Raw genomic sequence first — 72,089 nt, 5'->3', positions numbered from 1 at the left:
GTCACAGTATTAAATTTACCCTCATTTCTTGGTATTAGCTAGATTAAGCCACATTCTAAACTCTTTTCAAAATTCATAATATTTGAGTAGGTAATTTACAGATGATGTTTGATAATATTGACTTTAGTATTAGAAAAAAATCTAATTTTATATAACTGAAAAAGTTGTTGACCAGTTCTTTGCATTGATCAAGATAATATTTGCTTAACAAAAATATTAAGCAAACCAGAATTATGTCAAACACAAGATTTTCAGAATCCAGGAAATACATGAATAGCAGTTTTCAAGTAAGTGAATTTAGATGATGAGTGAAATTTTATATTGAGATTAGAGAACTTTGTTCAGTTAATGTTTCTCAAAGTCCTCATCTACAAGGTAAAGAGAACAATTCTCATAAATAAAAACAAAGTAGCATTTTAAATTAACTCCAGAGTACAGATTATTGTTTTTTAAGCTATAGTTGTTTTTTTTGTTTGTTCATTTGTTTTGTTTTGTTTTGTTTGTTTTACTTTAGGAATACAAAGGTGAAGAATTTATCATGTCTTGTCTTCTGTGTATTGACATTCAGATAATAGTGCTAGGAACATTTGAGCTACTATATAGAAAACAACATTTAAACCAATTTCATTTGACATATCTTGAGAAATCAAATTACACATATGAATCAGATTAATGTGTATTAAATATCCTCCAATTTCTTATCAGATTATATCAGCACTATGAGATCATTCAATTCTAAAAGATTAAAGTACAAAGACTTACAAATTGAAAAGATAAGACAATTTTTCATTGTTAGATCTGTCTGATTAAAGTGCAACAACAAACTGCATATCAAATGAATGTTGAAGGAATGAATACTTCAACTTCTTCTCTCAGCATTTTATCCAATTGCTTTATGTATATTAAAACACTGCTGAAGTGAATTTCTCTATACAAATATTTCAAATAATAAGAATGATGTTAAAATTTTATTGCTTAAGTAATTTAGTACTGTCTATATTGACTATAGTATATACTGTGAAATATTAGTATCACATCATCATTGCATTTGGGTAAAAACTCTCCTATAATGAAATATCTTCCTTGAAAAAGGTAGGGACTTCAAATAAATGAAATGTCTCGAATAACTTGGCAAACATTGGAGTTTCCCAGGAACTGTTGTTCACACCATTTAATTTTGGAGAACAAAAAATATAAATAAAAATTTAAAAGATCTCTAAAAAAATGTATACAGCTTGATCAATTTTGAAATATTTAAGAAGATATTCTTCTCACAAGTTAACTTCAGAAAATATTCATGAAATTTTACATCATTTTCTATTTGGAGTGTGTATAAAACTTTTAATTATTTGGTATAAAGTTCTACCCTAAAATAAAAATTTACTTTTAAAATTGTAAGTGTGGTTTATGTAAAATCACAATACTCACATAGGTTTAAGTACAAGTATAGTTTATGCATATGTATATAAGCAAGTGTATACACATACATCATACATATATGCACATAAATATGATTTATATATATGGACATATAAAAAGTATATGTAAATATTGCAAGTACATTATTTTATATGGTCTTTTATATAATTCTCGCCTACTGGTATTGAAATGCACATTCTGTGTGTGTTTTTCCTTGTTTCTTTGCTTTTTGCATTGTCTTATTTTCATTCATCTTATTATCTTTCAGTAAACTTGTAACCATTATAGATAATCCGCATCTCTAAGATAGCTAACAAACACAGTCTTCTGTTTTTTCCATTCATCTTTCACTTTTGATCCACTTCAGAAATCTTTTAAGTTTCAGTTATTTCCCTCCTAGTTATAAGCTTAAATATTTCACTTTACCCTTGATTTGGATAATATTTGTGATCCCACTCGTATTTAGCAAAATATGCCAGAGGAAATCCTATCCCTAATACAGTCATATTTCAACAAATTAAATGGAGAATGTGAATCTCTCAGTAGGGTACAACAAAAGATGTCCAAAGTAATAATTTCAAGGACTGCATTACTGTTAAAAGCATATTATGAAATATTAAGAAATTAAAATAAAATCTCTTTGGCAGTGCTCTTTTTTTGCCCAGTAATAATGATTGTACTTATAACTGACTAAAATTGAGATAGAAATCCTAATGTAGATTTCCATTAAATTAATTAATGTAAATATATCGATATACATTGCCAGTTATTTTTCAATATTCATATTACTTTAACATAAATAAGACAGAATTTTAAAGTGTAAGTATATTTTTGTGGTCACTTTATTAAACTAACATTGAAATTATATATATTTATATAGGTATTATATGTCATATTTTACATGTGTTTAATTTGAGAGGGGGTGAATTTAGAAAATTCTAATAATTTTAATGAGGTACAAATAATGAATTGTATTTTATGAATTATGATCTTAGATTTTACAATTTAAAATATCATGATTTTTTAATCTCATTTTTTGAAAATTCTAGGCCAGTATAAATCACTTATATAAAAGAATGAAAAGGAAATTTTCCAGTGAAAGGGGAAATTAATATATAGAAATAGTGTAAGTTCATTTGTCTTAAAAGATCAGATATGTATTATGCTTTCCCTGAAATTTGTCATAGTTCATTTCAACTAATTCTGCCAAAATAGTTGAGAGTAAATCCTAGGAACTACTAAGGAATTGAAATATTTATCCATCCATCCATCCATTTGCTTTCATCTGTCTAATCTTTGTAAATATTGTTTAATGAATACAATCAACAATATTAAACCCAACTTGATTATATAAGATGAGCAAGACTTATTGTCCTTAAATCAATATTCCACACTCAATTATTTATGTAACTGTTTTTATACAATGTATTTTATTCCCTTAAAGGTAAGATTTCTTATAAAATATTCTTTCTATGGTTTACATTTTTGGTATTAAATTTCTTATGAGTTTCAAAGAAATTTATTTACAAATCAGGTTGACATACTTATGTAGTTGATTGCTTTGATGTCTAATAGCATTTTAAATTCAAGAGTAAGGTTCATTTTATTTTATTTTATTTTTTTAAAAATTTATTTATTTATACAAGCACTGGGTACAGTCAGAAATGCGGGAGGGTAAGAGAATCCACCAGAGCCAGAGCGGGGAGCAGAACAAACAGACAGAAGGACACTGCTGAGGGGAGCAGAGGGCAGCAGGAGAGGTCTGCCGCCATGTGTGACGGAGGCGGGTGAACGAACCGGCGCTGCAGAGGCTGCGGGCAGCCTCGCAACCCAGCGCTCAACTGCTGCGCCACCAGGGAGGCCCGGTAAGGTTCATTTTAAAATATATTGCACATTATAGATTCCTTGATAAAAAACAATATCAGTATTTAAGAAGATTACCTTACATATGACATTAAATATTTACTGTGTGATAAATTTAGTTTCATTATTACTATTTCATCAGTATATATATACACATACATATATACAGTCTATAAAATAAGATGATTGACCTAATTTTCTACTAGTAATTAGATAAGTTCAGAATTCTAAACTCACATACTCATGTCCCTTTAGGGAATGTAGGAAACATAAGTTAATGAAATTGAGTGATCTGCATGCTAAACATATAAGGAGAAGTTTATTTTCTCAAATATTTAAATGCCTGTCCTCACAGTTGATCTTTCATTTTCTTGATGTCATTAGAAACATAAATACATGAAATATTTAACTTTATTTTTAAGCTTCATCATTTAAAAGCACAAGGATAAACAAAACCAAAAATAAACTTTTAACATGTGTCGGCAAAACTGAGGCAGCCAGAGTAGGAAGGAGGAAGGCTGTGAGTGGGGACATTGTGGGGCTCCAGTGGAACATGGGGGAGGATGGGATAGAGTATGAAAATGCACATTTGTTGGGCCTCCCCTTATGGTGCAGGTGGTTGAGCGCCACGCTGTGAAGCTGTCCGCAGCCTCTGCAGCGCCGGTTTGACACCGGCCAGCCGGTGAAGGGCCTACATGGCTCGGCAGACCTCTCCTGTTTCCCAGCTGTTGCGCTCAGCAGTGTATTTCGTCAGTCTGCCTGTTCTGTTCCCCGCTCTGTCTCTGGTGAATCCTCTCACCCTCCGCGCATCTGGCCTGTACCCCGGTTCTTATATAAATAAATAAAATGTTTTTTTAAAGATTTATTTGTTTGTTTGTTTATTTATTTATTTATACAAGCACTGGGTACAGTCAGAAGCACAGGAGGGTGAGAGAATTCACGAGAGTCAAAGCGGAGAGCAGAACAGGCAGACTGACAAAGTACACTGCTGAGGGGAGCAGCCGGCGGCAGGAGAGGTCTGTGCGCCATGTGGGACCCTCACCGGGTGGCCTGGGAGCGAACAGGCACCGCAGAGGCTGCGGGCAGCTTCGCAGCCCAGCGCTCAAGTGCTGCGCCATCGGGGCGGCCCTAAAATAAGTCTTTAAAAAAAAGAAAATACACATTTGTAGATGTTTCAATCTGTAAATCCCAGAGCAGATACAGGGACATAAACCTACTATACCTCAATAAATATAATTTGGCAAAGAAAGCAAAACAAAAAAGCAATGGCAATAATAAATTACAAATATGTAAACATTGTTAAAACCGTGCAGGTCAACACTGTAAGCAGAAGACTGCAACTTGAAATATCCAAATGGAAAATGACAGGCCTATTGAGAAGAGTGAGAATTTTTTTTTGAAAGGTTTATTTATTTATGCATATAAGAACCAGGGTACAGGCCAGAGGTGCCAGGGTGGGGGTGAGAGGATTCACCAGAGACAGAGTGGATATAGTGCCAGAAGGGCACAGAGCTGGTTCTCTATGATCGGAGTAGCCAGGTGTAGGGTAAGGTAAAAGGTATCAGGCTTTTCTGCCCTCCCGCCATTAGGATGGATGATGGAACCCTGCGGTCCTGAGTGCATGCCTGATGGCGGGCACCTGGAGTAGGGTGTGGGCATGCGTAGGTGGGTACACCTGAGCTAAGAGACTGATTTATAAGGGTGGTGCAGCAGAGTGCGGTGCGGTAGTATTCCGGTGTGGAGGGTGGAGGAGTGGAGTGTACGGAGGAGTACAGTGACTACAAACAACGGCGAAGAGCGTGTGGCTACTAGAACCATTCATAAACCTGCCCGGAATGGGTTGGTTGCTTTACACCAGGTAAAGGAGAGTCCTGGAGCCCTCAGGCGGCTTTCTTAGGTACATGGCAGGCAGGGGTGCGGGGGGCGGGGAGATGGTGAAGAGGCTGGCAGGCCTCCCAGCACCTGGCCAATCTTCACTCTTTACTGGGTTCTCTGGTGTTCTCTCTCTTGCCGCAGCTTCTCTTGGTGGATATAAATACTGCAATCATGGCCCACAGAAGAAAACAATACAAGTAAATATAACAATGTAATAAAATCCAGGTGCCCACCATTAGGCATGCAATCCTAATAGCGGGAGGGCAGAGAAGCCTGAAAATCATTTACCATACAGTGAGGAACAAAACAGGCAGATCTACTAAAATACACTGCTGAGGAGAGAAGGGGGTTAGACAGGAGAGGTCTGCTGTGCCATGTGGGTCAACTCCCTGGCCGGGTGTAGAGGCAGGACTGGACACAGGGCAGGTTTTCTGATCCCATGCAGATCGGGTAAAGGAGGAGTCAGAGTCCTCAGTGGTTTTTGCAGGTCTTTTACTGGGGTTCACCAGGCATATGGCAGGCAGGGGTGCTGGCTGGGGGTCTGGGAGGCTGGCAGGCCTCCCAGCCCCCAGCAAATCTTCACTATATCTGGGCTCTTTGGCGTTCTCTGCTTCTGCTTCGGGCTTCTTCTCTTTCGGCTTCTGCTGCTGCTGCTGGAGTCCCCGTGACACTGCCCTTAAAAGCCCAGTCTTAGCCCAGGTGAATCCCATCTACCTATGCCCACACCCTACTCCAGGTGCCCGCCATCAGGCATGCTTTCAGGACCTCAAGGATCCATCATCTATCCTGATGGCGGGAGGGCAGAAAAGCCTGATATTTTTCCTTACCCTACACCGGGGATGGAACTTGTGCTGCAGTGGCTGCAGATAGCTTCATAGGTTATGTCTTAACCCCTTGCCCCTCATTATATCTACAAACTGGGGTTTGGTGCTATTGTGTATTGATAATGCTGTTACATCTAGTACAAAGAACAGATTGCACATCTTTTCTTTATATTGATTTGATTTTTCTTAGTCACTATCATTATGATTTCAGAATTCTAGTTTTCTAATATTTAAACTCCCCAATCATTGTAAGCATTGTGCTCATATTATTGACATGAATTCTAACTCCAAATACGGAAGTATTCAGTTCCAGCTCTCAAATGAAAAGATAAATAAAATAAAATAAATATAATTTAAGCTGAGAGATTTCTTTATTAACGTCTTTACTAGCCTTCACATAATACATTACTCTGTATTTGTCAATGAAATAGTTTATTTTAGAGCAATACCTTAATGAGTGGAGAGTTTTCAATCTATCATAATTGAACAAGTGATTAGCTGTGTAATAGGTTTATCTTGAAACAGTGAGCAGTATGCTCCACAGATGTTCAAACTGGGATTAGATTATAGAGTATTAACATTAACAAATATGTAATTTTATAAATGATAATGCTTATTTTTTTCTGGATATGTCCACAAACTTAACAAGTAACCTTCAGAATTTTTGGTACATTATCTGCTATATTTTTAAAAGTTATTATTTCATTTATTGCTATCTTGGCTTGGTTTTTGAATCTTCTGTGTGGTAAAATATTATTGCAAATTTTAGCTTTTCATCTTTAAATTATTTTCTTAATAAAATTTATAAAATATAAAGTATTTTTCTTATGTAAATTGCAAATCTGCATTAATAAGATGTTTAGCTAGTTGACAGTGAACATTTGTTGAGAACTGCAAAATTAGGATATGGTAAATTCCAGTTGAATGCTGGTTTGAATTTTTCATAATCATACAGTTTCTGCATGATGAATTAGTTTGGTACTCTATAAAACTATTACCCTTGTTCTCTGTTGGGCTTTTGACATTTTAACTCATTTGGTACCAGTATCTGCATTACTCTTTGACTTTATCTATGCCTCATGATCCAATATACATATCTGCAGAATATTTTGTAGTATACTATGTGGAACATAGTTATCATTAGCTGACTGGTTTTTCATCATTCTGAAGTAACACTCTTTATTATCTTACCTTATTCATTTATTTTTATTTCACATGGCATATATATATATAAAATCACTTTTAATTGTATTGTTTTGCTTGAGGTTATGTTGATTTGCAACACTATGTGATTAAGGAATATACGTTATATGTATTCTTATTGATTATTTCACTTAGTAGCATTATTTCATATACCACTTAATGCACCTGTAATCATTGTATTTTCTTTAAGAAGGAAATTGAAAACAAGTGGTGTTGACAGATCCTTCTATGTAATTACTCAACAAGAATCATCCTTAAACAATTAATGAGTTTAACTCCAATATAATTTATAGATGCTCCAGGAAACTAAACATTTGTAAGTTTTCAGAGCAGAGGGTCCACACATATTTGCTTATAATTTTTAGGTGACTTTTTATCAGTTACCTTGAGAAATGATTCATCTTTTCTTTTGATTAGTAATAAACTGAAAATTAAAGTTGTTAAATGTTAAATATATGTAAAAGGTTAAACACTATTACCTCAATTTAATCATGTACTTCCCATAGTTTATTTTGTCCTTCAGAGATCCTAAAGAGAACTTTAAGTGCTAGATGCACTTGAAATATTAGATTTTTAATGAAATGGTATGAAATTTATTACCCATGCATGAGTTTATAAATTTAAAACATATTTCATCATTTTAGTGTAGTGATTGATATAACTTTAGTAACAGAATATGCAAACATCTAGTACTTGAAAAATTAAATATGCAGGTGTCTAATTTTAGGTCCATTTGACTTTTCCAAATGATTTCATTACCTAAAATATGGTGATAAAAATATAGACTGCTGAAATAAATATGACAATCCAGAAAGACAAGCGGTTTAATTAAATCTAATCCAAAGGCCTCAGAATCTGGGACCAATGTAATCCCAATCCGAACCAAGTCCAGAAGCAGGGGAAAATGTATATTCCAGCTCTAACAAAGAGAGCAAATGCACTCTTTGGCCTTGTTGTTCTGTTAAGATCTTCAGTGTATGGATGATGTTCACCAATATCTGATATTCTTTACTGAATTCTGTTTCAAAGTTAATCTCTTTTGGAAACACCTCCGAGAAACACCCAGAGATAATGTTATAACTATCTGGGGATTCCTTAGAACAGTTAACCCATAAAATTAACCAGACTCTCATCCATTATTGCTATTTTGAAACTTTATTTATTTTAAAAAAATATATATTTATTTATTTATACAAGCACTGGGTACAGTCTGAAGTGCAGGAGAGAGAATTCACCAGAGCGGGGAACAGAACAGGCAGACCGATGAAATACACTGCTGAGGGGAGCAGCGGGTGCAGCAGGAGAGGTCTGCGTGCCATATGGGACCCTCGCCCAGCGGCCGGGAATCGAACCGGCACTGCAGAGGCTGCGGGAAGCTTCACAGCCCAGTGCTCAACTACTGTACCACCAGGGGAGGCCCTTGAAACTTAACTTTAAATACTATCTCATTATCTTTCTTCTCCTTTATATTTTTTTAACATTAAGAACTATTTTTTTCAGAATATTTATTCACCTTTCTAGAGCATATTGTTTTCCAGTAAGCATTTTTAAAAATTTATTATTTTTATTTTTTCTTATTTACTTCATGAATAGAAAAACACTGAAATAATTTTGTTATTTTTTTTTACCTTAGTAATTTTCTTCAGTATTTACTACAAATATATGTAATGTTACCAAAATATAATTAAAACCCCAGTTTTCCCTACCAAACTTTTTAGCATTTTCCTTTAAGAACATCATAAAAACATTTTATATAATACTTAACTAAGAGACAATATTAAAATTTTAGTAATAAATACTTCTTGAACCCCTGAGATAGCAGTTAAGCAGATATTTAATTATGTTGTAATATGTGTGGGTTACAAATATTGTAATATTTATAGTTTTGGTAATTTCAATTCTTTATATGATACTATTGTCAAGTTCTGTCATTACTATGGAAGAACTAAACTGGTAATGTTTGTCCTCCCAAGTTGGTGATCTGTGTTTTGTGTTAACTTAATGAAATTTATTTCTGATGGTTTTATTGTGAGCTTTTGAAACAGAAATAATGTAAACTATCTGTTTTAATCTTATCTATATCATTTGCTTTCTGTATCGATATTTGCTTACTTGTATCAATATTTATGTTCCTTCATATTTATAGTCTTCATTTCTTTTATACTTCCTGGTTAGTTTATCCTATAAAATGCTACATTTGTAATACTAAGAACTATTGTTCTGTATTCCATCATATATACTGCCAACAGTTAGTGTGGATAATATGAAAGAATAAAAGGCAAAGACTGGCAACTCTTATGATTATGCATTGCCTGTTTTAGAGAAGGTGCATACTTTTCTCAATTAAATGAAAGCTTACCTATGGATATCGTCACTAGCTGTCATCATAAGCTTAGCAAACTATGCCAAAATAAATTATATATTTGTACTCTATGCAAGTCTTTTTTTCTAATGTAAGTAGAGATCAAAAGTTTCATGAAAATATTTCTTTTATAATTGTGTTTTTTAAGGTTTCTGATAGAATAAATCAACCTGCTAAGTATTGCTGTAGATGTCTGTATTAGATAATAAATTAGTTCTAACTTATGTATAACCAAGCTACCATCTTTATAATATAATTTTTATTCACTTAATAATGCTTTGCATAATTACCAAGGAAAAGTGTATTCATTAAGTTTTTATTTTATATGTACCTTATTATCATAATTTATACATGCAAAGCTATTATTATTTAATAATATAAAATATTTTAAAGTATTTAAGAAACACAATTAATATTTCACAATTTATATTTTACTTTGCAAATGTTTCTACTTTTGAGAACATTTTTAACATCTAATCTGTTCTTTTATTGGAATAGATTTTCTTTTATGCTAAATTTGTGGTGTTTAATGAGATAAACATATATATAAATATGTAAATTAAACTTAAAAGTCTTAGCAATAATATCACACCTCTCTCAATTACATGAAACTGATATATAGTTCATGTCTCATCAAAAAAATTAAGGTTTTTGTTAATATAATAAAAATAATTTATTAGGGTTCTGATAAATATCTGAAGAAAATAAAACTTTTTCAATATGACATATCTTAATGTTCTATTACATCATAAAAAAGAGGCAAGGAGAAACTAGCACTGCAAAGGAAAAGGATAAATCGTAATATACTATTTTTGAAAAGTGAGATTAGAGCACTTCTTTTTAATTTTTTATTACTAAAGTGATATTGGTTTATGTAAATACATGATTCAAAGGTAAAGGATCATACTTTTCAGATGTATTTTACCACACCCTGCCCAAAACCACGGCCTGTGTAGTCCTCCACTATAGTACAGTGGGCCTGGTCCACACCATGCGCTCCACCCTCTCCTGTCCTTCACCCTCTGAAAGCCTCAGTTCTCTGGTCAGAATTTAAAGGTTCGATATTGGTTTCATTCTGCCTGACCCTTGGTTTATTTCTCTGTATTTCACATATAAATGAAACCTGTACCAGTTATCTATTTTAAGTAATTTTCCAGGTAAGAGACTGTTATGTGGGGATGGAGAAAGAGGGGGGGAGAGAGGGGAGAGAGAGACAGTTTCAGTGATTAGTTGTACCATTTACCTTTTAGATACCAAAGCATTTCTCTTTAATTCTTTAATAAATGACATTTAATTGAATATTCTTAGAAATTCTAAATATTACTAAGTATGTATTTTGGAAAGAACTTATTAGAATTTATGAGTACACGGGGCTTCCTTGCTCCCCTGGTGGAGCAAGGGGTTAAGTGCCACACTATGAAGCAATTCACAGCAGCTTGCAGCCTCTGCAGCATGAGTTCAATCCCCAGCTGGCCAGGAAGCAACCCAAGTGATGCAGCATACCTCTCCTGTCTTCCGTGCTACTCCCCTCAGCATTGTACTTAGGTCAATGTGCCTGTTCTGTTCCCCTCTTTCTGTGGTGAGTCCTCTCACCCCCTGTGTCTCTGGCCTGTACCCCAGCTCTTGTATGAATAAATAAATACATCTTTAAAAAATGAATTTATATGAATACAGCTCTATATTTTGGTATTAAACTATATTATTTCATATAAAAGGGTGGTCGGGTATATTTGATCAGTGTATAATGATAAAATCACTTTTTCAAGAAAGATTCTTGCTTGAAAAACATTTTCTTAAAAATGGACTTCTTAAGAGTTTGCTTCTAGCTAATATCAACAGTCCCAAAGTCTTCCCTGCTCTGAATATTTGGGCTCATTCATAGTAACTACAGGAATGCTTGTCTTCTGGGGAAAAATTGTCTGAAACATTGTGGGAGCTGGTGTCAATCAGAGCTACCACCAGGGGCTTACTTTCAGCCAGCTCCCAAGGGTGTATGCCCCATTTGAGGTTGTCAGGCTTCTGGCTAGCTGAGAAGCTATAGCACCCAGTAAAACATGTGCCTTTACCTTTCTCAGCAACAACCTCTACTTCCCACATTCTAGCCCCCATTTTGTAGTCTGAGTTTCTGGGCCATCATCCCACTCTGGCTTTTGAGCTCTTGTCACCCTGACTGGTTCAGGGGCTTCAGTCTAAGCAAAAAATGAAAGCCCAACATCCCAGGCCAATGCTAAGCAACCTTCAATTTTAACAAAGAATCATTGTGTCAGGACTGGGAAGAAATGTGCTTTTATCCTCATTACAAAAATAAGCAGGGCTCCAAAGAATGAAGCGGTAGAGGAATTCATCCCAATGAATTCAAAACAAAACTTTAGAACAAATACTAATGCAACAGAACTAAGTATACTACTAGAAGAAGACTCCAAAGCAACAGTGTTAAAGAAGCTCATTAAAATTATAACAATGGAGGACAGTGAAAATACAAAAATTTCCAAACATAAATCATAAAGCTAAAGAATACAATAGTTGAACTAGAATGTACAATAGAGGGTCTCAAACTTAGACTTGATGAAGCAGAGAATAAAATCAGTGAGTTATAAGGTAGAATAGTGGAAACAATTCAAACAAGCCAGCAAAAAGAAAAAAGACTTCAAAAAATAAAAAATGAGACAACATAAATGACTTATGGTAGAGCATTAAGAAGAACAGCATTCATGTCATAGGAGTTAGAAGGAGAAGAGAGAAAGAGGAAGAAATATAATTTGAAGAAGTAAAAGCCAAGAACTTCTACAATCTGGAGAAGGAAACAGACAACCAGATCCAGGAAATCCAGATTTTAAAAAAAAACAAAAAAAAAAACTGAAGAAGATGCACACCAAGACACATAAAGGTGAAAAGGGGGCCTCCCCGGTGGCGCAGCGGTTGAGCGCTGGGTTGCGAAGCTGCCCGCGGCCTCTGCGGCGCCGGTTCGATCCCCGGCTGCTCCCCGGCCACCGGAGGAGGATCCTACATGGTGCGCAGACCTCTCCTGCCGCCCGCTGCTCCCCTCAGCAGTGTACTTCGGTCCTTCTGCCTGCTCTGCTCCCCACTCTGGCTCTGGTGAATTCTCTCACCCTCCCGCGCTTCTGATTGTACCCAGTGCATGTATGAACAAAACAAACAAACAAATATAATAAATAAATAAATAAACATGCCTCTATTAAAAAAAAAAAAAGATTTAAAAAAAAAAGGTGAAAAGGGGGAAAAAAAATTAAAAAATTAAAGATGAAGAATCCTAAAAGCAGCTGGAGAAAAGAGGCATATGTAAACAAACTTCCATAAAAAATTCAGCAGATTTTGTAAAAGAAACCTTATGGGAGAGAATGAAATGGCATGGTATATTCAAAGTGTTGAAAAGCAAAGACCTCAATTCAAGAATCCACTACCCAAATATCACTCAGAATTAAAGGAGCTATACAGAGTTTTATAGACAAATGAATGTTAAAAGAATTAATCTCCACTTAACTGGCCTTGCAAGAGACACTCATGGTATCTGCCTTTTTTTTTTTAATCTGCGCTTTTGTTATCAAATTAAAAAATCATTGCAAGAACAATGTTAAGATGCTTTCCCCATTTTCTTCTAGGGTTTTTACAGTTTTGAGTTTTAAGTTTAGGTCAAATCCATTTTCAGTTGATTTTTATGTATTGTGTAAGATTCCAATTTTATTATTTTGTATGTGATGTGCTATTTCGCTGATATCATTTTTCTTTTTTAATGAGACAATACTTCACCTATTAAAAACAGCTAGGAATGTCTATAGAAGGAGGCAAAAGAAAAGACATACTCAAGTGAATGTCGATAACCAGAGGTTTCAGTTTTCAAACATGATGCTATTTATTGGGCCCTATAGCTGATATCTCACCTGAATTTGTTCCCTATGAACACTTTATCTCAGTCTTCTTTTTTTTAAAAAATAAAGACATTTATTTATTTATTTATTTTTAAAGATTTATTTATTTATTTATACAAGCACTGGGTACAGTCAGAAGTGCGGGAGGGTGAGAGAATTCACCAGAGCCAGAGCAGAGAGCAGAACAGGCAGAATGATGAAGTACACTGCTGAGGGGAGCAGCGGGCAGCAGGAGAGGTCTGCACGCCATGTGGAACCCTTGCCTGGCGGCGGGAGATAGAACTGGCACTGCAGAGGCTGCGGGCAGCTTCCCAACCCAGCGCTCAAACACTACGCCACTGGGGAGGCCCTATCTCAGTCTTCCTTGTCTGCCTACAAACTGTATGTTTTCTGAGACTTTCTGATGCATGTATTATAGTTATACATTCAATTGCTTTAGCTGCACACATTTTAAATTTATAATCACTACATCCCTCATTCTATTTCCTACAGTTTGTTTTATTTCTGTTAACTTTTTAAAGGTTAAATCATGTTGTTATGTGAATAGTGGTGTGTGTGTGTGTATCAGGTCGTTGATAGTGTCATACATACAATTAATTTGCTCAAGAAGAACCACACTGCTCTTAAAAATAGTTAAACCAGCAGATCACCAAGTGATCTGGTGTACTGTTTCCCCATTTTCCAACAAAACTCACCACTGTTGCGCTTTATAGGTGTAATGTGATGTCTAATTTTAGTTTCCATTTATCTGACTGCTAATGAATTATGAAATAAATTTCTTATTAGTTTCCTCTTCTGTGCATTGTCTGTCTTTCCCTTGTTTTGTTTACCATTTGAATTTCTACTTTTTCTAGTTGATTTATAGTTTTTTGTATATTATAGCACATTCTCCATATACTAAATATTAACCCTTGCCAGTTTTATGTATTCTTACTTTTTTTATATTTTTCATGCTTTGTTCATTGAACATCATCTCTCATCTCTTTTGTTTGTTTTACTTCATGGTTAGTGTTTCAGAATTTGTTTAAGAAATTCTTCATAGTATCTTAGCAACAATGATAGTCTTTAACATCCTTGTTTATTGACTTTATAGTTTTACTTTTCGGTAAGTTTTTTAAACCATCTGGAGACTACCTTTCTATGTAGAGTTAGGTAGAGACCAAGTTTACTTTTCTCCATGTAATGAGCCAATTTTTCTAACACTATCTAATAAACAATCTGTTCTTTCTACATGCATTTGTGATGCCACCTTTGTCATGCATTAAGGTTTCTATATTCATGAGCATGACTGAGAAACATTGGGAAGAGGAACTTGGCAGAGTTTGTGATCCAACAAGTAGAAGTGGAAAATAAATATCTTATGAATGATTGATCAGGCCATATAATCTTCCATTAAACCCCCTTGCTTAGTGCACTACACCTGTGCTTATGTAACTCATTTGCCTAAAATTGCCATGATAAAGAGACACTAAATAAATAAAATACACTGGTATTGAAAATGTTTCCTTAAAAAATATTATCTCTGTGCTTCTTCCAGTCAAGCTCCATAGTCCTCAATCTCCCAGATACATTGTCTTAGGGAATTCAGTCTCCCTACAGATTTATTTTCATGTTGGTTGCATATGTTTTATTCTTAGTTACTAGTATTCACATCCCTCTTCAGCTGCTATAGATATGCCAAGCTTGTTTCTCACAGCAGATTGAGCTTGACTTTTATTTGGCATGTACTAGAATCTCCCTAATGGCCTCTTCATATGCCTTACTTTCCTGAAAGTGTCCTAGAGCAGTCTAGGACATCTATTCTGTAGCCAGAGATTTTCTCTTCTTAAATTACAAAAGTCATGTACTTCTATTTCCTGTTCTTTTAGAAACAAGAATATCTAGAACCACTCTAAGATAAGGAATCACAGAACCTGCTACCTAATTCAATGGGGAGTAGGAAAGGAGAAAACAGTAACATTAAAAAAGTTACTTTCTCCAGGCATATTATTGAGAATTAAGAAGAGTCTGTAAACTACATTATGACAAATTCCAGTTATGTGTGTGTATATAGACACATAATGATTTATAATTTATAAAATGTTTTAAATCTATGGACTCAGAGAAAACTAGGCTAACAAATATATTAACTTTACTAATAATTGTCTGTATGAATTCTAGGCAATAGTTCACAATGCTGGGCCAGTTGTATTGATTCTCCAGTTTTCTTATTTATGACCAATAGTTTTCAACTAACTTTCCACATGTGGCTGTATTACTTAAGGAATTTTTCATGCTAACTAACAAAAATGTCTGCCTTTCACTTATCATATGATATTTTACTGAGCTACCAATTATTTTGCCCTAAGGAAAGAAAAGTAATTTTATTATTAGCTTAGGTACAACACAACTAGGAAGTTAAATTTACTACAGAAGATCACTTCATATAAGTTATTTTAAAATTAACTGCACTTTTAGATTATTCATGCCACTTCTTCTCTCCAATAGCATGGATAAGTGAAAGTTGATGAAATTGCTAAATTGAGTTCTTCAGAACAGTAAACTGGAAAGTTTCCAGGAAGTTAACACTTTTCTTGATTGAAGATCAAATCATTTATTTTAAGGAATAGTCTCTTCACAGTATCATCCCAGAGCATTTGAACTGGGGGTTTCAAAATCACAGTTTGAAGTTTCTCATCTCACCAACTCCCACATTGAAGTTAGGGTCAAATATGTTGAAGTTATGAAACAACATACTCTAAACTAGAACCAAAGCTTTAAAAAAAGTGGAAGTTGTAAGAAAGTCAAGCAAATATAGTTCCATTTTTTTTTCCTATTTGCAGACATTAAGAGAAATGGCATCTTCTACAATTTTACCTCTTTTTTAAAAGATTTATTTATTTATGCATACAAGAGAGGTGTGGGGTACAGGCCAGAGGTGTGGGGGGTGAGAGGATTCACCAGAGACATAGTGGGGAACAGAATAGGCAGATTGACTGAAAAACACTGCTGAGGGGAGCAGCGGGCGAGACAGGAGAGGTCTGCTTCATCATGTGGGCAGCGACCTGGCTGGGGATCGAACTCATGCTGCAGTGGCTGCAGATAGCTTCATAAATTGTGTCCTAACCTCCTGTGCCACCAGGGAGGCCCCAGTTTTACATTTTGTTACATTATCATCCTAGTGGATATAACTAGTGGGTATATTTATGAAACGTTCTGGTACATACTTTTTTCATGAACTTTTGTGAATGACACTTTAGTGACTTCTGTGCCATTCTGTAGCTAAGATTTTCTTCTCCAACAAGGTCTGAATCTAGCCTTGGACAATCCTATTCTAAAAATGTTCTATCTGGGGTAATAATTATATTTGCATATGCTATTCTTATGTTTTTTTAGGGTTCTCTCCTTACTAACCTATTCATGGTTACTCTAATTACCATTATAGTTAACAAGTCCTTACACTAAGCTGTGTGGTTTCTACTGATTGAATCTTGATTAATACACATAAAGAAGATGGTAGAATGAGGGCAAACAAAATTTTCGCTTCCTGATAATGACTCACAGAAAAAGATACTGAGCTTGAAAACAATATATGCTAAGAGTTTATTCTCATAAAATATAGTCTTAAAGAAAAATAGACCTAAAGTGAAAAAGACAGGAGATAGGTAACAAAGTCTTACTTAACATGATAAGTATGTCATATCAAGTATATCATATAAGTATATCATTTTTAGTAAGGGCATCACAAAATGGACAGGACATCACAAAATGAAGGTGATATACAAGCACACAGGGAAGATCAACCTTTATTCTAAGTCTCTTTGTAGTCTTTCCTCAGAATATTTAACTGGCTATTAAATGCCCAAATAATGTGTGAATATTGTAACAGTGCGTAACATTGAAACTAAAAAATATACAGTTGAGAAAATACTGATTGGTGATTTCCCTTTTTTTTTTCCCACTAAGGACAATTTCAGAAAAATTGGTCTCCTTAATGAAGAGCCCCGGGTCATTTACCAGCTTTCTTTTTTCTTTCTCTAAAAGAGTACTCTGTTTTTAAACATTGTTTATTTTGTAAAATAATTCAGCTAGAATTTTTAGGTCAGTAATAGCTGCATATTTTTGGATAATGTCCAACAACCTTGGATATGTGATTAGGACAGATGGCAATGCAAACAAATTGATACATTCTTAACTCCTTAAGCATAACCCTTAATTAATTTAACACATACCCAGATAATTAATTTTGAGATTTGAGTGTAGTCATGGAAAAAATTTGATCCTTCAAAAACTGCATAGTGAACTATAAATGTGCAGACTCTCTGGTATTGCTTTTTTATTTTTTATTTAACAAATTATCAAATTCATATTGAAAAGCCAAGTAATCATAAGAGGTAGTTATGTGGTAGTCTCTGAACCTCAAAAACAATACAGGTAATAATTATTTGTAAATAATTAATTTGAATTAAAAAAATAAATGATTAGAACCTCCCTAGTGGCGCAAGGGGTTAAGCACTGCACTAGGAAGCAATCCGCAGCCTCTGCAGCTAGAGTTCGATCCCAGGCTGACCAGAGAGCAACCCACTGGGCGAAGCATGTCTCGCCCGCTGCTCTCCTCAGCAATGTATTTCAGTCAGTTTGTCTGTTCTGTTCCCCACTCTCTCTAGTGAATCCTCTCATCCCCCACCCGACACCCACATCTCTGGCCTGTACCCCAGATCTTGTATACATAAATAAATAAATCTTTAAAAAAATAAATGATAAAAACTAATACCCAACTAAAATGTGTTATAAATGACTAGAAATCACAATACCAATGATTTATCCAATATAAAAAAAGGTAAAATAATACTAAAACAGTCACTTTTTTTTAGCCTCTTCCAGTCTCTTAATTTTTTTTTACGTATTTATTTTTTTATTTTTTTATGTTATATATTTTTACATCATTTTTTCATTTGTGCACAATGTATGCATTTTCATTGTGGTTATAGTCCCCATACAATTCCCACCACCCTTGTTTTGATCCTACCCCCTTCTCCCCCCCCACCTCCCTGTAGTGTGCCATATCTCATGTTTATAGTTGCTTGTTGATTTTGCAGAAAGAAAACGAAAAATACCAGATGGTCTCGCTCATAGCAAGAATTTAGGAAACCTAATAAGGGACCAGGAAAAAGACTAATTATAAAACAGTTACTCTTTTAAAATAGTTATTTGGGAATGAAAAAAAAAAATGCACTGCTCATACCATAAAAAAAACTCAAAATAGACTAAATATTTAGATATAAGACATGAAATTATAAAATACATAGAAGAAAATATTGGGAAATACTTCAAGATATTGTCTTCATTAATGCCTACAAACTCCAATGTAAAGGAAAACAAAAGCAAAAGTAAGCAAATGTGACTGCATCAAATAGAATCCCCTGAACAACAACAGAAACTATCAGTAAAACTGAAAGACACCCTATTGGATGGGAGAAAAATATTTGCACATAATATATATGACCGTTAATAATCAAGATGTAAAAAGAGTTCATGTAACTTAACTAAAAGAAACCAATAAACCGATCAAAAAATGGGCGGATTACCTAAATAGATAGTTCTCTAAATAAGACATACAGATGGCCAATGTGCACATCAAAATTTTATGAAACAGGGCTTCCCCGGTGGCGCAGTGGTTGAGCACTGGGGTTGCGAAGCTGCTGGCAGCCTCTGCAGCGCCGATTCCATCCCCAGCCGCCAGCGAGGGTCCCACATGGCACGACAGACCTCTCCTGACGCCCACTGCTCCCCTCAGTAGTGTATTTCCTCAGTCTGCCTGCTCTGCTCTCTGCTCTGACTCTGGTGAATTCTCTCACCCTCCCGCGCTTCTGACTGTACCCAGTGCTTGTATAAATAAATAAATAAATCTTTTAAAAAAAATTCAACATCACATATAGGGAAATGCAAATTAGGGAAATGCAAATTAAAACCACAGTATGATACCATTTCACATCTATGAGAATGAGCTATTTCAAAAAGACCAGAAACAACAAGTGTTGCTGGGGATGTGGAGTAAAAGGAACTCTGGTTACACTATTTTTAGGAATGTAGATTGCTCTAGCTTCTTTGGAAATAGTTTCTCAAAACACTAAAACTAGATCTACGATATAATACAGCAATTGCACTCCTCGTATCTGTCTGAAGAATGTAAAAACACTAATTTGAAGGGTTATATGCATCCCTGTGCTCGTTGTAGTACTATTTACAATAGACAAGTTATGGAAACAAAATATTCAAGGTCAAAAGAGTAGATTAAGAAGATGTGGTGTATAGGGCAATCACAAGCTTTAAAATCTGACTTTAGAATTTAGACTGCCAGGGGGCAGAGACCCAAAGAGACTGAAATAGTGTATGTTGGGGGGGGGTTATGATGGACTGTGGTGATGACTTCATGGTGGGTGAAGTTGGTGATATGCACCTAAGGGCTGTGATCTTATACCTCTGAACATAAACAGTGGTGTAAACCAGTGTTATTACAAAAATTTAAAATGATGTGGTATATACAAAAAAGATGTGGCATATATACCAAATGGAATACTACTTAGCTATAAAAATGATGTCTCTAAACAAGATGGGAGTAGAAGGAACCTACTTCAGTATAATAATGCCCATATATGACAAACCAACAGCCTTTATTATGCTCAAAGTAAAAAACTGAAAATTTTCCTCCCAAGATCCAGCACAAAAGAGTCACATTTGCTTACTTTTGCTTTTGTTTTCCTTTACATTGGAGTTTGTAGGCATTAATGAAGACAATATCTTGAAGTATTTCCCAATATTTTCTTCTATGTATTTTATAATTTCATGTCTTATATCTAAATATTTAGTCTATTTTGAGTTATTTTTTATGGTATGAGCAATGCATTTTTTTTTTCATTCCCAAATGTCCATAGTCACCATTTCTGTTTAACTTAGTATTAGAGATTTTGACCAGAGCGATCAGATAAACACAAGAAATTAAAGGAATCTAATTTGTCATGATTTGATATCATGCATAGTAATGCTAAATATTTCTTTAATCCATCAAAGAGTTATTTGAAACAATAAAGGAATATAGCAAAATGGCAGGCTACAATATCAATGTACAAAAATTCATAGTATGTATATGCAAACAATGAACAAGAAGCAAAAGAAGGTAGAAAATAACTCCATTTATAGTTGTTCCAAAAAAGAATTAAGTACCTCAGAACCAAACTGACAAGGAGGTAAACAACCTATACAATGAGATCTACAAGATCTTATTAAGGGACTTAATGGCAACATAAAGATGGCAACATGAAGACATGGAAAAGTATATGTGCTCATGGTAGGGGGAATCCATATAATAATAATGACTGCCTTACCTAAAATGTTATACTAATTTAATACAATCCCCATCAAAGTTCCAGTGATATTTTTTCAAAGAAACTAGACAGAAATTATTGAAATTTATATGGAACTACCAAAGGTCTCAAATTGCAAAAATAACCTTAAGTGGAAGCAAATGGATTATGTTACCTGATATAAACCTTTAAAGCAACAGTATTAAAAACAATATATAGGGGGCCTCCCTGGTGGTGCAGGCGGTTGAGCGTTGCACTATGAAGTTGTCTTCAGCCTCTGCAGTGCCAGTTCGATCTCCCCTGGCTAGCAGACCTCTCCTGTCTCGCCTGCTGCTCCCCTCAGCAGGGTGTTTCAGTCAGTCTGCCTGTTCTGTTCCCTGCTCTGTCTCTGGTGAATCCTCTTACTCTCCCGTTCATCTGGCCTGTACCCCAGTTCTTGTATAAATAAATAAATCTTTGGGAAAAAAATTAAAAAAATAAAAACAATATATAACGGACACATAAAATAGAAACAATGGAATGGAATCAAAAGTCGAGAAATAAATCCATAAAATCATGCTAATTTCTTCCTGTATTTGTAAACCAATATTTAAAAATAGAACCATTTAGCTTGTGTGTGTGTGTTTATATATGTATATATATATATTTTAATAAAGAGGGATTGTTCAAACAAAACTACAAGGGAGTGGCAAATAAATATAAAATGCAATTTATAAAAATAAATTAGAATGTCATCAATGAAATAACTGTTCATCCAAAGGCCCAGAAAACATCAATGAAAGTAGCAGGGGGCCTCCTTAGTGGTTCAAGCGGTTGAGCACTGCGCTGTGAAGCTGTTCTCAGCCTCTGCAGCGCCAGTTCATTCCCAGCCAGCTGGCGAGGGTTCCACAGGGCACAGCAGACCTCTCCTGTCTCACCTGCTGCTCCCCTCAGCAGTGTATTTCAGTCAGTCAGCCTGATCTACTCCCTGCTCTGTCTCTGGTGAATCCTCTCACCCTCTCGCTCATCTGACCTGTACTCCGGTTCTTGAATAAATAAATAAATAAATAAATAAATAAATAAATAAATAAATAAATAAATCTTTAAAAAAAAAGTAGCAGGAAATACATGACTTGTAAAGTTTTAAATTATCTCCCAAGGTAGTACTTGCTAATATTAAAGGGCGTTATGTTAGTTTAATTTTTAAGATCTGACAGTTATATTCTTAAAAACAAGTTCAAATTAGCATTATTAAAATTAGATAACTTAGTATCAAGTCCCCTCTGATGAGGTTCAGCACAAACTGCTTAACATCATCTGCTATGAGCCTTTTTCAGAACTATTTCACTTATATCCCTCTAGTCTTTTAGATTAGGCCAATTAGACATACAGTTTAAGGGAGATATAGGAAATGGAAAGAGATGGTAAATAATGCCATGGGGAAAACAATCATACAAATATATCACATAAACCAGTCTACCATCAAATAAACCAGCTTTGTTTCTATATGTCAGTGTTATTTTTTCAGAAAAATGAAGTCAATAAAATTAACAAGTATGTCTAAAAAATGAACCAACACAAACATAAATATTTCTATCACATGGGTACATTTGGGGACATTTCAGTATGAACTAAATATTAGATAATTCTAATAAATTCTTTTTCGGGGGGTGCCTGGGTGTAATCTTTATTTTTTTAGTATGTTTACATCATTTTTCATTTTTGCACAGTGTATGCATTTTCATGTTGGTTATAGTCCCCATGCAATTCCCACCCCCCTTGTTTTGATCCTACTTCCTCCTCCCCTACCTGGAGTGTGTCTCTGCTTTAAGTTGCTTGTTGATTTTGATTTTTAGGTCTCACTCATAGCAGGAATTTAGAAAACCTAAATAGGGGACCATGAAAAAGACTAATTCTAATAAATTTAGATTTAATAATTTTAAAAATAGACACATTGTGGTCTCTAGTTCAAAACTACTAGGAAAATGGGCATGCCAATAATATAACTTCAAGGAACTAAATATTGCTTACAATCAGAGGGAACTTGAAATTAGCCTTTTCTTGTCAATCGTCTAATTGAGGACACAACCTGCCCACACGCTGATTTTAACCTTGTCAGATCTTGAACAGAGGATCCACCTATAACATTCTGGATTCCTGACCAATGGAAATGTGAAATGACAAACACCATGTATGTTGTGGTCCTGGTTGATTTCAGACCATAGATATGTTTGGGCTGAAGTGCTTTTTATAATGTTTACTCTGGTTATAGTAAGATTACAGCAGCTACACTAGTAAGAAGAATAGTTGCAAACAAATTCTAATTAGAATTTTTATTGTTTTCTTCTGGTTTGTTTGCAGGGAATATTATTTTTCAAGCTTCTAAGAATTAATTGGTATAATAAGTTGAAAACTTGTTAGGTTGTTTTTTTAGTGTGACAACTTTTGTTAAAAAAAATGCCCTTTAGTTTTTTCTTTTAATTCTAAGGAAAAATATTAATTTGCATGTGGTAACAAGTAAATGAAATAGAGGATATATATTTTAGTGTCAAACAAAAATATATATAGTATTAAAGAGATATTTTATGTCAAGTGAATAATTAAATTGATCTTAAGGATTTCTGGGAGTATGATTGTTTGCTTACTTGCTTTAATTACTTTTAATATCTTAGTGGATAATTTTAACACAAAAATCACAAATACTTAAACAGATAACACCCAGTATTATCTTTATATCTTAACTGGGGTTCTTAGGGAAAAAATCCTTACTATCATTTGATGTACTATTTATTTTTTCTTTCTCAGTAAGTGTGTGTGTGTGCATAATCACATAAGTGGAAATAAAAATATGCAAGATAATTTCTTATATGAGTCGAATGTATTCATCTAACACAATATTATACAACACTTTATATGTGTTACAATACTGAACACATGCAAAAACAATATAAAATATTCTATCAAACCTTTCAAAAGAAAAGTAGTATGTTATAAAAGCAAGTACTGCCAAGGTTCAGAAGTCACATATAATGATTTTAGCTGTTCAACAAATGGCATTGGTAATTTTATTGTCATGAAGTCATAAATTTTATCTAATATACCCAGTTTATGCACTAAGTATCTACAAATATGGCATAATGCTAGAATGGCTCACAATGTGTAATCCTTCAAAATAGCTAGCAAACTGTCAGTGAAAGCAATGCACTAAAACAGATAAAAATATTTATATATTTATTTAAATTTTTGGACAATATATGATTTATCCACTGAGGTGTGGTCACCATACTTCTCCCACCACCAAAGCACCCATACATAGTCCATTAACATATTTCTTTGTGCTCTGCCAATCCCCTGTTTTCATTTCTACCATAACCTTTCCACCCAAAATGGATGGGTTTGTCTTATCTGACCCTTTGTTTTTTTTCTGTATTTCACATATATGTGGAACCACCTAATGGTTATCTTTTTTACTTATTTCACTTAGCATGAACCCATTCAGTTCCATACATGTTGCTGCAGAAGGCATGATCACTGAGTAATAATCTGTGGTGTGTATGTGTGTGTGTATATATATATATATATATATATATATATATATATATGTATATATACACCACATCTTCTTGGTCCATTCATCTGTTTTGGGACACTTTGGTAGTTTCCATATCTTGACTATTATAAAGAGTGTTGAAATTAAACATAGGAGTTCAGTTTCCTTTTTGAATTAGTGTTTTTGTATTCTTCAGGTATATTCCTAGGAGTGACATCACTGGGTCATATGGCAAATCCACAACTAATGTTTTGAGGAAACTCCACTCAGCTTTCCATAGTAGCTGGACTACTTTACATTGCCACCAGCAGTATAAGAGGGTTCCCTTTTCTCCACATCCTCACCGGCACTTGCTATTTCCATTTTTTGTTCATTTGTTTGTTTTAGTATGGGCCATTCTCCTGGTGTGAGGTGGCATCTCATTGTGTTTTTGATTTCCATTACCTGATAATAAATGATGATGAATATTTTTCATATACCTGATGGCCATTTGCATTTCTTCTTTGGAGAAGTCTCACTACTTCCCATTTTATGATTGGGCTTTTTAATTTTTTTTTGTTGAGTTTTGTGAGCTCTTTGCAAATCTTTGATATCAGCAAATATTTTCTCCTGTTCAGGGGGTGTACCTCCATTTTGGTTACTGTCTCTTTAGTTGTATAGCAGCTTTATTTGAAATATCAGAAACCATAAACATAGTCAGAAGAAAACATAGGCAGACCACCCCATGACATAAACTTCAGAAACACCTTTGAGAACTCTTCTCCAGAAGCAAGAAAAACAAAGAATGTAAGCAGCATATACAAACGTTTAAGAGATGTAGTTATACCTATTTTTTTAAAAAAAAGGTTTATTTATTTATGCATACAAGAACTGGGGTGTAGGCCAGAGGTGTGGTAGGTGAGAGGATTCACCAGAGACAGAGTGGATAACAGAACAGATGGATCTACAGAAATACAATGCTGAGGGGAGCAGCAGGTAAGAAAGAGAAGTCTGCTGTGCCAGGTGGGTTAGCTCCCTGGCTGGGGATTGAACTCATGACACATTGGCTTGCAATAGCTTGATAGTGCTGAGACTTTAACCTCTGTGCCACCGGTGAGTCCCTATACCTTATTTTTACTATGGTGGGAACCAATATTCTCTATAATCCTGACGGTGATTCAAATATTATCCTTTTTTAATAACCTTTGCAAATATCACTCCTCACAATATCAATAGTCTAGAAATACAATGGGACTGGCTAACAGTACATTACCTCTTTGATTGTTGTACTATTACCATTAATTTAATTACTAAAGAGTTTTTTTCTAAATATCTTTCTCTTGCTTAGTGAAGATGAGGAAATTTTGAAAAGTGATTAGAGCTTTTATTAGAGCCAGTTTCTGTAATTTTCTCTATCTTCGCTTTGCCTATGATATTGACTAAAATCCGTCTAAATTATATGTTTACATAGTGACTTTGTTGCCTTTATGATGAAAAGCATAAAGCACCATCTAACCTGCTGCTCTCTCTAAATCATATCAGCAATGTAATGCTTATTTCCTACTATTTTATATTTACCTTCTGGCAATTCTGCACTGAAACCAAAGGCCCAAAAATGATATTAGTGCCCTTTGTGCTAATCATTTGGTTTGTTGGTTAACAAAAGCCAAAGGAACCCATAGGATTATAGGAGGCCCAATAGGAATACAGGAAAGGGTATATGGAAATAAAGATTAATGCCATGAAAATGAATGCATAAGGGTTAGACTTTATATCAGTTAATATTTTTCTTCATTGCAAATGATAGAAATCTAAATTTGCTCAAAAACAATAGGGAAGAAGCTATGTTTTGTTATTTAACACTGAAACGATAATTCAACAAGACACTATTTCTATATTCTAGAACAAAATGTGAGAAATTACATAATATATGTGAAACAAACAGTAAATTTTGACTATTATGTAAATGTAGGACATAATTATTACACAGAAATCTTTTCAAAAATAAGATGGAATATGAAGACAAGTGTTATATCTTGCAAGAGTTGTCTAATGATTTTAAAGTTAAAAGAAACCGATATTAACAGATTGCAATAGTAGCTATTGCGTTATTTTTGTTGCATATATATAAAATTAAATTGAAATGAAGGCAGTATTTTCTTATCAGAAAAGTGCAAGAGTATTATGAATAATGTGATTTATAATATTCAGATACAAGTAAAATGCAAAGGAAGGAATGGTTCTCTGGCACAAGTTTTGGCAAACTGAGGTCCATTAGTAAAAATTTCTTATATTTCTAGGATCTGACAAAATGTTTTACAAACATTTTTATATATTTGAAAACATTGGAAAAAACAATTGTTCATCATAATTAAATATTGTATGAAATTCAAGTTTCATGTAGTTTTGAGATGAATTATATCCACCCAAATCGATACAGTGAAATTTAACCCCCAGTTCTTCAGGATGTGACTGTATTGTATGAAAGGGCATTACAGAGGCAATTAGATTATGCCGTTAGGGATAGCCCTAATCTAATCTGTCTTGTGTCCTTATGAAGAGAGGCAAGTTGGACTTATAAAGAGTTACCAGGAATGTGGGTGCATAGAGGAAAGACCATGTAAGTGAACAGGGAGAAGGCAGCAAGATAAGGAGAGATACTCAAGAATTCAAACCTTCCCAAACCTTGATTGTGGACTCCTAGCTGACAGAACAGTGAGAAAATAAATGTCCGTTTTATAAGTCACCAGGTATGTGGTATTTTGTTCCTCTAGCTCTAGCAAACTAATGTGATTCCAGAAATGAAACAAAATGTTTCATTTGTTCATAGCTCACATTCTAAAGACAAAGTTGTAGTTGTAATAGAAATCATATGATCCACAAATCTAAAATATTTACTATCTTGCCTTTTAGAGAAAAGGTTTGTCATTTCTGTTGTAGGAATTAGGGAAGACATTTACTTTTGTAGTTAAATAATGTTATGATTTTTAAAGCACTTTAAAAAGTCTTTTAAGTATTAACTCGAAATAATAGTAACATTTTTGTTTCTGTAACAAAAGGGATAGAAAAGATAGATTCTAAATAAATTGTAGTTGCAGTACATAAGCTACATAGATGTTAAATTATTCCTTAATAAAAAGTGTCATTAGTGGTAAGAACCTGATTATTTGCATGGTAAAATGAAAATTTTAAAATTTTAAGGATAAGGATCCAGGAGATAATTTTCATGCTAACATAATCAGAACCACTAAACCATGTAAAATACTGAGGATTGATGTCAAAACAAGACTCGGATGAATCCAAAAGAAATATTGTACTAGAAGGCTAAGAATACAATGACAAGTTAGATAAATTAGAGTAATCTGTGTTAATTATAATAAAGAGTTAATAGCATAGTGGCTATAATAGCAAGGTATTGCTATCAAGTAAGTCTGTTTTCTTTGAGTTGGGAGAAGCATAAAAAAATTTCTAGTGAGAAAATAATAACCCAAATTTCAGTTGAAATTTGGGGAAATAATATAACTCAAGTGACAGAATAGGTGTAGTGCAGCAAATTCCTGAACCTTATAAGGAAAGAAGACTCTCCAAGTCCCAAGGGAGGAAAGCACATGGTGAAAAGGGTTTCTTTGCCAAAAACTGTTGAATGGGTTTCTGCAGCTTTATTCAGTATAATAACAAATTGTATGTAGTAACCTAAGTCTCCCAGCAACATAGACACAAGAGAATGTGACATCCCTTCCATGAACGCACACAATTAAATGTTCTAAATTGTTATGTTCTTATTCAGTGTGGAAGATACAATGGGAAATAAATGAACAGGTACTGCACCACTGTGTTCTTGTATTCTATAAATAGTTTCCCCTACAATGTGCCAGGTGTTCTCACTGAAAAACTATGAAGTAGGATCTTTATGTCCGCATTATCAATGGAAACATTTGGCTTTAATCGTTGATATTGTTAATGCACTTATTTATTTAAAAATAGAGATCAAAATATTTCTTTTGTTAAAAGTTATGCATACAATATAAATTTAGTTATTTAAATTATTTTGTCTCAACTTTGCTATTATATATGGTAATTACAAAACTCAAAATAATAACTCTAACAAGACTTCTGATCAAAAAACCTGAAATCTCATCCAGAATGCATCACATGTAACTCAAAGAATGGATAAAATAAGAAAGAAAGTTGGGGAGGAAAAACAGGTAAAATGAATGAAAAAATAAATGAAAATAAAAAGGGGGGAAGGAAAGAGGGGGAAAAAAGGAAAATAATGAAAATGTTTAATATTAGAGAAAAATCTAGCCAGTCTCACAGAAGCAAGATTCATTTGCACTAGGATTCAAAAAGAATAATCAGTGTTATGTGGTGGACATGGCTAGATTAACTGCTGATGGGCTGATGTAGATTAAACAATCCTTTTGCAATATTAATTGGAACAAATTTATGTTTACATAGGTAACATAAACAAATTTATGTTTACGTAGAAATATATATTCAGTTCAACAGTTGACATGAGATCTTAAATGTGTATATCTCTTGGATGGTTTAAAATAGTATTTACCGGGGCCTCTCCCGTGGCGCAGCGGTTGAGCGCTGGGTTGCGAAGCTGCCCGCAGACTCTGCAGGCCGCTTTGATCGATCCCCGGCTGCTCCCCGGCCACTGGAGGAGGGTCCCACATGGCGCGCAGACCTCTCCTGCCGCCCGCTGCTCCCCTCAGCAGTGTACTTCGGTCCTTCTGCCTGTTCTGCTCCCCGCTCTGGCTCTGGTGAATTCTCTCACCCTCCCGCGCTTCTGACTGTACCCAGTGCTTGTATGTATAAATAAATAAATAAATCTCAAAAAATAAATAAATAAATAGTATTTACCCATTATAACACATTCAGCATGTATTTATTTTCCTAATTTTTTTACTAAAATATAATCATTAATCTTATATTGCAAAGTCTATTTCACCATCTCTCACTCTCTCCATGCTTCCTTACCTTCCTTCTTTATTTATTATCTTTTCTCCCTTATTTCTTTCCATCTGTCTCATTGTCTCTTTCTAGTTTTTTTAAAAAAACTGTTTATCCATTCCTCTTTTATTCTCCCATAGAGATGAGCATAGGATTCACCATGAGACCTACAGGAATTGTTTAGATTACATTTAGCTATAAGGGAGAAGATATTTACTAATACATTTAAATGTCTCATTATTTATGAATTCATAGTTAGCTGTCCATATAATAGATGTAATTAGGACTTTACAAAATTTCCAAAAACTAAACAGAAATACGGGTGTATATTTCCCTGAAAATTAAAAAAATATCAGTCATGTGCTATGTAATATATACAGAATTATAAGCTTTGATCTTGATACATAGAATTCTGAATTATTCTGTAGGCATGGAAGACTGCTTTCTCATACTTCCTTATAATCTAGGTTGATAAGTAAGTGAAATTGATACATTATTAGTTATTATCAATTTCCATTCACCCAATTGTGTGGTAGAAGAAAAATCTTTGCCTATGACATTTTGTACTCTACCATCCTTCGCTTAGCTCTAGGTCTATACAGCAGAATAGTCATTTTTATTCTTCTAACTCAAGGCACTATATTTCATGAAAAATTCATTCCCTGCATCTTCCACCTCTAAGTAACTCTTTGTAAGAGACATAGACAAAAGGAAGTGACCTTCAGTCCATTTGAATGACAAGTCCTGAACTGTTGGGTTGCTGTTTTCTGTTTTCACTGTGAGTGTCACACTTCTTATACTGAATCTTGCATACAAATTGTGTTTCTATCTTCTACTGTGCTTCATTCATACCAATGAGGTCCTCCAGAGAGACCTCAGTGAGCTGGCTGTTATTGAAGTAGGATAAGTTCAAAGTTCCTTAAGGACTGGAGAACAAAAGTCTCAGTTTTTCAACTTGTTAAATAGAAGCATTGAAATGAGTAAAAATGCTGTTGTTCTTAAAAATAAAGGAAAATACAATAAGCCCAAAATTTGAATTTAGGAAGTTATCATGATGCATTACCCTGTGTCTAATAATGATCACAATTATGAATTCAGGAATACCTAGCTATGCAATGGCTCAATGCATGGGAAAAATAATAAAGAAAACATGAAATCATGTAATATATTTTCAAGTCAAATTGATAAAAATATTTATATAATGTTAATATATATATGCATAAGATTTTATATGTCCTTCTTAACATTCCTGACACACTGCCAGAAAAATGCAGATGCTTGTAATCATGCCAATTGTTTTCAAAGAATTGAAAATAATGATAAGTTATATTAGTCAAAAATTATCAAAATGGGGCCTCCCCGGTGGCGCAGCGGTTGGGCGCTGGGTTGCGAAACTGCGCGCGGCCTCTGCGGCGCCGGTTCGATCCCCGGCTGCTCCCCGGCCACTGGAGGAGGGTCCCACATGGCGTGCAGACCTCTCCTGCCGCCCGCTGCTCCCCTCAGCAGTGTACTTCGGTCCTTCTGCCTGCTCTGCTCCCCGCTCTGGCTCTGGTGAATTCTCTCACCCTCCCGCGCTTCTGACTGTACCCAGTGCATGTATAAACAAAACAAACAAACAAACCAGCAAACAAATAAATAAAGCATGCCTCTATAAAAAAAAAAAAAAAAAAAATTATCAAAATGTAGGGCCTCCCCGGTGGCGCAGCAGTTGAGCACTGGGTTGCGAAGCTGCCCGCGGCCTCTACAGCGCCAGTTCGATCCCCAGCTGCTCCCCGGCCACTGGAGGAGGGTCCCACATGGCGCACAGACCTCTCCTGCCACTCGCTGCTCCCCTCAGCAGTGTACTTCGGTCCTTCTGCCTGTTCTGCTCCCTGCTCTGGCTTTGGTGAATTCTCTCACCCTCCCGCGCTTCTGACTGTACCCAGTGCATGTATAAACAAACAAACAAATGAACAAATAAATAAATAAATAAATAAAACATGCCTCTATTAAAAAAAATTATCAAAATGTAGTTTCAGAGACAGAAATATTTAAGGAAACCCTGTCATACCTGTAGAAAGTTATTGTCAGATACTGGGGAAAGAGTTGGAAATAGAGATAAACAACAGTTCTTAAATCCCAGTGTGAAAGTAAAAGTCCCTTTTTTTATTATTTTTTAAAGATTTACTTTTTTTTTATATGAGCTGGGGTACAGCCAGAGGCATAGGAGGGTGAGAGGATTCACCAGAGACAGAATAGGGAGCAGAACAGGCAGATGACAGAAATACACTGCTGAGACGAGCAGCGGGCATGACAGGAGAGATCCGCCATGCCATGTGGGATTCTCACCAGCCGGCGGGATTGATCCTGCACTGCAGAGGCTGCGGACAGCTTCACAGTACAGTGCTAAACCCGCTGTGCCACCTGGGACACCCCAAAGTCCCTTTATTCTGTATTTTAAAGACCTCTTTTAACTGAATTTGAAACTGGTTTACAATTCTTAAGCTAAAAATGCCACTCTTAATATCTTTTTTCTTTTCTTCTTAGGATTTGTTGCATCATTGTTACAAAACATGATCATAGGATATGGATCACTTTAAGATTTCTTTAATATCATGATGTGGAATTTGTAGAATTATTATTTATGGCTTTTTCTGGATTTCCAATGAATTAGAATGGAGCTTTCTGATATATACATCTTACCATCTTTCATTTAATACATATAAGTCATAGGCGTTCAAGAAATGTGTTGTAAAAAAAAATGAAAGAAATATATTTTGTTTAAAGATCTTCCAAGTTCTGTATGTAAGTAAAAACACAAGAATTTAAGTCATTCATTTTCTAAAACATAAATTTAACTACTTCAGCTACTTCAAGATCCACTATGCCCTAGCACTAACACTCTCATTTCACACCTGTGAGTCTAAAACCACAGAAAGATAAAGTTCAGAAACAACCTTCCTGATTATTGAACACAGGGAGATTTGGGGAGAGGTCCACTTCAAGAGAGGTCCTGGAAGCTCCATGCACTTTCCCAGTACATTTGCCTTATATATTTCTTCCATCTGGTTGTTCTTAAGTTATATCCTGTTACAATAAACTGATGCTAGAATTGGTAAAATGTTTTTTTCTGAATCTGAGAAGTGCTCTAGCTAGCAAATAAATCAAATACATGAGGAGGGGCTATTTGGAATCTCTGACTTAGAACCATTCAATCTAGTGACATTCTAGACTTGAAACTGTTATCTAATGTGGGAGGAGGGGACAATTCTGTAGTTTTGAGGACTTAGTATGAGGAATATGATGCTCTCTCCAGGCTTTCACTGTTTAGTGCAATTTTAACTGTATTTTTAACAGATATTCTTTAACATATTGAAGAATTTTCATTCAGTTTTTAGCTTTTGCAGATTTTGTCATGAATGGATGTGGAATTCTTTCAAAGGCTTTCTCTGTATCTATACATATGAAAAGAAGTTGAAATACAACTTCTTTTTCGATGTGTTAATGCTGTAAATTACATTGAGTGATTCTTTGTTTTAAATCAAATTGTGTGTATTTCTAGAATGAAATCATTTCTTTCAAGATATACTCATTTTTTATAAATAACTGAATTTCCCTTGCTGAAATCTTAAGATTCTTGGGAGGTAATAATTTGTATTTTTCTTTTCTTGTAATGTCATGTCTGTTTTTAGAATCAGGGCTGGCCTCATAAAAATAATTGAAAAGTGTTTAGGTAGAATTTGTACTATATTTTCCTTAGATGATAGAACATTTTTATACAGGGGTCCTACTTTTAGTGATATATGGCAACTCAGATTCTCTATTTCTTCTGCAGGTAATTTATTATGCTGTTCCATATTTATTTTTTTAAAGATTTATTTGTGCAGACAAGAGCTGAGGTGAAGGCCAGAGGGGCAAGGGATGAGAGGATTCACAAGAGACAGTGGGAAGCAGAACAGGCAGATCTACTGAAATACACTGCTGAGGGGAGCAGCAGATGAGAGCGGAGAGATCTGTTGTGCCATGTGGGCTAGTTACCTGGCCAGGATAGAACTCATGCTGCATTGTCTGCTGATAGCCTCACAATAATGAGATATAACCCCTTGTGCCACCAGGGAGACCCTCCCTGTTCTATATTTGTATATACATTGTTATGTTGATAGTTTAGTTTTTCAATGAATATGCTCACATATAATTTGTTGAATTTATCAACATAAAGTTTTTCTATCATATTCTTACTGTCCTTGAATTGCCTCCAACATCTTTTATATTCTCTTTTCTCTAACATGTGTCTCTTTATTTTTTCCTGATCAGTCAATTACAGTTTATTGATCTTTCAAATAAATTAAAAATTGGCCTTTAGTTTATTTTTCTATTCTTTGCTTTCTATTTCATTAGTTTCAATTCTGAAAATCATTAATTTCTATTTCTGCTTACTTTGTGTTAATTTGTTTTTTTGCCAGTTTCCAAATGTGGAAAGTTAGATCATTGATTTTAAAACTTTTTACCTTTTAAATAAAAATGTCCAATGCTATAAATTTTGTTTTAGAGGGCCTCCCCTGGTGGCGCAGCGGGTTGAGCGCAGCACTGTGAAGTTGTCCACAGCCTTTGCAGTGCCGGTTCGATCCCGGCCTGCTGGCAAGGGTTCCACAAGGCGCAGCAGACCTCGCCTGTCTTGCCCACTGCTCCCTTCAGCAGTGTATTTTGCCAGTCTGCCTGTTCTGTTCCGCACTCTGTCTGTGGTGAATCCTCTCACCCTCCCGCGCATCTGACCTGTACCCTGGTTCTTGTATAAATAAATAAATAAATCTTTAAAAATTGAATTAAATTAAATTAAAATATTTTGTTGTAGATAATATTTTAGATGTAGCTCAGAAATTATATATATGCATTATGTATATATATATATATATACACACACACACACAAACACATATGTAAATTTTATTCAGTTTAAAATATTTTCAAATTCTCATTTGCGCTTTTGGATGCTTTCATTATTTTAAAGTTTGCTGATAATTTTCAATATGTGAGCATTTCCTAGATTGTTGCCTATTATTAATTTATTTTCTTTTGTGTTCAAATAATATACGTTATATAATCTTTTCTTGCCCTTTAAATTTATTGAGACTTAAATTATGAACAGATATGATTTATTTTGCTAAATATTTCATTTACAAGTGGGGGAAAATGTATATTTACTGTTGTTGATGGTCATGATCTCTAAATATTAATGAGGACAGAATTTTCAAGTTGTCTATATCCTTTTTGGTTTCTGCTTATTTTTCATTTTATTATTGTGAGTGAAGTTCTGTTTGATTTTCCCATCTTTGCACAGAGGCCTTAAAACTGCCTTTATTCAATAAATACCATATTATAGTTTTTTTGCTTATTGGCCACCACCTGGAAAGTTTTTCAGATGTGATCTTCAAAGTTTTGTTTAAGTGAGGTAGGTAAATCTGATTATTGCTACAGCCATATAGTCAGAAGGTGAAAATACTTGCTGCTTTTGTTAAAAACTTCTTTTTTTTCTATTATGAGTGATATGTACTTATATATCCTGCTAAATCATACTCGATTTGTGTGTGTATTTATACACATGCATATTTTACACACAAATATTAACACTGATTTTTGCAGGAAGGGAAGATTATTAGCAACTTTCATTTTTCTTCTTTGCTCATATGAGGTAATTTTTTGCAATTTGATAATATTTAGGTAAATGTTATTTTGTATACAATAATTATTTTAACATTTGTAAATTCAGCTTAAAAAAGATGAAACATTGATATAAACTGTCTTATTTTACAAAAGAAGAATCTGAAGCTAAATGTTTACTTAAATTCTGTAAAGCCAAATGATATATATTTTTTAAGTAGAAGATTTAAACTCCTTTACCAGATTCTTAAGAGTGTTGTGTCTAAAACTGCATGAGTTTTTACTTTGCATTATTTATTTTTAGCATAAATATACAACTACTGCATTTTCATTTTTAGAAATCATATTCACCTTCAAAGATTACAGTCATACCTTTAAAAGTAGACAAACTAAACAAAATTTATACGATGAAATACAGTGTACATAAATGACAAGGATGCCAAAGGATTCACAGCTTCCCATGGTGATTGCTTTTAAGACTATTGTTCTTTATTGTGCGTTATTTTAAAAATGAGCAATATTTCTATTACTTTGGAATCTGTTTTAAATGACATAAAATATTTGAATCAAAAATATATTACAAGCATAACCACCATTTCATTTAATAAAATTAATTTTCATTCAAGATGCACCCTTTTATTTTCCTCTGTCCTCCACTGAAGCTAACAGAGGAATTTTCTAAAGGTAGAGTATATAATTAGCAAATCCATGGGTTAATTTAAAGATATGCAATTTTCAATAATAATGAGAATTAATATTTCTTATGGGAACTGGCTTAAACTGGGTTATGAGAAAGTATGAATAGTTGAAATAGATTAATTATCTTTCAAATTTGGCATATTAAGATTGAATAAAACACTTTTAAAAACTCTATTAAAATGATGCCTTTGTGTGTGCAATTCAGGTCATAGATACCATTTTTTTTTCCTTTTTTCCCTGAAATTCATATTTTAAACCATTTATCTGTAAACCATTGAGTGAAAATGGTAATTCATGGGATTCTCGCCAGTGTCACTGAAAATGTATTAATTGTTTTATATACCTTGATAAAGATAAACTGAGAATTCTTGAACAAGAAGTAGTCTTCAGAAGTCCCATTTATTTTAACAGACACAATTTTCTTTGCTAAATATTTTTTAGATTCAAATTTTAACTTTATATGATATGCTAACAAAAAACTTAATTTGAAAACATACAGGTAATTTGCTCAAAGAAACTTTTAAATTAGATACCTAATTTGAACATTTTATCATGCCTCATTGTGTATATACTAATTCTAAGAAATTAATAGTAATTTAATTTGATTTTTTACATTTTTCTACTTTTCTACACCTACCTACTGCTGAGATATCTATGGCTGAACAACTTGTACTTGGTAAGCTCCAACACTTTCTGTCAATATAAATTAATATGTACCATAAGAGGTATTCAGTCTCTTGGTTTGTTTTTATAGTAGAAGTTTGAAGCTAAACTTAATAACTCTGGCTTCCATACAGCAGACATGAAAACACTGCACTTTTAGCGTTATACCTTTTGGTATGTACCAGTTCACTCTAAATCGTTCTAGTTTCTATTTTTAAAAATGAAAATTAAAAAAAGGTTTTCAATGGATTGTTAACTTATCTGTGTGCTATGAGCATATATATATATATATGGAATATTATTATATATGTTATGTATACAGAGTATCATTATATATGTGTTTATGTAACAAATCTATCCTCTTTGTATCTATCTGTTCTTCTATAATTCTATCTTCTATCACCCGGCATAAGGAGCTTTAATAATATAACCAGTTTTTTGAAGACCATTTTCATTTCATAGTTTTTCACTCTAAGGAAGAAAACTCCAATTAAAGAAATCTGATTGCTTTATTTAAGATAGAATGCTTAAATTGTAAATGATTTCATTTAAATAGCAAACCTTCTTCTTGCCTCTGATAAAATGTCATATGAATATTCATTTACACATATTTCATTGAACCTTGTGTATCAGAAGGTAAATATTTTTCATGAACTAAATAAATATATCAATGAGGAGGAAAATTATAGGCTTTTTTCTTACTATTTAAATTCTTCTTGAAATTCTACAAAACTTTAGTAAGCCAGTACCATCTCAGCTTCCCTGATTTGAATTTAAAACTTTTTAAATAAGTAATATAGCGTATGATATACTAAAAAACAAATAAAATATTGTGTTTAATTAATTTAGCTCTAACTAACCTTGCCATTATGATTTTAGAAAATCTGTTTCCTTTTTAAAGGTCCATCACCTTACCATAGTTATCTTACTCTGCCTTTCAAATTGTCTGTTTGCCAGAGATACATGTGAATATTCTAAAATTTTTGTTCATATTATTTTCTCTAAGACTTCTGTATTAGTACCCTATTATCAGGATCCCGAAAGCTTCCTGTCTAATAATCCCCCTTTTTCTGTTTATTTGTTCTTAAAATCCATACTTCTACCAGTCATATATCAAGGCCATTACTAGTATCAGGACTGAGCTGACAAATCAATGAGACTGCAAATGAAGGGTTATATGGCATTCATGTGAATGAATTTATTTTTATGTAGCTCTATAAGTGGAAAAATAAGTGGCTAATATCTTTGAAAATTGTTAGCTTATTTTCTATATAAAATCCATATGTTGTTTATCTAAAAATGACTATATTAGCAAGAATTCACACATCTTTCCTCTAAATTATGAATTGTAAACACTGCTGCATGAAAGTAGAAATATATAAATGAATGTAGTGTTCTTATCTCCCTCTGCATTCCAGATTATTGATTGTACTATTCCTTAACATCCTAAAGGATAAATTGAGATGTAATTATGAAACCTGTGACTTATCTGTTGTAATGATTAAAATAAGACTAATTAAAACCACAAAATGTAGAGGTCATTTTATTGTTTTCAGTTTTGTTCATCAGTTTAATCAATACTTATTAGTTTCTAATTAATTGCATTAAATCAATCAAATATTTATTATGTGACTACTCTGATGTAGAATTCTTCCAAAAGCTGATGATATGAAATTTTGGCTTTTGTGATTCTTTTATTTTAGTAAGAGGCGCAAACAAAGTAGCAGAGATAGATGGTTGTCAGATAGATTTGAAAAAAATAAACTGCAATAAATAAAAGAAAGCACCTCTTAGACCTGAATGTACTTAGGTTGTAAAATATGTAGCAAACATGTAAGACAAATATATTCTAAGTAAAGCGAAAAGCTAATGCAAAGTCTGTTTTAGTTTCCTGAGATTGCTATCACAAATTCTTATAAACTAGATGACTTAAAATAACACAAATTTATGCTTTCATAATTTTAGAGAACAGAAGCCAGGGATCAAATTGTCATCTGGACCATGTTTCCTCTTGAGGCACTCAGAAAGAATTCTTTTCCCCTTCTAGTTTCTACTGACACAAGGCATTCTTTGACTTGATACTGTGTAACTCCAATCTCTTCCTTTTGTATTCACATTTTCTGCTCTTTCTGTTTTCTCCTCTGTATTTTTCTTATGAGGAAATTTCCCTTGTCTTTAATTCCTACCCAGTGGTCAAGATTATTTCACCTTGATATCCTTAATTGAAATACATCTGTAAATATCATTTTTCCAAATAAGGTCATAATCACACCGTCCAAAAATTATGGGATACACATTAACTTTGGGGCTTCAAAATGAGGACATATTTAGGATATTCAAGAAATAAATGCCATCATATTGTATTAAATAGAGAACATAATGTGAGAAACTTACCAGCACAATATTTTGGATTAAATTTGGATTGAATTTAAAAAGTTTTTTTGAAGTTCTCAGTCCAGAATCTATGAAATAGTCTTATGGATATTTACGTTGAGACATGTCATGGGCAGTTTGAACTTTGCACTTCAAAAGAGAACTCTTGACTTCTACCATCAAACTTGTTTCTTCTACAATACTCCCTATCACAGCAAATGGAAAATTCAGTAATCTTTTAGGACAAATACCTTGGAATTATCCTGACTTTTCCTTTTCATAAGTATCCCAAATTACAATCTTGATAAAAGTTTGGCAACTTTAAATCTGAAATTATTCAAAATCACTATTTACCCCACTTATATAGCTGACTTGTTAGTCTAAGTAGCCATCATCTCTTGGCCTAAATGTCTAATCTGTTTCATTTTTTAACCCGTATTATTTTCTGGTCTATAGCTCACAATGCAGGTAGAGTTAACCTATAAAACATGGGTTGATTTTTGGTATCCACTGTTCAAAGCCATTTGAAATGGTTTGTAGTGATTATCACTATAAAATTCTTTGGTGGTTGAGACAGAAAATCTCTCTGTTTTAGAAGAGTTTATTCTTAAGAAAGTTGAACACCTGGAGGTTGCTCTATGTTGTCTGTCACAGATTAGAGGAGACCAAGAAGGCATGATGACAATGCCATTTTGGATCCTGGATTAGATTTTGGAGGAGAAAATGAATATTAATGCAAAAATTTTGTAATCTAAATAGAATCTGTGGCTTAGTTTTTAGCATGCTACTGATATTAATTTCTTCATTTAATAATCACAGTATGATTATTCAAGTTGTTAATGTTCAGGAAAGCTGGAAGGAAGGTGTACAGAAAATATTTGACTATACATAAACATTATTTCAAAACACAAAGAAGACATATAAACTTAATATTCTTGCTCTCAATGTCAATATAGTGTATTTCTAAATATATATTAGCTAAAATATTTCATGTATGATTTTTCATTTGTACTTATATTGTTATATACTTTGATTTCCATTTTGAAGTTTAAAGTAATTTTATTCAAAACCCAAATGTATTCCTTGAAAATATTTTCAAAAAAAAATAAGATTTGAGAAACCACTGAGTATTCAACAGAATGGCTTTGAATAGGGGAGACTAGAACATCATGTTTGATCATTTTTTCCACTTGTTTTCAAATAAGAGAGAGAAGGGAAACTTGAGCTTTGGTACATTGTTGACATGACTTGTGAATATCATTTGCATTGTATGCTACAGGAGAAGTAATTGAAATAATTGGCATTGTTTCCTAAAAAGTCATTATATACAAAGCATAGCATGTGTCATTTGAATGTGACCATAATTAATTCACCTCAAACATTGCATGGAAGTGTGAGTTAATTTAACACACTGATGAATACCTAAATTTTCAATTCTAGGGAATGTTTCCTAAGGTATGCTTTCAATAAGTAATTTTAATACACATTAACTTGATATATTTCCCACTCTCCCCCAGCTCATATTTTTTTAAAAGACTCTATGACTATTCTATCCTAATTAAAAATTCAATAAAACTTGTTCTTTTTAAGTATTCTCATCCTTACTGAAAAAAAAAAAAAAACTTGACTAAGACATTTCTTCTTGTTCTAATAGCAGAGGTGATAGTACTTTTTTATTTTTAAGATTTATTTATTTATTTATTTATTTATACAAGCACTGGGTACAGTCAGAAGCGCGGGAGGGTGAGAGGATTCACCAGAGCCAGAGGGGAGAGCAGAGCAGGCAGACTGACAAAATACACTGCTGAGGGTTGCAACGGGCGGCAGGAAAGGTCTGCATGCCATGTGGTACCCTTGCCTGTGGCTGGGGATTGAACCGGTGCTGCAGAGGCTGCGGGCAGCTTCGCAACCCAGTGCTCAACCGCTGCGCCACCGGCGAGACCCCGATAGTACTTCTTAATAAACAAACCATATAGAGCACTTAACTAGAAATAATGCAGTCTAGTTAACTTTATAAAATGGCATGATTAAGACATACTTCTAGAGAATTATAACCCAGGGTGTCAATATTCAAAATCAAAATAGGTTCAATTACCATTTTACCTCTTGTTTAATACACTTGAAGATCTTTTTAAAAAGTCACTTGTATAATCAAATATGAAGATACCTAGGAAAGAACTGGCTGCATAGATATATTGCTTTGATTAATAAAATGTAATTAACTGAAGGTAAATGAGATTTTTCTACTGAATATTAGTAACAGGAACAAAGTAAATTTAAAGGAGCAAATCAATGCTATTTGTGTCTCCTTAGCATAAAGTAATGAGGACACAATTTGCAGAATTACAGGCACAGGATATATATCGGTTGTATTCTTATTTAAGTATTGCTTCAATAATTAAATCAAAATATAGTGTAATTGACTACACCATTTTTTGGATTACCAACAGTTTTTAAGATTTGACTTGTGAGATTTTCAGATTAATGGTGTTTATAATATTATTATATATACTAAAAAAGAAGTAATTATGAACCATTCAGTTTTTCTGTGGACACAAAATGAGTTGAAAAATAAGACTTATATGGATACCCTTGCTAAAAATGTCAACAAAATTATTTTAAACTTCTGTGAACTAAAAGAAATTTTAATCTTGTTGAAATCCTATATTTTTGAAAATTATATAGAAAAATTGCTTCTTTTAGGCAATTAGAATGGATTTAATATACAAAACCATCTACCATAACACTATGTCTTACTACAACACTGAGTATTTCTAAACAACTATTTTAAAAGTACTGGAAGATCAGCAAGGTGGTGACAGTGTGAAGATGCTTGGTTCACCTCAATCACACTCACAACTAGAGTCCAGCAGAACAAAACCAAAAAGGAATGAAAGAAAAAAAAATACAATTATAACACACACTAGGAGCAATGTCTGGAGGAAGGAGGACCCAATAAATTGCAGTGTGTCAAGTGTGTCACCTATGTGAGAAAAGTAAATTCCAGGGCTCACCAGGTCCAACAAGTAGCATAGTGGATCTGTCAAGAGGCCCTGATCTGATGGTCCCTAACATACTCCAGCAAGCCCCATAACTAGACCTGAAAGAAGACCCATCATGGTAGGTCCCCACAGATATAAGTGACTCCTGATGCAGGACCTGGAAGAAGCCCCACTGTGTTGGATCAACAGTGGAACAGAGCCTGCCAAAGGACACAGATATGACAGGTCACAGCAGAGGCAACAGCAGGGCCTAGTCACCAATGGATTTAACTCTTGGAACTCCAAAGCAGAGAGACAATGTTCAGAGAGATAGTCTCACATGTCAGAGAGCGATTAATTATTCTTAGGATATAGAGACCAGTGAGATTTCTACAATGTTAACAAGAAGAAGATTTGTGCTACATTGAACAGGAGGTTGGAAGAGAGATAAATCTCTAACTAGATTCACTAAGAAAAAGGGCAAATACTGTAAGAAATAGTATCATAAATGAGAGAGACATTACAACACATCTTGGATATAGATGATAATTAGACATTACTATGAATAGCATTTTGCCAGCAAATTGGAAAATCTGGAAGAAATGGATTCAGCATCCACTTATCATAAAAACTAGTAAAATGGAGACAGAAGAAGAATATATCAACACAATAAAGCCACATATGCAAACCCACAGCTAGCTTCATAGTCAATGGTGAGAAATGGAAAACTTTCCCTCTAAGATCACATATAAAGCAAGGATGTTCACTCTCACCGATACTGCTCAACATTGTGTTGGAAGACCTAGCTAAAGCAAATACAATTCTCTTTTTGAGATTGAAAACACAGTCCTTTTTTTATTTTTGATTGTTTAAATATTTGTTTATCCTATAACTAATGATTATTTTCAGAACTGAAATATCAAAGTGTACTTAATGGTAGTCATTAATCTACATGGCATGCATATGCTTTTGTCCTAATGAAAAGACAATATTTTTACCTATACTGGACTTTTTTTTTAACAGAGTTGCATTTTTCTCAAATTTTGTACCCTTAGGGCACAAGTATTTGTCCACAAACCTGTTTTACTTCACTTTGGGTAGTACCAATTTATAAATGGATATTTAATAAATACCAGTAGTGATGATCATGTACACTGCTTTTCCTAGGGGCAATATGAAAATGCATTACAATCAACAGTATAGTTTTTATTTTAGTAGCGTGATTTAAAGTTAATAATTGCATATGAAAATTTATAATACATCTTGATGACCCTTCTAACAAACATGCAAATATTATATATGTTTTAAGTAGGAAATGTGTAGCAATAACTATTTTTGTAATTTTCCCTCCCCATACTTGTCCTTGTGCAGAATGTGATTTTTCTAGAGGTGAAGATCATGAGGAAAGGAGGATAGGAAATATTAAGTGGGAAGAATAGGACATGTATTAATTATAACTAATTAATTTAACATTTTACTAAGTCTAAATATACTAATTTTATCTGTTAAGTAATGTATTAAATTACAGTGTCCAGTTGATAAAAAATACTATCACCTTTAATCTGATAAAAGCCATTCTTTATAGTATTTCTGTATTTTCTGACAAATAATCTATCATCAATATAATTTTAAAATATCTTAGAAGGGTGAAGGTATGCATGGAACTTTACAAAGAGAATGTCTTACTAAATCTTCAGTGTTTTACACAGAACAAAAGTCATTTCTCTACAACCAAATCCACACTGTTAACTTTAGTTTTTTGAGACCAGAATCCCTGATGTCTAGATTAATACAGTTAGTTTTGACTTGGAATTAATCAACCAAAACTGGACATTAATCTAAGCATCAGGAATTTTGAGTTTTTTAATGCTAAACACATTTGGAAATTCTGAGTTTAGATTCTGATACATATACATATACATACATACATACATATATATGTGTGCGTGTGTGTGTGATAGGTGTATAGGATGAAATTTTGATATTTTAGCAAGTAATTTTATAGTTACAACTTCATATTCTATAATAAATTGTATTTTGATATTGCCCCATTTTCCGTGAAATACATGTAAAAATCAGGTATGCTATATTCCTTACAGAATCCATAAATGAAAAAAAAAACAATAAAGCAAGCACCCATACAGCCATTATTTAATTAAATTAGTAGTATTTAAAACTTTTAAGTGAAAGAGAGCAGTCTCATGTTAGAACAATGAAAAATTACAGTGAAAAACAAAATTATAAGACTCAGAAAAAAATTGTATCTCATAAAAGGCACTGAGGATAAATATAAGCACTTAAGAAATTGTATTCATTCAATATCTAAATACCAATAATACTAGTTGTAGAGATAGCTATTGAAAGTTTGGCTTCTACAGCATGGAATTTAATTTAATCTCATCCATTAGGACTTTTATGAACTAATTAAAAACTATAAAGCATCTTGCAAATAAAATGCTACACACATGCCTAATAAGGCTAATAATGTTAATAATGATGCCAGCTGTTGAAATCTAACAGATATACATAATTAATGGCATTTGAAGTTTACCTACAGCTTTTCCATCTGCTTCATTAGAATATAATTTCCAATATTAAAAAACAGGTACACCTTTACTTTGTTTTTTTTTTCTCTATACCAATTTTAAATATCTCTAGGTTCTATACATAGGATAAAATGTAGGTTTAACTTACTGTTTCAAGAAAATATCCAAAAGGATTTGAATTTTTTTATTTTATGTATTTTTACATCATTTTGCATTTTTGCACAATGTATCATCTTGGTTATAGTGCCCATACAATTTCCACCACCCTTGTTTTGATCCTACTCCCTTTTACACCCCCCCCACCCCTGTAGTGTGTCTCTGGTTTATAGTTGCTTGTTGATTTTGATTCTTACTTTATTAGAATTAGGTTTATTCCTGGTCCCTTATTTAGGTTTTGTAAATTCCTGCTATGAGTGAGACCATCCGGTATTTTTCTTTTTCTTTCTGACTTATTTCGCTGAGCATGATCCCTTCCAGCTCCATCCCTGTTGCTGCAAATTGCATGAGTTTATCTTTTTTGATAGCTGAGTAACATTCCACTGTGTATATGTACCACATCTTCTTGATCCAGTCATCTATTTTTGGGCATTTGGGTTGTTTCCATAGCTTAGCTATTGTAAATAGTGCTGCTATAATCACAGGGGTGCAGGTACCTTTTCAAATTAATGTTTCTGTGTCCTTTGGGTAAATACCTAGGAATAGAATTGCTGGATCATATGGAAGCTCCATCTTTAGCAGATTGAGGATTCTCCACACAGCTTTCCATAGTGGTTGGACCAGTTTGCACTCCCACCAGCAGTGCAGGAGAGTTCCTTTTTCTCCACATTCTTGCCAACATTTGTTGTTGCTGTTTTTTTGTTTTTTGTTTTGTTTTGTTTTGTTTTTTTAATATGTGCCATTCCCACTGGTGTAAGATGGTATCTCATAATAGTTTTGATTTGCATTTCCCTGGTCACAAATGATGTTGAACTTTTTTTCATACGCCGGTTCACCATTTGCATATCCTCTTTGAAGAAGTTTCTTTTTAGCTCTTCTGCCCATTTTTTGACTGGATTGTTTACATTGTTTTGTTAAGTCTTGTCAGCTGTCTGTAGATTTTTGTGATCTGTCCTTTATTATTAGTGTTGTGTGCAAAAATTTTCTCCCAATAGGTGGGGTGTCTCTTTGTTTGGGTTACTGTCTTTTTTGCTGTACAGAAGCTCTTTAATTTAATGTAGTCCCAGCTGTTTATCTTTGCCTTCACTATCACTGCTTTGGGTGATGTATCTTTAAAGATGTTACTGAGGTGTATGTCATGTAGTGATTCACCTTTATTTCCTTTTATATATTTTATGGTTTCAGGTCTTATATCTAGTTGTTTTTGAGTTGGTTTTTGTGTATGGTGTGAGGTAGTAGTCAAGCTTCCTTCTTTTGCATGTAGCAACCCAGATTTCCCAGCACCATTTATTGAACAAATTTTCTTTGCTCCATTGCATATTCTTTGCTCCTTTGTCAAAGATTAGTTGACCATAAATCTATGGGTTTATTTCTGGATTTTCTATTTGGTTCCATTGGTCTGTGTGTCTTTTCTTGTTCCAATACCTTGCAGTTTTGATTATTATGGCTTTTTATTATAGCTTAGAGTCTGGGAGTGTAATACCTCCATTACCTTCTTTTTTTTTTTTTTAATTTCAGGAGAGCTTTGGTGGTTCCATGTGAATTTCATCATTATTTGTTCTATTTCTTTGAAGAATATATTGAAATTTTTTTTGTTGGAATAGCATTGAATCTCTAAATCGCTTTTGGTAAGAAGGTCATTTTGATAATGTTAATTCTTCCAATCCATGATCAGGCAATGTGTCTTCCCACTTCTTTGTGTCTTCTTCTATTTCTTTTAACAGTGGTTTTTTTTTGGTTTTTTTTTTTTTTAGTTTTCTTTGTATAGGTCCTTTACCTCTTTTGTTACGTTTATTCCCAAGTATTGGATTTTTTTTTTTTGTTTCAATAATAAAAGGGATGGTTTTCTTGATTTCTTCTTCTTCAGATTGATTGTGTATAGGAAGGCTACTGATTTTTGTGTGTTGATTTTATATCCTGCTACTTTACTAAACTGATTGATTAGTTTGATTAGTTTTTCTGTGGAGTTTTTGGGGTTCTCTATGTATATTATCATATCATCTGCAAATGGTGATAGTTTTATTTCTTCCTTCCCTATTTGGATTTCATGTATGTCTTTCTCTTGTCTTATTGCTCTGGCTAGGACTACCAGTATTATATTGAAAAGCAGGGGTGAGAGTGGACATCCTTGTCTTGTTCCAGATCTTAATGTAAATGATTTCAACTTTTGAGAATGATATTGAGAATGATATTGGCTATGGGCTTATCATAAATGGCCTTTATGATGTTGAGGTATGTTCCTTGTTTTCCCAGAGTTTCAAGGGCCTTTATCATAAATGGGTGTTGTACTTTGTCACAAGATTTCTCAGCATCTATTGATATTATCATTTTTTTTAATATTTCTTTTTGTTGATGTGTTGGGTAGCATTGATTGATTTTCAAATGTTGGACCATCCTTGTGTCTAGGAATAAATCCTACTTGGTGGTGGTGAATTATCTTATGGATACATTGTTGAATTCTGATAGCTACAATTTTATTGAGTATTTTTGCATCAGTGTTCATTAGAGAGATTGGCCTGTAGTTTTCTTTTTTTGTGTTGTCCTTATTTAGTTTTGGTATTAGTGTAATGTTGGCTTCATAGAACGTGTTTGGTATTATCCCATCCTTCTCAATTTTTGGAAAGAGCTTGTGAAGGATAGGCATTAGTTCGTTTCTGAATGCTTGGTAGAATTCATTTTTAAATCCTTCTGATCCTGGGCTTTTGCTTTTGGGGAGGGTTTTGATTATATTTCAATTTCACTGCTTGTAATTGGGCTGTTTAGGTGTTCTATTTCTCCTTTATCTAGCTTTGGGTGATTGTAAAGTTGTAGGAATTTGTTCATCTCCTCTATATTGTTGAACTTCTTTGCATATAACTGTTCATAAAAGTTACTGATTATTCTTTTGATTTCTGCTGTGTCTGTTGTGATTTCTCCTCTTTCATTTGTGATCCTATTTATTTGTGCTTTCTCCCATTTTTCCTTTGTGAGCCTGATTAGGGGGTTGTCTATTTTATTTAATTATTTGAATATCCAACTTTTGGTTTCATTGATCCTTTGAATTGTTTTCTTTTTTTTTTTTTAGTTTCTATTTCATTTATTTCTGCTTTGATTTTTATTATGTCCTTTCTTCTACTGTTTTTAGGTTTTTTTTTATTGTTGTTGTTGTTCTTTGTCTAGTTCTTTGAGATTTGGTTGTTTCTTTGAGTTGTTTCTTGATACGAGCCTATATTGCTATATATTTTCCTCTTATTACTGCTTTTGCTGCATCCCATACATTTAGGAAATTGGTGTCCTGCTTGTTGTTCAATTTCTTCTGTGGTCTCCTTGTTAGTCCAGTGGTCTTCCAGTAGTGTAGGTTTCAATCTCCATGAGGTGGGAGGCTTCCTTGCCTTCTTTTTATGTTTTTTTTCTAGTTGGATGCCTTCACGATCAGAGAAGATGGTTGGTATGATTTCAATCTTAATGATCTGTTGATATTTGTCTTTTGTCCCAGTATGTGATCGATCCTGGAGAATGATCATGTGCACATGAGAAAAATGTGTTCTCAGAATTATTTTGGGTGTAGTGTTCTATAGATATCTGTTAAGCTCTTGCATTCTAGATCCTTATTTAGAGCTTTAGTGTCCTTACTTATTTTTCATCTCATTGATCTATCCATTGTTGATAGTGGTGTATTGAAGTCTCCTACTACATATGTATTTTCTGTGATGTCTGTTTTCAGAGATGATAATAGTTGTCTGATATATTTTGTTTCTCCTTCATTTAGTGAGTATATGTTAATGGATGTTATGTCTTCTTGATATATTTTCTCCTTAATCATAATATAGTGACCATCTAGGTCTCTTTTTTACTTTTTTGAGTTTGAAATCTGTTTTATCTGATATAAGTATAGCTGTTCCTGCCTTATTTTTTGGTTAATTTGCTTATAGGATTGTTTTTCATCCTTTTACTTTCAGTTTATTTTTATCTTTTGTAATTAAATGTGTTTACTGGAGTCAGCAAAAGGTTGGGTTTTCTTTCTTAATCCAGCCTGCAACTCTGTGTCTTTTTATTGAAGAATTTAATACGCTTATATTTAGAGTTAATATTGATACATTAGTGTCTGTACTTGCCATTTTGTTTGTCTTTTCTGTGGTTGTATTTTTTGTCTTGTTTGTTCTTATTCATCCCTTTGTTGGTTCTGGCTTTAGGACTCGTTGTAGTATTTTTTGGGGTGGGGTTTTGGTTGTAATGAAATTCTGGAGTTTCTGTTTGTCTGGGAAGGTCCTTATTCTTTCTTCATAGAGAAAGGAAAGCTTTGCGGGAGAAAGTATTCTTGGTTAGCATTTGTTGTCTTAGAGTTTGTTGACTATGTCTCTCTACTCTCTCCTTGCCCATAGTGTTTCTTCGGAGAAGTCTGATGTCAGCCTGATTGGTTTTCCTTTGTATATTACCTGTTTCTTCCCACTTGTCAGTTTCATTGTTTTTTCCTTGTCTTGGATTCTTGGGAGCTTCACTATTATGTGTCTTACTGTATTTTTCCTTTCATCATGGAAATTTGGGGTTCTTCTTGCTTCTTGTATGTCTATGTTAAGTTCCTTCTTCATTCTTGGGAAGTTCTCTTTGGTTATATCCTTGATTATTTTCTCTATTCCTGTCTGTCTCCTCTCCTTCTGGGATTCCTATAACTCTTATATTTCCTTTCCTCATGGACTCTGATAGTTCCTGAAGTCTTTTTCATTCTTTTTTCTTCATATTTCTCTGTCTTTTTTCTGTTTTGGATCTTTTTATTTCTGTGTATTTGAGAGTACTAATCTGTTTTTCCATTTTATCTATTCTGCTTTCACTGCTTTTCCCAGATTTCTTTAGCTCCTCCATTAATCCTTTGATCTCCTGCATTTCTTTCACTTCCCTCTTTAGGGACTCAATTTCATTCATCTGAATGTTGGTTGTTTTTCCTTTATCACTGCATTCCTTTATGACTTCTTTCAGTTTTTTTATTTATTTTATTTTATTAAAGATTTATTTATTTATACAAGCACTGGGTATGGTCAGAAGCACGGAGGGTGAGAGAATTCACCAGAGCCAGAGCGGGGCACAGAACAGGCAGACTGACTAAATACACTGCTGAAGGGAACAGCAGGCATGGCAGGAGAGGTCTGCATGCCATGTAGGACCCTTGCCAGTGGCCAGGAATCAAACCGGCACTGCAGAGGCTGTAGGCAGCTTTGCAGCCCAGCGCTCAACCGCTGCGCCACCAGGGGAGGCCCCTGTCAGTTTTTTAATCAAGACAATTTTAAATTCTCTATCTGGAAGGCTCAGAAGGTCTTCCAAATCACTGTTGTGGTGTGTCTTTTCCCCGAGAACTTGCTTGGTTGCTTATAGTTTTTCTTCTCCCTGCTGCTTGTTTTCTAATTTGTCCTATTCATTGAGACACTGTGTCATTGGTACTGGCCAACATGTCTTTAGTGTGTTTCTTCTGGGATATCAGAAGCTGGTGGTCCAGTCAAGTCCAATACTGTTATGCCAGAATTCCAGTAGGGCAGTGGTACTAAGGATATGTTGATGGGTGCTGACCCTGGAAATCCACTCCCTCTGCATTTATTTAATACCAGACGTGGGTCTTAGGGTCCCTCAGACTGCCCTGGCAGTGTATGGATCACCCCTGGGCACCTAATCAGTGGATCCCCTTCTGGGTTCCAACTTAAGGCCAGAAGCAGGGCCTGGCTTATGCATACATTTCAACTCACCTTTGACTGTGGACATAGCCGTTTCTCAGTTTCACACAGTTTTTGTGAGGTCCAGACTCAAAGTTACCAGTCTTAAGGATAGCTCCTCCGGGAGGCACTTCTCTGCTCTCTCACATTGCCCCAGTAGTGGCTGGATTCCCCTCTGGGCTCCAACTGGCAGTCAGCCATGGGGCCTGGCTTGTGTAGGCTTGTGTAGGCTCACTTCTGATTGTGGGGGCAGCCCTTTCTCAGTTCCATAAAGTTTTGGTGAAGTCTGGATGCAAAGCTCCCTGTCTTAGATATAGCACTACTGGGAGGCACTTCCCTGTGCCCTTGGTCTACCATGGTGGTGGCTGGATTGCCCCCTGGGTTCCCAATTGCTGGATCCCCCACTACGTTCCAACTGGCAGCCAGTCCTGGGGTCTGGCTTCTATGGGATTTCAGCTTACCTCTGACTGTGGGGTCAGCCCTCTCTCCATTCCACACAGCTTTGGTGAGGTCTAGAGGCAGAACTACACGTCTTAAATATGGTGTGTCTGGAGGCACTTTCCTGCACTCTAGGTCTGCCCTGGTGGCAGCTGGATCCCCTTCTGGGGGATTGGAATTTAAATAATTTTTAAAAATATTACCTCATTTCAATATTTTTAAAGAAATGTATATCAGTACTTCAAACCACTTTGTATCATCATATTTGTGCAAGGCTGTATAACAAATACTATGCATTCCATTCCTTAGGTAAAATCCATAACAGAAATTCAAGATAAGTTTTGCTATTAACTTGATTTTATAGTTTAGGAAACTAAGGACAAATAAGGTAACATTCAAAAATCAGAGAAAATATCTTCATAACAAAAGTAAGGGAAAACAAAGACAAAATGTTGAAAAGATTATCTGCAACAATAAAAAAGTTAAAAAAAAAAGCATATAAACATTACATGTGCACTTTGAAAAAAAAAAGGGCAGTCTGGTTCAGCTTAATTGGGTGTATTCCTTACAATACTTTAAATACCTGATGCAGAGGGCCTCCCTAGTGGCGTAGCGGTTGAGCACTGGGTTGCAAAGCTGCCTGAACCTCTGCAGCGCTGGTTTGATCCCCGGCCACCTGTGAGGGTCCCCCATGGCACGCAGACCTCTCCTGCTGCGCCCACTGCTCCCCTTAGCAGTGTATTTCATCATTCTGCCTGTTCTGTTTCCCGCTCTGTCTCTGGTAAATCCTCTCACCCTCCTGCACTTCTGACTGTACCCAGTGTTTGCATAAATAAATAAATAAACCTTTAAAAATAAATAAATAAATAGATAAATAAATAAATAAATAAATGCCTGATGCAGAGAGGTTGTATTGGCAGAGTATTGAATATCTTCAGTTATAGATTTTAAATTGATGATAATATAAGCAGCTGAGTTAAGCTAATATTGGTGAAACAATTAAAGACCTCAACAACTCACATGTTTTTTGACTCTATGGAATGAATTCTAAAAGATATTTACTAGAATCTTGGAGAGCACATAGCCAGAAGCCCATGGTAATAACACCATTTCTTCCCAATGATCCATACCTTTAAAAGAAAATAGAAAACAAAACTTAGTCTTGAAATTCTAGCTTAACCTAGGAAAATAAATTGATCTTAGGCAAGGGGGAATAATGTCAAGATTTCAAATACACTAAATCAGAGTAAAGGGGGAAATTCTAGACTCAGTCATCAACAAAACTTAAGCATAAGGAGGATAAAAAACTATTCTAACAATTATGGATACCCTTCTTTAAGCAATGAATGAAAATAATGTAGTCAAGATGAAGAATTCGGTCTATGAGAAAACATAACTACAGGTAATATGTGCACATCACTGAATAAAAGTTCATGTAACAATAATCACAAATTTAAAAATATAGAGACAATAGAAAATAAGCTTAAGATCCAGATAAAACTAACAAATTGTAAACAATTAGATGCAAACTATGGTTCTATAGCTAAGGAACGTAGACAAATGAAACATGTTCATGTGTATAATAAATGAATGAGAAACATACAGAGACATAAATGGAGAAGTGAATAATACAACTCCAGTATGGAGGAATAACATGAAATAATAAACTGAATGCAAAGGGGAAAAATAATTAAATATTTGAAGATAAAACAGTAGTAGCTCTAGAGAAAAAGTTGACAAATTAAGCCATGTCAAAAAAAAATCTCCTTAAATACATTAACAGCTAAATATCTTTCATCTCATATCAATTGGCTATTGAAGGATGCTTGATTACTCAGGCACATGCATTATTGAAACTGAATTGCCAAAAACCCATGATGTTAGTCAAGTCTGAAGAGGGAGACCATAGTCCCAAATATGGTTGTGGCAGCATGCACAGCCAGAGCAAGGAACAGGTAATCCAGTTTTGGGGGATTTTTGAGACACATATCTCTAGAAGTACTCCATAGAGGTAAGAAGGACCTAATGAACTGTGTCAAGTGTTGCCATGCATCAATTTAAGTTGTGGACAAGAAATATACGAATATGTTCAATATTAGGGGTCTTTGGTGGCTTTAACTAGGGCAGTTTCTATGTAGTTTCAGAATCTAAAACATAATTGGCATGAAATTAAATAAAGGATGACTAGTGAATTAATAAAGCTAAGCACTGATCATCATTTTGCTGATATTACAGAAAGATCTAGTCACATATTGTGAACTTCATAATAAATATTTGCAACACTGTAAAGTAGATCTACAAAAACTCAAACCTGTATCTCAAATGTGTTAACACCAAAAGGTCACTATATGCAAAAGGTAGACTGTAGAAAAGTAACTCAGTTTTGAAATTAAATTAAAGGAATAAAACTATGATGAAGGCAGACCTACAAATAAAAATAGATACCAAATTTAAATCAATTCCAAAAGATTATTTTTATACTTATAGAGTCAAACACACTGGAAAGAAACACATTTGTGAGAAATTGGAGAATTTGTAATATTGATTTTTGATGTTATTAAAGTTGTTTTTTTTTCTTTAAAGTATTTTTTGCAGATCTATTTTGATGGGGTATCTGTCCACTCTCTTTTTGAAAAAATAGAAATGCTTTAAATGCAGGCAATTTAGGGCCTCCCCGGTGGCGCAGTGGTTGAGCGCTGGGCTGAGAATCTGCCTGCAGCCTCAGCAGCGCCTGTTCAATCCCCGGTCACCAAGGGAGGCTCCCTCATGGCACACAGACCTCTCCTGCCACCCGCTGCTCCCCTCAGCAGTGTACTTCATAAGTCTGCCTGCTCTGCTCTCCGCTCTGGCTCTGGTGAATTCTCTCACCCTCCCGAGCTTCTGACTATACCCAGTGCTTGTCTAAATAAATAAATAAATAAATAAATGCAGGCAATTTAAATGTTATCTTACTATAGCATAATTTACAGGAACTACAATATAGTTACACTATGACAAAGGATTCCCCAATATTCTGTGCCCTTTGGTTCTTGTGAATAGTTGAGTAGTTAGGAGGCAGTAACTAAAATGTTCTCCATGAAAGAGGTTGTATGATATGAAAATGAAAAAGATATCAGCTATATAAAAGTAGCTATATATGGAGAAGAAATAAAAATGATAGAGAAGAATATGTTAAGGTATACCTGACAAAACTGGGTGGAATTGTTTAAGTGGCTTTCAAAAGATGTGCTAAGAGCAGAGAAATGTAACAGAATTCCCATTAAGGAGTTGACAGCTCATTATTAGCCTCTCCACCCACCACTTACATTCCCACATCTGATATTCTCTTTTTATTCTAGCCTAAAGAATATCAGATCCCATATAAAAATTGTGATTTAGAATGAAATATATTGAATGTACAAGGAGTATGATAAGTTTGTAAAGTTAAACTCTAAAAATGAAGAAAAAAGCCTAGCTTTGTTTGTTGAACCTTTGAATAATGTTCTTAAGACATATGCAGATAACTGGGTGACATGTCCATGTGACATATACAATAAATTTTAGATTTTCTAGATACCAGATTTCCATACAAACCCTCTGATAGGTACAGATTGCACTCTGCTAGGCCATATCAGACTACATGGGGGCACATGGAGCTGTGGGGTAGAGGAAATTAAAGTGAAGTTTCAATAACACATTGTAAAGTTATCTGGAGACATTAGTCTATGGTCATGTAGATTAACCTGAGTGAATAATTTGGGTAGATATTGTGTATGAATGGGGCACATTTTCCTTAACCTTTCTATACACTAAATCTTCTCTTAACCAGTTAATTGGTCAAGAAAAATATTGAATTTGCCCCATCTCTCCTCTGTAGGGAACATTAAGCAACACAGTATTCCAAAAGGGCAATGAAATATCACCATTATGATAAAGGAGATAGTTAAGGGAGATTTTTAATTTCCCCTAAAGTCCTTCTTATCTGTCCTGTATGACCAGCATGCAATACAGATGTCTCCAGAAGGTTTACAATAGAGTAACAGAATAAAACAAGTTGGTTCCTTAGATTATTTCAGTCATACTTGATATGCTTAGGTTCCATAGGCCATGCAACAAACCAAGGTGAAGAACAGGTCATGAGACTAATGAATTTGTTTCTGTACAAATTTGGAATCTGTTCAGGTACAAATTTAGAATTGCCAGATTTAGCAAAACACCAGATCCCATTTTAATTTAAACTTTAGATTAAAAAAAAATTGAGTATAAGTATATCCTAGATATTGCATGGAACAAATAATGTATTTATTCTGGCAATACTATGTAGCATTCTTCTGAATTGGACCTATATTATTATTGTTTTGCTATAGGGATATTTAAATTAGCATAGTCCAGGAAAGCAGGACTTGGACTTGTTAATCATTTAAAGTATGTTGATGTACTACATTGATGGTATCATGACTTCTCTCCTCTGAAAAAGAAGAACTGGAAGAGTTAATGACTGTGGTTATCAGTACTACAAATAGACTAATTGATAAATCCAACTGAAATTCAAGTGTCAGTGAAATCTGTGAAAATCCTGGGAGTTCTGTACCCAAAGGCTGCCTGTGCAGCTGCTTTTCACAGTCCATTAAATAGACACTCATTATCTTGTTATAGGATGTTGGTGTAAATTGCCTCAACCATAAAAAGGCATCAGATAATTCAGGAGCCAGAAATGTTGACTATGTTTGGGGTGATATCGGGGAGATACTCAAATAGAAAACAAGAAACTCAGCAAAGGTATCTCATAAGATGGAAGTATATATTCCTTGGCATACTAGCAGGGAAAGTTCAAAGGAATCCACCATGTTCATGAGCAAATTAATTCATTGCCCATAAGACTGACTCTATAACATTTCAAGGACATTCCTGCCCCCATTGCTGGAGAAGTAAAACAATATGATTCTCCCTAACTGAGGCAAAACAGACTTTCTGGTTCCCAAGTGAGGATTTCATTGTTGGTTGGAAATCATCTGTGATATGCCCTGCAGATGGTAGAATCTTAGTGACAGAAGGTCAGAGCTGAGCGTTGTTTATTTTGCAGTAGAAGTGATGTTAAGCTTTGGTGCTGAGGGCACTTTTAATATTTACACACTGTTGGGCAGTGGCTAGTGGCCTTGCAATATGAATAGGCAAATGAAATCTGAGATGGCTCAACAATAAAGATACCATAATATGGGATTCTCAGTAATGGGACTTTCTGTGGCAATTTACAGAATTAAAAAATTTCATGTAGACAGTTGTATGTTGGTATATGTCTATGAATGCACATGTATTCACACACAGTTAGAATCAATTAAAAAAATTCTTCTGCCAACTTAGAAAACAATTGGAATTCCAAGGAAGATGACTTGTTATATCTCCAAGTTTTCTTCCCTAGAAATGTGAAACATGGAAAGGCAGGTACTCATATTCTGCGCTAATGGACAGAGATAAAACATTAATCCGGAATCCTATGAAACCATTTGGAAATGAAATTATATCTGTTTTTAACAGGAGAGAACTCACTTGAACATGGGTAGAAGGATTATTCAAGGACACCATTCAATCTAGCAAGTGTATTATTTTGGATTGTTATCAATTGCCTCAGGGTACTCCAAATCATTAATTGAGATGGACATGTGTTCTACTTTATGCTTTGTTTATCTTATAGCAGAAGCAGTTTTGGAAAAGACAATTAAATGTTTGAGGGAGTGAATTCTCTATCAATTGAGAGTATATGAATATATTTCTTCTCACATTATGTATGTCACTGCTGTGTACCAAAAAATAAGAAAAGAAAAGAAAGGAAAGAAAAGGAAAGAAAGAAAAGAAAAGAAAGAAAGAAAGAGAGAGAGAAAGAAAGAGAGAGAGAGAGAAAGAGAGAGAGAGAAAGAGAAAGAGAGAGAAAGAAAGAAAGAAAGAAAGAAAGAAAGAAAGAAAGAAAGAAAGAAAGAAAGAAAGAAAGAAAGAAAGAAAGAAAGAAAGAAAGAAAGAAAACCAGGATATGCTACATTCCTACACTAAACACTCAGAAAGCTGATATATTTTAATATTATAAAAATGAGTAAATAAAATCCCTGTTACATAAAATATGTGATGGAAATATTTTAAAGTATGAACTAATTTTTAAATGATTGTGTGCTTGTGCTGCCTATGAAATAAGCAGCACAAAAAGCTAGGGATTTAACTGGAAAGATTTCAAATATCAAAATTGAGAATGAGGAGTGAGGGAAGATGAAATGATAGAACTTTCTGTCCTTCTCACCTGAGAAAATACTTATTTGATTTTGTCTGATTCCAGACCCAGATGTGATTCTATGCTTATACAAACAAGTTATATAAATGTGCAAGACACACTATGCCATTTTATTTTACAGAAACTATTTCCAAATATACTTACTGTATAATGTCAGTTCACTTTATGTAGCCAAATCAGAGTTGATGTGACTACAACTGTATTACCATCAACAAGACATTTCTGTGATTTTTTTTTTCTTTAACCAGTGAAATCCATTTGCATCAATTTCAAGTGGATTTGTTAAAAGACTCAGTCAATATACTCATAACTAGTGAGTACAGCTGAGACAATGAGAGAAATCCTAAGGAGAGAGAATTCTGGGTCAGAGAGATAATATATGAAGACAGAGGAAATGCCAAATAGGAGGAATGTTCACCAGAGAATCAGAGTACCAAGAATGTAGTCAACCATTCCATTTTCTTGAGAGTATGCAGGTCTAGAGAATAAATTTTCCACTATTTTGTTGAGTTCCAAAACTAAAACTGATGTTTAGTGAAAACTCCTGTAGAGTCCTGTGATTTCCACAATAGGAAAATTAGATCTACTGATTTAGGAGGTCTACTTAAATACTATACTTGAGTAATCAGGGTAGATTAAAAATGATGTTATATGTGCTCATTACTCAATATCTTGGTAGTCGAAACAGTTAGCTTTCAGGTTGAACTACATAGGCTTTATTGCCATTCTTATTAATTTTCAAATATGCTGAGCTAAATACCACCAATGAATAATAAAGGGTGAGATTTTGGACCAACAGAGTTTCTATGCACTTCCGGAGTTACTTACAACCCATATATGATACTTTCCTATTATGGGAAAATAATTGCTGACACAAGACTAATATCAAAGCTTGGTTTAATCCGCCTAACTATACTAAATGTGAATTTAGATGGATATTATTCAAGGAAGGTAGAAATTCATCTAGGAAATCATAAAGAGATAACATTGATTTCTTTAGATTCCACATATAAGTGAAACCATTTGGTATTTATCTTTCTCCTTCTAGCTCACTTTGTTTAAAATAATCCCTCCCAATTCCCTTGAAAGCAGACCATAGATTTTAGGGACTCAGGATGGAGATGGGAGGGAAAAGAGAGGGGAGGCTAGAGAAAGATGGGGGAGAGGTGAGGAGAGCACAGTGCAGTGTGGTGAAGGACTGTGGGCACTTGGTTGGTAGGAAAACTATGGTGACTGCATCTGAGGGAAGAAATCTTCTTGTGAAAAAATAAACAAGGATGTTAAAAAATTAAAAAATATATTGTATATGTTATTTGGGTTTATTTATTACTAAAATCACCCCACCTAAGGTTGATGAAATAAGATCACATAAAATTTTGTTGGATGGAATCATATTGGATTGAAAAGTATATGCCATAACAGTGCATAAAAATAAAATATTATTGGGTATGCACATATCATTAATATCCAATGGCATAAACTTATCTGATTCTATGCCACTTTTATTCTATGGTATATTATGAGAGGATTTTAGGAACTTTGTTAAGGATCCAGATCAATCTAAAATAATGAAATAAAATTATGTAGGAGGGTCTACAAGATCATGAAAATGATTTTTTTATCCAAATAAAATGTATAGATATAATTATCTCTAAAAACTTTGGAAGAATTGAATATTCAAGGAAAATAAAACCATAGGTATTTGAACTAATAAAATAATTTTTCAAATGTAACAACGGTAAGAGTTAGCTTGAAGTCATACCAAAATCTATTATACATTTTAATATTTGTGGACTCTGATGCATTTGAAGATCAGTGGCCAGGGTATATGGAAAGCCAAGTTAAACCTTATTTTCTGTGGAAACCTTATTTATCATAAGGTTGGGACATATATTATGATAGGGCCACTTGACTAATGATTTGATTACTAGTGGCCCACAAACCACATAAAAAAAGAACATTTATTTGTTTGTATTGTGACTTATCTGGGACAGAACAGATAAACAATTCTAAGCCCTTCATATGGGCAATAAATGGACTTTATTATACAGTGCTATTTTGAAACTAATGTATTAGTAATTTGTTGCTTTGTAATGACTAAGACGCCCTTAATATTTCCTTCAGCTTGACCACACTTTACATTTATTGTCTTTTTTACATATATATTTTTTAAATTTATAATTCAATTAACTTGGCACTATAACATTATATAGGTTTCAGATGTTCATCTTTGAAAATCAACATGTATGTGTACATTAAGTTCACCGATCTTTTTCGTTAGAAGCCCTTTACCTCTTAGAATATTTACTTTAGAAAACTTGTGATTGTAAATTATTTCTCTGCCTTTTGTAGAACCCAAGAATGTTTTATCTCAAAGACTAGGGAATAATTACTTTGAAATGTAATCATTAAGAAAAATAGTGCCCCTAATCTCCTAGTCTCTTGTCAAGTGTGGGAACATAACTTCATAGGTGTCAATCAGCAAACACAAATGACAGATGGCCTTATCACCTTGGCCAATTTTCTCCTTTCTCTCAGTATATTAGTACAACTAATCTATTGTGTTAATTGACTTCAGAGTTTAAATAACTTTTTTTTTTCCAGCAGTATTAAACCCAGTAGCATTTGTCTCTCTCCTATTGCAATAATCTTGGGGGGAAAAGTCATCTTTGCAATTTTTAACAAGTGTTTATTGTGATTTCTCTTTGAATACAATATTGCCACAAGTGTAGTGGCTTAAAACAACTCTTATCTACTGTATCAAAAGAATGGATATGAGGTTACTCTGCGTTTGAAGATTTGAGAAAAGCACTAATTAATTTTCCTTTGAGGTTCTGAAATATATTACCAGTCATTTGTTGATATGGTGCTTAGTATTTACCTTGTTGTAGCCATTTAATTTATTTGTTATACTCCATAACCTTTTATAAATTTAGTTTGCTTCATGCAGTGCTCAGCATCTGAAATGGTATACATTTGTTTGTAAATAATTTCTCTCTTTATTCAATAAAATGTAAATTCTGTGAATAGTAGGCCTTTGTATTTTTTAATACTCATGTATACTCTACAACTAAAGTATATATCAAGTACCATATTTTCACTATATTTTTATTGAATGAATATTATCACACTGGGATTTTTTTATTGCTGATACACTCAAAAGATGTAAGTAAATAAAATCCTTTATGAAAAGTATTTCTTTCATAACTGTTGTTGCTAGATTTTTTTCACTGTTAAGAAATCTGGAGAAAATTACCCTTGATGCTCTACTTAAAAAAAAAAAAAAATTCTGGAAAAAAAAATCTGTCATTTCAGTGTCTGCTAAAAGAGGAACAGCTAAAATGTATTTGCATAAAATTGCAAATCTAATGTTTCCTTGGGGCATTCAGTTCTAGAGCTTTCAATCATTTCCTCATCCTTGCTCTGAAATGCCTGAGTCTTTTTAGGCATTTGGTAATTTCTGAAGCATTTTTCTCAGGCTAAAAATTCTTACTGGAATAGAGTACTTTTCTTCATGCTCTTTAAAAATCAATTTTGCTTTTTTGCTTTAGCTTCATAGTTTTATCTATTTCAGTAAATGATGGTTGATTCTTCCCATTAAAGCCTTCTCAAAGCTAAAAAACCTTGCTGTTCAAAGGCCTGGATAATAATTTGACAACATTTTGAAGTCTGTGAAAAATCTTGAAATATTAGAATGCTCAAGTATTGCTCTTCTCAGTCATTTTGCTGATTCTTACTACCTCTACGTATACACGGAGTTTCTTGAATTTTAATTGATCATGTTTCTTGCAATAGAAGAATCTTCTATTATAGATGTATGAGAGTGTGTGTGTGTGTGTGTGTGTGTGTGTGAAGTTACAGTCCACCAAGAAGGGAACATAGGTGGTTCCTGAATTTTTCTCTCCCCATACACACACTGAATGTACAGCTAGTGACAAATTGAGTGATGGCCTCTAAAATAAATCAAAAAACTAGCTGAGTGTCTCCTACATTTTAGGTAATTGAGAAAATATTCATATTAAAAAAAGATGGACGATGTTGGGCCTCCCGGGTGGCGCAGCGGTTGAGCACTGGGTTGCAGAGCTGCCCACAGCCTCTATAGCGCCGGTTTGATCCCTGGCCGCTGGGTGAGGGCCGTATAGTGCGCAGACCTCTCCTGCCGCCCGTTGCTCCCCTCAGCAGTGTACTTCGTCAATCGGCCTGCTATGCTCTCCACTCTGGCTCTGGTGAATTCTCTCACCCTCCTGCACTTCTGACTGTACCCAGTGCTTGTATAATAAATAAATAAATCTTAAAAAAAAAAAAAAAAGATGGACAATGTTAAGGCAAACTGTTGTCATAAACCCTAGTGGTGGCACAGGGCTCTATAATGGGAAGAGAATGCCCCAAATCCCAGGTTCAACTTGTATAGTGATTCATTTGGACCACACATGCAGAAAAAAACAGTGACAATAGGAAGAAGGAAAGCATTTAAAAATAGAGATTAAAATGAGTAAAAAAGGTCAGTTAAACTAAAGAATGAAATTTATACATATATCTATATTTATATGCATATGCATATGTGTGTACGGACATACACAGACAGATATCTGTATTTCCAGCATTTTACAATAGCCTAGGTATGTAAACTATCCCAAGTCCACTGGTAGATGAATCTATAAAGAAAATGTGTGGTATATATACACATTGAGAGTATTAAGTGAGAAAAGCCAGCTAGAGAAAGACAAAACTATATGGCATTGTTGATATATAGAAAATATTTTTAAAAAATTATATTCATAGAAACAGTAGTAAGTTTTCACTTGGTGATCAAAATAGTACTGTCTTACATGGCTGAAATTCACTAAAAGATTAGAAATATTGTTCTCACACATAAACAAGAAAAGGGCAAATATATGAGATAATGGATGTTTGTTATGTTATAGTGGGAATATATATATATATATATATAAACAAAGCATCACATTATCAACATTAAATATATACATTTTGCTTTTCAATTATATCTCAATGAATCTAATAATAAAAAGAGAATAGAAATGGAAGTGTTTCATGAGTGGAAGCTACAGATGCATAGTTAAGACATTATTTTTTTCTTTGCTCTGTTTCTCCCATTAACTGATAAAACCAGATATTTTTGTTTTGCTCATTCTGCAAATTATGCTTTAATGGAAAGTATATGAATTCCTGTAAAATAGAGTGCTTTGATGACTACGTAACTTGGTTTCCCAAAATAGAGAAAGGTGATGATCACAAGATGACAACTAATTTAGGAAGAAGGTAAAAGTGCTTTGCATCCTTCCACAGTGAGTTTATCTGTAACCTGCTTAGTTTTGGTAAGATATCAAAGTATGTTAATTAGAGGATAACCCTTATCAGATTTGATGAATTACTACAGAAATAAATCCTCTGCTAATGGGTCTGAAGAAGGATAACTATAAATGAACTTTATAATGAATCAAAACCATGATTTAGAGGTATTTTTCTTAGAAATAAATTTTTAGACAGATTCATTGGTAAGATAAATCTATCTTTAAGATTTAATAGATATGTAGCTTGAAAAGAAAAATATAAGCTAATCCAGATATTTTTAAAATATGTAAATTAGCTCAGGTTGATTAACTCAGATATTAGCTAGAGAATGAATAATCCAGTGGTAAAAGGAACTTAATACCTAAATTATTTTAAAATAGGCCACTTAAATAATGATGAATTTAGCTACTTATTTTTGATGTGTAGCAAACTACCTTAATACTTAAGAACTAAAACTAAAGTTTATTATTAGCTTTCAAAGTTCTGTATGTTAATTGAGCCCGACAGGATATTAGAAACTTTTAGAGAATTGTCTCCTAACCTTCCCTAGTTGAAAAGAAAATGTATCCAAAGCAAATACTCCAAACTGATCCAGTTTTAAAGGAGAATAAATAAAACAGTATTGAAGGAAAAAAAGTAACAATTTAAAGTAAATTACAACAGTGTCAAGTATTATAGTCAGATAAGTTTACATACTAGATTTTTACCCATTCGATCACGATTTAATAATTAAAGTCTTTAGAAACTGTTCAAAAATTGATTCCGACAATATTGTGGGGATGTATGCCAAACTGTGCTGGGGGTTAGGCATTAAGTATTTAGTGAAGAGATACCAGTAAGTGTTTACAGAATTTGGTAACACTTACTAGTGATTATAAAGGAGGCATCAGAAACTGATACCATTAGTTGTGGAATCCATGTTGGGTTATTTTTGATAGTGTGTGTCTGTGCATGTGTGTGTGTGTGTGACAGGGGGAGAAAGAGACAGCATGAGCACTGAGCTTATTCAAATGGTTAGAAGTCTATAGAAAAAGAAAAAGGTAGGATGCTTACAGGATGAGATTGCCCTCATTTGAGTCATACTTCAGGCAAACCAGAAGTAAAAAAATACTCTTGAGGCAGTTGGCAAATCTAACTGTGGATTGTGTGGGGAATGATATTAAAAACTGAAGTTTATTGATTTTCAGCCTTTTTTCCTAAGATCAAGTGTAATATATGTCCTTATTAGTTTATTTTTTTATTTTTTTAAAGATTTATTTATTCATTTACACAAGATCCAGGGTACAGGCCAGATGCGCGGGAGGGTGAGAGGATTCACCAGAGACAGAGTGGGGAACAGAACAGGAAGACTAACGAAATACACTGTAGAACGGAGCAGCAGGTGCGACAGGAAAGGTCTGAGGCTCCCTGCGGGAACCTCTCCAGCGGGCGGGGATCGAACCAGCGCTGCAAAGGCTGTGGACAGCGTCACAGCACAGTGCTCAACTGCCTGCACCACCAGGGGAGGCCCAATTATTAGTTTAATATCAGGAAAGTTCAGTACTGAAGACAGAATATTTAATAGATTTTTGAAGCATGGTTTGGGATAAAGCTGCTTGATCTGTCTACTCCACAAATTGACCTGGTATTGTAGTAGAATACTTCCAGGAACAGTGCACATCTTTCTCTCTCTTTTTTTTTTTTTTGTTTTGGGGGGGGCAGGGGGAGAAGAAAAATTAAAAATACTTTCAATTCTTAAGAAAAGAAACAGAAAGGGGGGTATAGAAAAGAAAGCATTGATAGAATTAATGGACTGTGATCCCATATAGTCAGGTGTAGATTCAGTCAGACTTGCAACTATACTCAATGGAAGGAGGAAACATTTTATGATATGAGCATAAGTTTATGTAGTAGCAGAGATCAGATATAATGAGTTCGTGTGCAAATTTTAAAATATTCTAAAGGAAACATTAAAAAACATTCATTTAAGGGCCACCATTGGTGGCGCAGGTGGTTGACCGCTGCTCTGTGAAGCTGTCTGCAGCCTCTGCAGCTCCGGTTCGATCCCGGCCAGCAAGGCTCCCACATGGCACCGCAGACCTCTCCTGTCGCACCTGCTGCTCCCCTCAGCAGTGTATTTTGTCAGACTGCCTGTTCTGTTCCCCGCTCTGTCTCTGGTGAATCCTCTCACCCAACCACACGTTTGGCCTGTACCCCAGTTCTTGTATAAATAAATAAATAAATCTTTAAAAAAAACATTCATTTAAGTCGACACAGATACAAAACTTGATTTTGCTTTATCATTAAATATATCTGTATTTCTTGTTACCTGTTTTTACTGGAGGTCTATTTTATCTGATATAAGTTTTGTTCTGACATCTTTTTTTTTTTTTTTTTTTTTTTTACATTCCTGTTAACTTGGAGAATTCCATCTCTTCATTTTAGGCTTTTTTTTTTTTTTTAAGCACTGACACAGTCTCAAATACAGCACATATCATTTTCTTTGTACCCTTTCCTTTCTTCTTCCCTTACCTCTTTCCCTCCTCTCTACACTAAGCTATTTGATTGGTGAATTCAGTCCATTGACATTTAGGGTGACATTGACATGAGGATTGCTACTGCCAGTTTATCTTTTGTTTCCTGGTGATTCTATATCACCATTGATTCTTTTATATATATATATATATTTTTTTTTAAATTTAGGTGAATATCTATGTTATTCTTCTGTTTCCACTATGTTTTTGCTTCTACAAAATTTAGGTTTTGTTTTCTCCATGGTATTTATAGAGAATGACTCAAATCTCCAAGTGTGTTCTCTGATGAAGTAATCATACTATTATTTGTCTATACAGCTTCCCTATTTTGTCCTCCCCTTTAATATTTTTGTTATGATAAATCATCCCATTTTAAGCTGTCAGATCATTGCTACATTAGGTGTCTACAATATTTTAGGTCTATTCCCACTAAACTTTATGTTCTAAATTTTGTGTTAAACTCTATATTGAGAAAGAGTTGCAACTTTCTGATTCTATTTATCACTTGGTCAAATCTTGCATATATTTTGTGTCATTTTATATATAAGAACACCTTTCAATATTTCTTGTAAGAGAATCATAATGGTGGTGAAATAAATATCTGTAGGGCAGTTTATTGGATAGACTATTCTTGGGTGGTAATTTTTACTTTTCAATATTATGACTATATAATTCTATACTCTCCAGGTTAATAGAATTACTTATGAAAAGGTAATAACCTAATGGGTTATCATTAACAATTCCCTAGTAGCCTTTAATATTCTTTTTTTGTTGTTGTTCTTATGTGTATGGAGGTAATGTTGTTTTATGGCACTGTATATATTTTATAGGTCATACATCTACAAATGCGTGTGATCACGTGATACCCATCACCAAAGCCACAATAATCATCCAACATATTCCATTGGATCTTTTACCCCATATGGTCCCAAAATCCCACCCTCTCTGTGGTAACCAAACTTCTACAGCCTGAGTTCAAGGATTTTTTTTTTATAGGGCAAGAAGTAGCACACCTAAAAACTAGCTCCCCACAGCTCCATATGTCATAAGCTCATTGCTAACCCAGCAATCCATGATATTTCCCTACTTCAGTTTATACTATGTTTCACATATCTAATAGTCTTTCTTTATAATTATAATTATATAATTATAATTTTAAGTATAATTTATTTGTATTATTTCCATACCAGTGCAATGAAGTGACTATTGCAATAAAGCAGACATGCTTTTAGTTTCCTGTTGCATGTAGACATTATGCTTACCCTATACTTAGTCAATAGTGTAATAATAGCATTATGTCTAAAACATGCACTTAACTTAGTTAAAAATACTTTATTTCTAAAAAACACTAACACCAGTCTTCAGTGAGTTGCATCTTTTGTTGGTGAAGAGTTACAACAGTAACATCAAAGGTCGCTGGTCACCTTAACAGATATAATAACAATGGCACTTGAAATTTTGCAAAATTACCAAAATGTGACATAGCTACATGAAGTGAGCACATACCATTGGAAACATAGCACCTTGATGCTACCTTGCCATAAACTATTAGTTTATTTAAAAAAAAAAAAAGAAAAAAGCACAATGGAGCACAGAAAACTGAGGTATACTTGCATATGTTCTTTTGTTTTATTTTTTAAAGATTTATTTATTTATACAAGAACCGGGGTACAGGCCAGATGCGCAGGAGGGGTGAGAAGATTCACCAGACACAGAGCAGGGAATAGAACAGGCAGTCTGATGAAATACACTGTTGAGGGGAGCAGCGGGGGAGACAGGAGAGGTCTGCCGTGCCATGTGGGACCCTTGCCGGCTGTGGGGGATCGAACCGGCACTGCAGAGGCTGCGGACAGCTTCACAGCGCGGCACTCAACCTCCTGCCCTACTTGCATATGTTTTCTTTGGTTAATGATTAAAAGTGAAAAAATATGTCTTACACATATTCTAGAAGTTTAAAGGGAAATATGTGAATCAGTCTAGTCCTCTTTGGAGGAAATATTAAAAAGATTAAGATATCTAGATGGCAGACATTGCGCTAACTTTTTTGTGGACTATGTTGCTGATTTTACTTCTCTCAGTCTTGGTAAAAATACATAAAAGGCATGTATCTGACAGATGAAATTCTTATTGTCAAGACAAATAGATTATAATAATGGGGAAATGTACCATCTGATTAGTTTTCTCAACTTATCTGCTTGTTCTATTTGTTCATTTATTTTAGTATATCTGTCTTTCTATGTCAGCTTTGCCTTTTTACAAATAAAAGCATACTGAACCAAATATGAGAACATCTGAGAAAATGAAAAGCAACAAAACAACTTATATAGCATACTTTTATTGCTGTTTCTCTAATTTGGAGGTGCAGTGATTACAAAGTAAGAATAAGATTGACTTATGAGAGTAAACCCAAATGAAATAATATACAAATGCATTTTCAAGAAGTAAATCCATTTGGACCTTATAATTTAGCTTCAGCTGGTCCATGTATATTGAATTACAAAAGATCTGTAGGGAAATCAGTATGAAATCAAATTGAGTACATGTGGGAAAGCTCTTAAAAAGAATTTGTTTCCAGTGGCACCACGTTCTCTGGGAATTCTTAGAACACCAGGAGGCTAGGAGTTTCACAGGCTGTCATTGATTCCTAAGAAATCATGCAAGGATAACACCTCATGAGATCTTAAATGGTCGATTCACTGGAAAAATTCTGTAGAGCATGCATGGGTTTCAGGTATAAAGCATCAGTTATTTACTAACTAGATATTTCAGGGACATTTACATTGGAATTCAGGAGTTGTGATAGAGAATAGTTCGGTAGAAAAGTGTTCCATGTTAACCATTAGATATTCAAATTGCAATATGTTAGGCTCACAGTTCAAGTGTTCGATATCACATTAAAATATACTGTAGAACATTGCTTCATTTACCTGTTGGACATTTGCTTTTTTCTCTTTGGAGAAGTGTCTTTTTAGCTCTTCTATGAGCTAAATGATTGGATTTTTATGATTGGATTTTATGAGTGGATTTTTTTTTAGAGTCATGTGAGCTCTTTGCAGTTCTTTGATATCAGTCCCTTATCAGTTGAATGTAGTACAACTATTTTCTTCCAATCATTAGTGTGTCTCTGTTTATAATAGCTAAGATATGGAAACAGCCTAAATGCCCAAAAATAGTTGACTGGATCAAGAAGATGAGGTATAGGTACACAATGGAATACACTCAATGATCATTCATGCCTTTTGCAGAAACATGGATGGAGCTGAAAAGGATTATGCTCAGTGAAATAAGTCAGAAGGAAAAAGGAAAACATCGGATGGTTCTATTTATAGGTTGGATATAGGGGAACAAATAAGGGATCAGGAAGAAAAATAAGACAAAACTAGCAGGTAACTATAAATCAGAGACATTCAGCAGGGGAAGGGGAAGGAGAAGGATTAAAACAGGGACTGGAAGAGCATGAGAGACCATGATGATGGTTCAAGAAGGACTTGTTGGTGGGAATTTTACAGGGTAAAATTGTTCAAAAATGAACAGTTATGTAATAGATGTATATACTTTTATCTGCCCATTAACAAATCATATCTTCTATCAGGATCTGAAAATTATTTTAAAATTATATTAAAAGTTAAAGGGAATGATGCTGGGAAAACTGGGTCGCTACATGCAAAAGAATGAAGCTTGACCACTACCTCACACCATACACAAAAATCAACTCAAAATGGATTAAAGAACTAGACATAAGACCTGAAACCATAAAATACATAGAAGGAAATATAGGCAAAACACTAAGTGATATGCACATCAAAGACATCTTTACAGACACATCACCCAAAGCAGTGATAGTGAAGGCAAAGATAAACAGCTGGGACTACATCAAATTAAAGAGCTTCTGCACAGCAAAAGAGACAATAACAAAAACAAAGAGAAACCCCACTAACTGGGAGAACATTTTTGCACACAGCACTAATGATAAAGGACTGATCACAAAAATCTGCAAAAAGCTGATGAGACTCAACAAGAACAAAGAAAATAATCCAATCAAAAATGGGCAGAAGAGCTAAAAAGAAACTTTTCTGAAGAGGAAATGCAAATGGCCAACAGACATATGAAAAAATGTTCAACATCACTTGTAATCAGGGAAATGCAAATCAAAACTACCATGAGATACCATCTTACACCAGTGAGAATGGCACATATTAAAAAAATAGCAACAACAAATGTTGGCAAGGGTGTGGAGAAAAAGGAACTCTTCTGCACTGTTGGTGGGAGTGCAAACTGGTCCAACCACTATGGAGAGCTGTGTGGAGATTTCTGGACCTACTAACCATAGGGCTTCCATATGATCCAGCAATTCCACTCCTAGGTATTTACCCAAAGGACACAGAAACATCAATTCCAAAGAGCACCTGCACCCCTATATTTATAGCAGCACTATTTACAATAGCTAAGCTTTGGAAACAGCCCAAATGCCCAAAAATAGATGACTGGATCAAGAAGATGTGGTACATATATACCATGGAATATTACTCAGCATTCAAAAATATAAACACATGCAATTTGCAGCAACATGGATGGCTCTGGAAGGGATCATGCTCAGCGAAATAAGCCAAAAAGAAAAAGAAAAATACTGGATGGTCTCACTCATAGCAGGAATCTAGAAAACTTAAATAAGGGACCAGGAAAATGAATAACTATAAGAAAGTGAAAATCAAAATCAACAGAAAACTACGGGCAAGGGACACTTTTTGGGGGGTGGGGGGGCGGGAGGGGAGGGTTTGGGGTCAGAATGGGGGGTTGCAATTGTATGGGGAATATAAAAATAAAATTTTTTATTTAAAAAAAAAAGTTAAAGGAAACAGGGCCTCCCCAGTGGTGCAGCGGGTTGAGCGCAGCTCTGTGAAACTGTCTGCAGTCTCAGCAACACGGGTTCGCTTCCCAGCCAGACAGGGAGATACCCACATGGCCCTGCAGACATTTACTTTCTTGCCTGCTGCACCCCTCAGCAGTGTTTTTATTCCGTCTGCCTATTCTCCCCACTCTGTCTCTGGTGAATTCTCTCACCCTTCGACTCCTCTGGCCTGTACCCAGTTCTTGTATAATCAAATAAATTAAAAAAAAAAAGAAATTAAAAAAAAATGTTAAAGGAAACATACTGTGCAAGTGTAACAGAAAAAAAAATATTAGTAATCCTTTACTAATTGTATTGAGCTCTCCACCTCAGGCCTGCAATTTTGTCATACAAACTAATTCCTCGCTTCTTTGTCAGTATCAACATAAATGGTAAGAACTTCTAAGAAATTGCCCATTTCTTCTAGGCTATTCATTTTATTGGTGCATAGATATTCATAGTAGTCTCATGATCCTGTGCATTTCTGTGATGTCAATAGACATCTTCTCTTAGAGGATTTTATTATTATTATTATTATTATTATTATTATTATTCTCCTTATTTTTTCCCTGTTAGAATAGCTAGAGGCTTCAATTTTGTTTATTTTTTCAAAGGATCAGTTTGGTTTCATTGATCATTTAGACTGTTGATTTCTATTTCCTTTATTGCCTCTTTTACTTTGAATATTTCCCTCTTTCTACTGACTTGTAATTTTGATGGTTTTTCATTTTTTCATTGCACATGTTGTATGGTTCAATTATTTATTTGAGCTCTTTCTTATTACTTGATGTGGGCCTGTACTGCTGTATACATTCATCTTAGTACTTGCTTTTGCTGCATCCCAAAGGTTCTGGTATGTTTTCTTCATTTTCATTTTCCTCCAAGTATTTTTCATTCATTCTTTTTTTAATTCCTCATCACCCTATTAGTCTTTTAGTAGTATGTTGCTAAGTCCCAACATATTAGAGTTTCCCTGTTCTCTTTTTGTAATTGAGTTCTAGTTTTATATCTTTGTTATCAAAGGAGATACTTGATATGACTTCAGCCTTCTTGAATTTATTGACTCTTGTTTTTTTTTTTTTAAAGATTCATTTATTTATTTATACAAGCACTGGGTACAGTCAGAAGCGCGGGAGGGTGAGAGAATTCACCAGAGTCAGAGCTGGGAACAGGACAGGCAGATGGATGAAGTACACTGCTGAAGAGAGCAGTGGGCGCAGCAGGAGAGGTCTGCGCTCCCTGTGGTACCCTCGCTTGTGGCCGGGGATCCAACCAGCACTGCAGAGGCTGCAGGCAGCTTTGCAGCCCAGCACTCAACCGCTGCGCCACCCGGGGAGGCCCTATTGACTCTTTTTTGTGACCTAAAATGTGGTCTCCCCTGGAAAGTATTCCACGAGCACTTGATCAAAATTCATACTCCCCTTTTTTGGGGTGCAGTGCCTTTATAAATATCTGTTAAACTCATGTGGTCTAATTTTTGTTTAAGGCTATTGTTTCTTTGTTGATTTTCTCTCTGATTGATTTATATATTGATGAGAGGGTGGTGTTGAAGTAGCCTATTGCAATTGTGTTGCTATCAATTTTTGGTTTTCAGATTTTTAATAGCTGTCACATCTTTTGATGCTTCTTCATTCGGTGCATTTACATTGATGGGTATAATGTCTTCTGTTATAGTCTTCATGATTGTAGTTAAAATTAAAATTAGAATTTTCCCTCCCACTTTATTTCAAGTTTTAGTAACTCCAGTTTCTTACCTTTCCCACATTACTTTTAGAATGATCTTGCCAATATTTACATAATATTGATTGCCAGAAATTTTAGGGGGGATTTATCATTTTATAATGTATGCACTTTCAATTGACAAAAATTCTCATGTCTTTTCACCAGTATTTCTTTTATTTCTTTCACCAGTATTTTGCAGTTTTCAGCATACAGTTCTTATACATTCTTTATTACAAATATTTACTTGTTTTTTAAATATATATAGTACATATGTTTAATTTTTATTTCTTGATGTTAATTGTAGGATATATAAGTTCAATTTATTTTGTATATTGTTATTATGCTGCACATTGATGAACTTGATTATTTGTTCTAGGATTTATTTGCATGTCTTTGGATTTTTCTACATAGACAATAATGTTTACTCTCCAAATATTTTACCTATACATATCTGCTAACCATAATATATCTTTACGTGGTATTGTAGGTTTGGGAGTTGTATCTTACATCTTTTCCATTAATCTTTAAGATGTATAAAGACTGAACTTAAGGCAGAGTTGTTTGAAATTTCCTAATTATCTTACAGGTACAATATGGAGTAGAGTGAAGTATGAATTATTTTTTTCATTGTACTGCATGAAACCCCTCCCCTTATATTTGGAAACAATCACAGCAGTTTGTGAAATGATGACTGCAACAGATTCTGTGAATTTTGAACATTATATAATGACCCTGATTTTTTAATGAATGTGTCATAATTATCAGATTATTAATTCTGTCATTTGCCAATGAAAATGGGCATAACTCTACTAAATGAATTGTCAGTGGTCTTTAGCAACTTTTCAAAAATATGAATTCCATGACTTCATTTCAGTTCTACTGAATCAAAAATATCTTGATCCCAAGGTGTTGGAATCGTATTTTTAAAAAGTCTTCAGTTGTTGTTGTTTTTTAAGATTTATTTATTTATGCATTCAAGAGCT

This window comes from Talpa europaea (genome assembly GCF_964194135.1).
Source record: "Talpa europaea genome assembly, chromosome: 4".
NCBI classification, from domain to species: domain Eukaryota; kingdom Metazoa; phylum Chordata; class Mammalia; order Eulipotyphla; family Talpidae; genus Talpa; species Talpa europaea.
The sequence above is the reverse complement of the archived record's forward strand: the minus strand, read 5'-3'. Positions refer to the sequence as shown.